The sequence below is a fragment of the Schistocerca gregaria genome, chromosome X (genome assembly GCF_023897955.1).
Source record: "Schistocerca gregaria isolate iqSchGreg1 chromosome X, iqSchGreg1.2, whole genome shotgun sequence".
Classification (NCBI taxonomy): domain Eukaryota; kingdom Metazoa; phylum Arthropoda; class Insecta; order Orthoptera; family Acrididae; genus Schistocerca; species Schistocerca gregaria.
In genome coordinates, this window is record NC_064931.1 from 222,794,480 (window position 1) to 222,866,568 (window position 72,089).

The following is a 72,089-nucleotide window of genomic DNA, read 5'->3' on the forward strand; positions in this document are numbered from 1 at the left end:
AATTACATTTTCTTGAGAATAAGATATTTTAAGAATATATATAGACTCCCAAATCGCTTTGATTACCCGAAGTATATATACTCTTGGAAATTGAAATAAGAACACCGTGAATTCATTGTCCCAGGAAGGGGAAACTTTATTGACACATTCCTGGGGTCAGATACATCACATGATCACACTGACAGAACCACAGGCACATAGACACAGGCAACAGAGCATGCACAATGTCGGCACTAGTACAGTGTATATCCACCTTTCGCAGCAATGCAGGCTGCTATTCTCCCATGGAGACGATCGTAGAGATGCTGGATGTAGTCCTGTGGAACGGCTTGCCATGTCATTTCCACCTGGCGCCTCAGTTGGACCAGCGTTCGTGCTGGAAGTGCAGACCGCGTGAGACGACGCTTCATCCAGTCCCAAACATGCTCAATGGGGGACAGATCCGGAGATCTTGCTGGCCAGGGTAGTTGACTTACACCTTCTAGAGCACGTTGGGTGGCACGGGATACATGCGGACGTGCATTGTCCTGTTGGAACAGTAAGTTCCCTTGCCGGTCTAGGAATGGTAGAACGATGGGTTCGATGACGGTTTGGATGTACTGTGTACTATTCAGTGTCCCCTCGACGATCACCAGAGGTCTACGGCCAGTGTAGGAGATCGCTCCCCACATCATGATGCCGGGCGTTGGCCCTGTGTGCCTCGGTCGTATGCAGTCCTGATTGTGGCGCTCACCTGCACGGCGCCAAACACGCATACGACCATCATTGGCACCAAGGCAGAAGCGACTCTCATCGCTGAAGACGACACGTCTCCATTCGTCCCTCCATTCACGCCTGTCGCGACACCGCTGGAGGCGGGCTGCACGATCTTGGGGCGTGAGCGGAAGACGGCCTAACGGTGTGCGGGACCGTAGCCCAGCTTCATGGAGACGGTTGCGAATGGTCCTCGCCGATACCCCAGGAGCAACAGTGTCCCTAATTTGCTGGGAAGTGGCTGTGCGGTCCCCTACGGCACTGCGTAGGATCCTACGGTCTTGGCGTACATCCGTGCGTCGCTGCGGTCCGGTCCTAGGTCGACGGGCACGTGCACCTTCAGCCGACCACTGGCGACAACATCGATGTACTGTGGAGACCTCACGCCCCATGTGTTGAGCAATTCGGCGGTACGTCCACCCGGCCTCCCGCATGCCCACTATACGCCCTCGCTCAAAGTCCGTTAACTGCACATACGGTTCACGTCCACGCTGTCGCGGCATACTACCAGTGTTAAAGACTGCATGGAGCTCCGTATGCCACGGCAAACTGGCTGACACTGACGGCGGCGGTGCACAAATGCTGCGCAGCGAGCGCCATTCGACGGCCAACACCGCGGTTCCTGGTGTGTCCGCTGTGCCGTGCGTGTGATCATTGCTTGTACAGCCCTCTCGCAGTGTCCGGAGCAAGTATGGTGGGTCTGACACACCGGTGTCAATGTGTTCTTTTTTTCCATTTCCAGGAGTGTATAATGTTTCCCACCCATCTGGTAACCGTCGTTCACTAAGCGAATGCTTTTTACTCAACTAAGTTGCATGCAAAAATCAACATTAACAGCATCAAAGGCTCTATCGAAACTTAACTATCAACTACCACTAGTAATTCCACCGTTTTCATGTTCACACATTGGTCTGTGTATATTTCGTAAACCACCCATTGCTCAAATGAAATGGTTCAAATGGCTCTGAGCAGTATGGGACTCAACTGCTGTGGTAATTAGTCCCCTAGAACTTAGAACTACTTAAACCTAACTAAACTAAAGACATCACACACATCCATGCCCGAGGCAGGATTCGAATCTGGGACCGTAGCAGTCTCACGGTTCCGGACTGCGCGCCTAGAACCGCGAGACCACCGCGGCCGGCCCACCCATTGCACTTGTCATGCAACACGAAGTGTCATTAAAACTGAAAGTTATTAATGAGCAGGTAGATGTCCACACGTTTGAACTTTAAATGAAGTGACGAACTGTTTTGTTCTGTAACTGGATTGAGACCCAGAGCTAAGTAAAAATATTCATGCTTGACCTAGATTCGACCACAGCATTGATCGACATTCCTGACTGGCTTTCAAGAGGCGTAATTTAACGTATTTTTAGGCACTATCAGTTAGCAAATCTGAACTTTAACTTACACGACGAAAATTTTTGTTCTGGATCGGACAGCTATCCAGAAGCTGTTTTCCAAGTTAACTAACTACGAAAAATATTAAATATGCTATGACTCTCAAGTAACGAACTCTACATGACGTAACGTATGTGGTGGATGGCGTTTGGAAGCCAGCAACTAATCCGATTATTATGTAAGCATAGTCGAATTCCAGGTATCGAACTTTCTCCGCAGTAGCGAGATGTTTGGAACGGCATTGACAAGAAAATCAATTTCTTCCTTACCTGGATTGAAACCCCCGCACCTATTCCGTCGTTTTCTAGACTGGACATTAAATATAGGTTTCTTTCATCAGAAGCCAGATGTGTGCATGTTTAAACGGAAAGTGACGTGACGGAAGGTACAGTGATGAGTCGCAATCGAAGGCCACACATATCGGTGTTGACGTAATAAGGAGATAAGTCAACTATCGAATTCTTTTTCGACAGTACCTAGATGTGGCATGTGTGAGCTTGGAACGATGAGAGGAAAAGATATACGTCTCTGTAGGAATCGAAACCGTAACATAACATTATTGACAATAAATGAAGAGACGTTAAAAATCAAAATAAATTTGCATCAATACTAATAGTGACAGAGTTTTTACATGCTGCCACATACGCCTCCGCCATGACCCAACCTAACCTCAAATCAGTACCGAAGGGAGATCCCGTTTAAAGTGAATTTGGAACTTCGGTGGTCTCTCATATGTTCTTCATTTGGTGCAATCATGGGTAATTAGGATCTACCAGTACCTACTAAATCTTTCACCTGAAGTAGCAATTAAATCCAGATCCTACCAATACTAACCAAGTATCAAACCCCCATGCCACTGAACTCCACATACGAGAGGGCCATGATTTTGTCGTAGAGCTGGTGCGCCACATCTGATAATAATTAAGACTTCCTTACTCCCTGGATTACAGCCTGTTTAATGCAATCATTAACTGATCAGTCGAATCGCCGTCAATCAACTGCGTCAGTTACTCAGTGCGTACATTCAACTTCATTTTTGCAATTTCTGAACTAAAATCACATAATGGCCATCTACACAAACTGCCAACACTGTAGGATGCGAAAGTTTCCTCAGGAAGTGATGTTTGAACTAAAGCTACTCCTCATGGCAAAAGTCGCGCCATGGATCAGTGACTGAAATCGATTCTTCCGTAATTTAGTAGATTTCAACTTGTCGGCCTTGTGGGGCGGCAGGTTAATATATATATATATATATATATATATATATATAATGTGTGTGTGTGTTCAGTCATAAGTGATAGGAGAAAACAATTGAAGTATTGCAATATGCCACACGGATTTGTTAACATTACGGGAAGCACACTGAGTCACTTCCGCGAAATCTAAGCGATCCAGGACCGTGTACAGTCCTTGCGAGTTCACTTTATATTATTACCGAAAATAAGCGTTTAGTAAGAGCCTGCCTCTAACATCATCCGAAGCAGAGCGCACTCCGGCGTTTGCCTGATGTGTATCGTACAGTGGCTGGGTGCGAAGGGAAGCCTAGTCTTGCCTCTCGGGCTGTATTTATATATGTGGTGGAGCGTGTAACACTTTCATGCCGATGTCCTCTTTGACCATTTATTATTGTATATATACTTGCTTTTATCTTTATGTACATTTATATGTACACGATGTATGAATTAAATTGTTTATTTGGCTGCATAATCAATTATGTATATTGTTTAAATATCGCTGAGTAATCGCTGAGGGAATGTTAGGGAAACGTTAGGTTTTTGTCAACGAATAAGTGGCGTCTCTGGACGAGGTTGGATGTTACGTCAGAGAGCGCGCTACACAGAGAGAGAGAACTCTGGTGTGAGACTTGGTGAAATGCGGACGCATGGATGGCGTGCACTGTACTGGAGGAGTGATTGTTTAGCGGCACGTGGTAAGTGATGAGCGTGGGCGGTAGAAACATTGGCTGCAGCAATATCAAGAACCCGCCACGCCAATATCATTGCCAATAACTCCCGTGCTCGCAAATTATCATGGAAAGGAGCCAGCAGCAGTATAGTCCTCAGCAACTTCGTCATGGAGAGAATGGACTGAAGTAAGATTGCTGCATCACAGCTTATTGTCAGCTAGCTTTGTAACGGCGTTACTCAGCTTTGTGGTGTTTTACGAGTGAATAATTATCATCGTTTAATCAAAACTGTTTACCTGTGGTTCTCCTAAAATCATTCAGTAAGTAGGTTCCTGTCCTGTCCGATTGTTACAATAATCCGGGTACCGTTTATGAAAAATGAAAGTTGCAGTGTCAGTTAATTTTGCATATGAACTAAATGATTCATATAGATTAAAGATTTGAACTTATAGCATTAGATGATTTCAGTCTCTCTGACTTTAAATTTGAACTTTAATCTGAGGCGATATAATTGTTGCAAATAGTGAATCAACTAAGCAAATTAAAATTATTCTTGGCACTTTGAACAAAAGCACTAACTAGAATTAATGAGTGAGCGCAAATATCAGTGGTTATTGTAATTTGTTGTTAGTGAAGTTCTGGTTCAAAATTTGACTTGCAGTCGTGCTAAAGTATAATAATTACCTTTTGGTACAGTAATTATCAATTTCTTTTAATTATTTTTTGCCATTTTCCAAAATTCATATGAAAATAGTAGACGTTATTGGGAGGTAGCGCCATTGTCACTCACAACAGTAAGTAACCATTAATCTAAGCGTTATCTTGTATGTTTTGAAAATTTCAGCTCTATTAGTTAATGATATTTCGAGTGCAAACTATTTTCTTTCTCGCTTTATTACGTAAATGTTTCAATTGTTTTTCCTAACGTGCGTGCAGCCCTCTGTTGCCACGCGTGTTCGAGTAATACTTGACATTGACTGTTCTGCTCATTAATTAACCTACCGAACAGAAATTTTGCCCAATTGGGCTGGCGACCGTATTTGTTTGAGCTATAATTATTTCAGTAACTCTCATTATTCTGTTCCGATCCACGTGGTACCCCCTTCTCGTTGGCACAGAACGTGAATGACAGCACAAACCTTTCGAACAACCGTACTATATTTTACAGTAATTCAGTAGGTGGAATAATTTGTCCTAGAAGGCCTCTTGTTGCTAACCTCTCCCTCATTTATCGACTTTATATTGAATCTTCGGAAAGATAGCCTTTTCAAAATTTTATTCCAATTGTTTAGGCACATGATTACACGATAATATACACTCCTGGAAATTGAAATAAGAACACAGTGAATTCATTGTCCCAGGAAGGGCAAACTTTATTGACACATTCCTGGAGTCAGATACATCACATGATCACACTGACAGAACCACAGGCACATAGACACAGGCAACAGAGCATGCACAATGCCGGCACTAGTACAGTGTATATCTACATTTCGCAGCAATGCACGCTGCTATTCTCCCATGGAGACGATCGTAGAAATGCTGGATGTAGTCCTGTGGAACGGCTTGCCATGCCATTTCCACCTGGCGCCTCAGTTGGACCAGCGTTCGTGCTGGACGTGCAGACCGCGTGAGACGACGCTTCATCCAGTCCCAAACATGCTCAATGGGGGACAGATCCGGAGATCTTGCTGGTCAGGGTAGTTGACTTACACCTTCTAGAGTACGTTGGGTGGCACGGGATACATGCGTACGTGCATTGTGCTGTTGGAACAGCAAGTTCCCTTGCCGGTCTAGGAATGGTAGAACGATGGGTTCGATGACGGTTTGGATGTATCGTGCACTATTCAGTGTCCCCTCGACGATCACCAGAGGTGTACGGCCAGTGTAGGAGATCGCTCCCCACATCATGATGCCGGGCGTTGGCCCTGTGTGCCTCGGTCGTATGCAGTCCTGATTGTGGCGCTCACCTGCACGACGCCAAACACGCATAGGACCATCATTGGCACCAAGGCAGAAGCGACTCTCATCGCTGAAGACGACACGTCTCCATTCGTCCCTCCACTCACGTCTGTCGCGACACCACTGGAGGCGGGCTGCACGATCTTGGGGCGTGAGCGGAAGACGGCCTAACGGTGTGCGGGACCGTAGCCCAGCTTCATGGAGACGGTTGCGAATGGTCCTCGCCGATACCCCAGGAGCAACAGTGTCCCTAATTTGCTGGGAAGTGGCGGTGCGGTCCCCTACGGCACTGCGTAAGATCCTACGGTCTTGGCGTGCATCCGTGCGTCGCTGCAGTCCGGTCCCAGGTCGACTGGCACGTGCACCTTCCCCCGACCACTGGCGACAACATCGATGTACTATGGAGACCTCACGCCCCACGTGTTGAGCAATTCGGCGGTACGTCCACCCGGCCTCCCGCATGCCCACTATACGCCCTCGCTCAAAGTCCGTCAACTGCACATACGGTTCACGTCCACGCTGTCGCGGCATACTACCAGTGTTAAAGACTGCGATGGAGCTCCGTATGCCACGGCAAACTGGCTGACACTGACGGCGGCGGTGCACACGTTCTGCGCAGCTAGCGACATTCGACGGCCAACACCGCGGTTCCTGGTGTGTCCGCTGTGCCGTGCGTGTGATCATTGCTTGTACAGCCCTCTCGCAGTGTCCGGAGCAAGTATGGTGGGTCTGACACACCGGTGTCAATGTGTTCTTTTTTCCATTTCCAGGAGTGTATTTATAACATAGTCAATAGAAGGGAAGGGGGGCGCTACAAGCGGAAAGCCAAGGGAACACCTGCTGTTATCCGCGCTATGCGCACGATAGCAGCCTCTAAACGGCCACTTTCTCGGACACATAATATTTTGTAACACTGTTGCGTATTAATTTAGAATCTTCGGACTTTTTTTGTAGGCATGTAGTTAAGTTGGTTAAAATCACGTAAAAAGTTTTAGCTCGCCTGCATTTAAACTTTACCGTCTTTACATTATCAAATTTACAATTACGAACTCGAAAATTTAATACTACAACTTTTGAATTTGAAATTCGATTGTGAAACAGCTTTCAGTTACGTGATTTGAAGATGACCGGTTAAGTGGCCGAAATTATATGTCCAAGTGTGCTTCCCTACGATCTTATAAATAGAAATAAGTTATCAAGAGAAGACTGCAACACTATTTAAAGATCGCCTCCTACAACATTGACAATGAGATGTAATTTTGTGGTCAATGTTCAACTTCTGTGTGTTACGATAAGTTTTTCTTCATTTTATTGCAGTTTTTTTCGCTGTTTTATATTTTAATGACCAGAAGTTATTTGAATTAGCAGCCAGTTCACTGCGATATTTTTACACTGCTCTGAATGCTACTGATCATTATTTTGAATTAATAGGCGTTGCACTTTGATTCGCGTTTATTTTTACCTGAGGTAGTGCCGTCACGAATTAGTGACTGAAGATACGATGAAATTGATGTCGTATCACACTGTCGTCAAAACTAACGTTCGGAAATCATTTATACTGTCTTAAAGAACAAATAAATTAAGTCAGTTGGTGGATTATATTTCTAGCAGAATTTTACAAAATTAGGCAACTTCCGTATCATTCTTGTATTGTCTCAAAAAGTGAAAAATTGTGGTGTTTGGTGGATTACAAGTCTATCCGCTTCTGCTAAAATGAGGAAGTAAGATGACAGCGGATATGTATCTCAAGTAATTCTTCAATGCCGATGTGTCTACAGTAACTGTCGTGTTGATATTTATTTTTTACTATTAGTTAACCCTCTATGAACTTTTCCCGTAATATAATGTAATTCTTCAGATTACTTTATGTCTGCGGGTCACTTGCGAAACATTGGCTCCACTTTGCATGATGTGTTTCTTTGCAAAACGGCCGAAAGCCGGGGTGCTGGCCGATTTCAGTGTTTGCAATCCTAGAAATATGGCTAAATTATTTTCATCACAGGAACAGCTTATTCTAAAAAAATAGGTAAGTCATCTTTGGCAATTATCATGACACAATTATATCTTCATTACACAATTACACATATAATCACACAATAACACACTAGTTAAGTCACAGGATACTTCCCTTGGATTCGAAATGTTCTATGGTATTACATATACTCAGATAGTTGTAATTATAAGGTAGAATCGATGTAAACTCAGTCAAGTGTTCTGTAAGTGCATTGAATGAAATCTGTCCTCAAGTTGATGTCTGGTAGTTCAGGCGCCTAGCAACATTTGGGTAGAAGCACCAGAGCAAGATTCTGAGAGCCATCCAAAACGAAATATCTACTGTTGGGAAAAATGAGACTTCGAATTACCACAAGATTTTTTTTGGCAACTCTGTGGTCGTCGACCTACTTTCGGAACTAGAGCTAAATTCTCTTTACAAATCCATTGGATATTTTCTGGTAATTTTGATGAAACTTTCTGAACGTAGAAAGTGACAATTGCGACTCCAGGAAAGTCATTTGCCACGTAAATTGCTATAATTTTTCTTGTCTTTCGCTTTATGAATTCTCGGAGTTCGCATGTGGTGTAACACATCAGTGCTACGACAGCATCATGACCCAGCCATTTGTGGGGTTCACTAGTCTGGGGGCTTTATACAAAGTTATTATTTTTATGGTCAGGGTTTAAATCCTACTTCAGGCGAAAGTTTTTAATAGGCAGTGGTATATTTTATTTACCCACGATTATACCAAATGAAGAACAAACGATTCCACGGTGGTTCAAGATTCACTTTAAACGTGATGTCTCTTCGATATGGACTACATGTTAGGTTGGGCAATGACAGAGGCGTAAGGGGCAGCACGTAGTAACCTTTCGCACACTAGTACATTCATTTTTGTTAAAGAGTCAAACGCCATGTAAGGTCACAGGGTAGTGGTTCTATCTTTTTTTCAGTTTGAAATGTTGACTATAATGGTTCTGGTTTCACGGGATTTGATCCCTTCGTGATGACACAATGTCATCAGTTTGTTTTTTGGTTCGAGGTTCCAAACTTCTCAAGCTCTCCACGCAAGTGGCGTGTCAGTGTTTGGATAGTGACTCGGCACAAAAATTTTCGTAATGTCCTTTCGAGCTTTAGCATGAGCACACCTAATTACTGATGCATATTTATCTTGATTTTTAGCATCTCTACATCCATTGTCAATAATGTTATGTGATAGTTTCGACTCAAAAGAGAGACACAAATCTTTTCGTCACATCGTTCCAAGTTCACAGCTGCCATATCAAGGTACTGATGAAAAAGAATTCTATAGCCGACGTATCTTCTTATGTAGTCAACAACGATATGTGCTGGGTTCGATTCCGAGTCATCACTGTACTCTTCGTCACGTCACTTCTAGTTTAAACTGCGCACATCTCGCCTCCGATGAAAGAAACCTATATTTAATGTCCAGTCATGCCTAGAAAACAATGGCATAGGTGCCGAGTTAAAGTCCCTGGAAGGCAGAAATTATTAGTTTTCTGGTTACCGTAGTTCCAAACATCACGTAACTGATGAGAAAATTCTATATTTGGAATCTGAATGCGATTACATATTACTCGGATTATATGCAGAGCTCGAATCTACGTACAACATATACATTACGTCATTTAGAGTTTGTTACTTGAGAATCATAGCATATTTAACATTTTTCCTGATTGGAGAGGAGAGACAACAGTTTCTGGATGGCTGTCCCGATTCAGTACAAAAATTTTCGTCATGTAATTTAAAGTTTTCGTTTCTTACCTCATACCGTCTAAAAAGTAATTATATCTCGTCTTTCTATGGTTAATCAACAATGATTTTTTTTTGTCGAGACTCACAGCATATGGATAACTTACATTTTTTATGTCACTTTGAGTTAGATAACAAGTACAATAGGTGGTTTCCTAACTGAACATGGATCAACATGCTACATAAATACATTGATACGTTGTTGACAGTGATACGTTGTTGACAGTGAAGTATTGACAGTGAGCTTGAGATTGTTAATCATTACTTTTCTAAGTGATTGGGTCATTAATCAGTTTCTGCAAAAGCACTCGTCAAGTGAACGATGGAAAATGTTTTGGAAAACAAGATTTCAAGAATGACTGATGTGTTACAATTACGGTCATTATTTGTGTCATTTACTAACGAGAGTGGTAACACTAAAAATGTCACTTCGTGTAATAAATTTCAGTTTACAATCGTTAAGGACTGTCTCAGGTGTTCCCTGATATTTGTAGTGTTATGGTATTGGTTTATATGTTAAGTTATCACCATAAAGAGCAGTGTTTCCTAGTGGTTATTTACGGTAACCATGTATAGTTAAACGACTGTACCAAAAGGAGGTTAGAAGCTCTGTTGGACAGTTACGTTAAGTGGGCTGAATGCAAATCTAGAGAAGCAAAATTCAGGTCATTAGGATACTTTCGAAAATGATAGTATACCCAATTTTGCAATATTTGCGGATACTAAGGTATCTGCTCCCTTGGCAGTTTAAAAAATTTAAGCTTCTGAGTCAATGAAATCAAATGGTAGCGCCATTTATATCTCATTTTAATACCAATTCACTCATAGAATCCTGTAGATGAACCATCTACTTGTATATACATAATTAACTATGTACGAAACCCTCAGAAGGTGAGCCCTATTCGCTGTTGTACGGTTTATATTTAATGCTTATCTGGACTCGTTGATAGTGCGATTGATCAAACTCATTGGTGAAAGAAGCTGCTGAAATTCATATAGTGAAGAACTTAATTAACAGAGATAGCGGTTACAGCCTGGAGTATTTACGGAATCCAGTGCTTTCTTTCATTAACTCGCCGAGACATCGCTGAAGCGTAGCTCATAATGGATATCCCAACATGGATCAATCGTGTAGCCACAGATTCGGTTTATGCATACTTCTTTGCCTCCAATCAACATTTCTGACCCTTGTGTATCTATGGCCGCCTGCGCAGTAGCAGTGCCCGAGATCTTTAAAGGACAGAGCGAGTGCTGTAGGTGCGACAGCAATGGTTGTAGTCCCTTAACTCTCATTCATCGAAGTGCTAGAAAGTACTCTTCTAGCTTAGAAATCTCACACTTAGAACCACTCTCTCTTCGCATCGTATTATTACCGCTGCCATTACATTCATTGCCAGTTGCGTTCACCACATCGTCGCCGAGAGGTTGGCTTCTCCTGCACTGATGGACGCTACCTCCATCGCCATGATGGCGATGGAGGCCATCAAAATAAGTACATCGCAGGAAACCACTGTTACGACAACAACAGCTCCACTCTACATGACACCGCCTAATACTAGGATAACAACATGGAGACGACTGCCAGTCGGACGTTCGCAGATCCTTCCATAACACTCCATAACCTCCAACGGTTCCACAGACAGCCCAGGGAATAGCACCACCACCCCCAGCAATCACAAGACATCATTAGACCAGCCGCAACCTCGCCAGCAATGTCATCAGCCGCAGTATCACCAGCAGTAGTAGTAGCCACACCATCACCAGGAGCAGCCACAATGCCGCCAGTAACACCAGAAACAACCAATATACTGATACCTGCGGGTAAACATTCGCAGAAATATCTTATATCCTTTCTGTCTGCTCTAATAAACACCGTCTTACCCATACCCTACATGTCCTGCTCAACGAAACCTTCCTACAGCCTCACTATTCGACACGCATGTGTCCTTACATCCTACTCTGAACTGCGTCCGAATAGATCTTGGTACGTCCAGTGGTACCAACGCACTGCAGTTCCGTACTCAGCTGACAGGCGTCAACGGATGCAGATATGGAGGGGAATGTGACACCGCACCACTGTCCCGGTCACTGTCCCGGACATTCAGCGTGAGGCTGATTTCCTGCAATACTCCTTCTCAGATGCGATTTACAACAACATCTCATTCCGAACTGTCAGCTACTGCCATCCCACTCTCCCTCCATGCTCTGTTGTCATGCTAAAGGAATCCCGTCATGTCTATAGAGAATTCCTTCTTACTTGTAACTGGAACACGCTCACGTGCCATCGACAGCTCCAGCGACATTTTCACAGTTACTTACAAGCTGGACGACGTCGTCACTATCACATGACATGCACTAAACTAAACTAAACACCTACAGAGTCTACCAACTATTGGAAAACTTGGCATAGTCTCCAGAAACAACCCATCTCTAACTTAACTTATGCTACACAATAACAGACCCGTTCCTGACAATCTCACTAAAGCCAACCCCTTCGTATCCTACCTGGAAGACGGTTTCACCATTCAACATGATTCCAACTATGATTAGTCTATGTATCCCCACCTATGTATCCCCTCTTCCTCTGTAATGGTAAAAAAGCGTGGTGCCCTGCGACGTCACCCTCGGGCTCGTTGAATCTTGAAACTGCAAGATGTCGCCACATGCGAAAAAATGGCCAGAGTTCACGTGAGGTGTAAGTTGTATTAATGACGCCACATTGGTACTAAATTTCGCCACATTTCTGCCCAACGCGACGTGTCACTCGATGGGAAGGTCGTTAAACCCCCACTTATTCACGTTGCTCCTCTTCGTTTGATGTTTCTGCATGGACATGACAAACGCGACGCCCAGTGGTGAAATCAAGCGGTTCTGCTATGGATGGTCAAGGAAAGCATTTCAGACACACCATCCCTCAGAATAGACTCGAAAAGGCCTTAGAGGGTGGCATAAGGGAAGTCAATGAAACCATCCCTTCTATTGAGACGTTGAGTCCCACGTATTTCGTATCACAACCACAGGTGGAAACACAAGCGGCCAAAGACACTGCTAGCTAGGGCATAGCCACCTGTGGTAAACTAACAAACGCAAACAGCGACAAACGTCGGTAAGCCCCTGCACATCAGCAACACTGACTGGCAACTACCAGCTGCTACTAGAGCCGATCAACAGGCCACAGCAGGGACACCGACGAGCTCGCCCACAGGCGCACAAACAAGCTGCCAACATTCCCTCACACTGTGTCTCCGGTATATGACCTGTCGGACACAAGATCGATAGCAAACCTAACTGTTACAGGTTGCTGACGCTGAACGAGGACTCTGTACCAGCACACAGCGCCAGCCGCCGAGCAGCACAACGCACAACGCCAAGGTATCGACAAGCATGATACCCACTACTAACAAAGCCTATCCTTGCACAACCTATCGCAGGCAGCAAGAAAACCGCTACTGCTCTTACCACCCGACCTAACTATCGCAGAGGTTTTTTTCCCTTGGCTCTTGCCCTGGCACTTTTTTTCCTCTGCCCTTAAAACCGCTACCCTTCGTCAGATTTCGACCAATCTATCTCCAGATGAGCGCGTATTAAGGGTTAATCCTAACCAGACGTACGCCAACATCGCAGTACCTACATCCTTCGACACCTCACTTTAGTGAATACTAACCCTTATGCAGAGATGGCAGTAGACCTTTTGTGTTGGCCATCATGCCGGTGTGGGCGTGGAGGGGCCCCACTTCTTTAAAAAAAAATGTATTTCGTAGATGAAAACGGCACTTCTTAGTGGGTTGGGCAAGATTCAACGCTTCTGTAAGGGTATCATGAGCCAGTAACCATACTGAATATGATCGCACCTCATTGGGGCGTAGTACGACTGCAATTTTTGCTCTGGTGTATAGGATGGAACCACCAAGGCTGTTCAGAATAATTCGACGAGATTTGTACGTGATCCGAAGCAGCAAAGGGTTCTTCTGCTTTCTTACTCCTTATATTTCGCGCCCTCCTTTTCAGTGGCTGCAGAGGGGTGCGAAATTGACAAAAGTGTGAATAAAACGACAAAGGATCCTTCTAAGACCTCCCAGCTTGGCAACACTTTCGGTGCCAAACACTCACCCTCGTTAAGCACCTTAAAATGTACCTGTGCAGAAATAACCTGTGATATGGGTCCAAGGTGCCTGCAGGGAGGCTTCACTGTTACCCTAGCACCTGCTAGTAGGCTACACAAATCACAGGGTGCTGAAGGGTTTTCAGTCTGCAAGCGCCTAGGACTTTGTCATTGATTCTGTAAGTGCAGGTTAATTTTTTAGGTGTTCAACAAAGGCAATTGTTTGGCACTGACCGTGTAGCCGAACTAGAAGTTCTTAGAAAGACTGTTTGCTATTTTATTCACTCATGTTGAAACGTCCCCTTAGAACAATTTATACAAGACTGGGCTTAAGCTGACACACAATATTTTTAGCGCAACGCAATCTGACTTCCAAAAATCCCTACGAAAGAATGGCCCTGACTAACATTAACCTATACGTTTCACAAATCACTTACCTCACAAAAATCTTCGTTACTCAAGCTACTGCAATATAGCGAGCGCCACTACTGCCAGCTAAATAAAAGATTCAAACTACTGAAGGCACTAACTACTGATAGGCATAGTTAGCAAATGAAAGATTTTAATACAGAACAAACAATGTATTTACCTTAATAGTCATAATATATATATCAGTTCGTGACACCAATTCTTACAAATTTCAAAACTCCGCCATCTCTCTCCCCACGTCCACCACTGCTGGCGGCTCACCTCCAACTGCGCAACGCTACGCGCTGTTAACATCCAGCTGCCGCTGCCCAACACTACAATGGCAGACAACAATGCAAACCAGCCACAGACTGCACACAGCACAGCCAGTGATTTTCTTACAGAGGGACTATCAGTCCCTACTTCTCACATATTGTCCATAAACTATGACCAACAGAAACGTGTGCAGTGAAATGTAATTTACAAGTTACTTAATTTGATGAACTGGTGTCAATTACAATTTTATAACATAAGAATACAATAACAAAGGTACAAAATACATCTTTAAAGAACATAGCAATACAGATAACACTTGCAGTAGTACAGGCTTTACAAAAGAATCGAAATAGCAAATACATCAATGTTACAAAAATTATAAGTACATACATAAAAGTTCAGAATAACTTTTGAAACATCAACTTCACACATGAGCATTAGAACAAAATAGAATAAATAATATTTAAACATCTTTACAAAGTAAATAACATGTTATTAATGCAAATTATATTTGAGGATAACAGTATTCCTCATCATAGTGAATGTAGCTTAGTATTAGAAAAATTCTGCAACATAAGTCTCATCAGATAAACATATAAAGACCGGTAGAACATAAATACACAAGGGTACACAAACACATAGTGGGATAACAGAAGGAAAGGACAGGGTTTGTTTTCAGTGTGACATTTGGTACTGCAGTCCAACCCAAAACTTCATTCTGTAGATCTTTCGTCTTATCTCAACATTTGTTTCCACCAAAAATATCGTATCGAAGCATGCTCTCTGTATTTATATGTTCACATATTTCTTACCTCATCAGTTATTTTCCAGTATCTTACCTCATCATTTATTTCCAAGAAAATCCTACCCATACCTGCTTTCTGTACATTTTTCGTATAACTTCTCAATGCATTTCTTCCAATTCATCACAACTCGTTCTCTCATATAGTCTACCCCCTCTTAAGCTAACTTAAATCTACTGAGCTCAGATGCTAAACTAAGGGACTTGGCAATGCAGCAGCACAAAACAATTAACACAAACAGCAATGATAAAAAAAATGCAAGTAAGCAAAGCAAGCAGCAATAAATGTAATAACTTATATCTAAACATGCCAAACCCACAAGCAGAAAAAATAGTACACTAAAGACAGCAACGCAGATAAGGGAAATGTGTATTCACATCTTAATGTCTATATTATTAAAGTGGCACACTACAAAATCTAATTCTAAAAAAAATTACCAAGTACTGGAAAAGAAAATTATATATGCAGGTACTGTTACTAGTCCTTTCTTATTGTTCTTTCCTTTCCAATGTGGATCGTAAAATTATAATTTAACATATCTGTTGACAGAAAATTTTCACATTAGCAAATGCATTTAATTTTATTTTATAAAACCAATGCTGTAACACAGCTGGAAAACAGATGTCAGATGAAATAAGCAATTATGCAAAGTAAAGAATAAAAACGTCATTCAATAGCTATGTGGCATTTCATAAGTCAGTAGAAGTTCTCTCAAATCTCGCAGAAAGACACTTGTCATAATCAGGTGTACAGATGTAAGAATGTTCCCAAGTAATGAGCGTGTCGTATTTGCGATGCTTTCTACAAAGGAATGTCAATAGCGAGGATAATGCCCTTTTTTTCACCTAATGGCTTTCTTTTGTCAGACGACTACCTCTCAGCTGGGCGCCCAAAACGCATTACGTCAAGGTCAATTACCTTTCTTACTCAAATATTTATGACAGCAGTTTCCGCTACAGTGGCAGTCTCATATAAAAATATTTCACAGGTCAAGAATTTGCGTTACAAATCTGTAGAAACAAAATCCTTTAAATATAATAGTGTCCAAAAAAATTTCGTCGGCATTGTAATACGTTCACGCATTTACATACATTTCATAACTCTTAAAGTACGATTCTTGGTTTGCAACAACCTTTTTCACAAACCAGAGTCCCTAACCACTACTCATTATTCCTTACCTTATTCGTCGGCACTTCTTCAGTATTTCATCATAACAGATACGTAGCGTAATCAAATAACTCATATAGCATTGACTTATTGATCATAAACATACCGCAACAGCATAATACACTTAGTCATCGTAATAATAACATCGTAACACCTCAGTCAACTCTCAAAATCGTCGTAGATTCCTCCAATAATTTCAAAACCTAAAAAAAATTATCTGCTCATGTCAGAAGTGTCATCTGCCTCAAACGTACTTTAAAAATCATGATCCCATACCAAATACAACATTCAGAGCTCTCATAGTATCACAATGGTTCCGAAAAAGTATGAACAGTACACAAAGTACAGACAAAATAGAATTTCATAAGTGCGAAGTTATCCACCTGCGTAATTACTTAAACATGTGTCACTGACATAGTAAAAAGATGTTTGTTTCTCTGTCAAATAATGAGATAGCTGTGTAATTCTGTGTTAGAGAAATATGGTACCGAAGTGTAAAGTTGTATAAGCAAATACCATATTAGCTAGGGCTCCTTGTGCTTGCCAGACACGTGGTACACAAAGTAGGCGTGTACCCCTCTGAGGATTAATGTAATTATACCCTCAGGTGTTACAGATTACAGCGATGGAATGAAATTTATCACGAAAAACTTTCTTTTTAATTCAACAATCTTGATAAATAAATGGTTTAAGTACCAAATTAATCACTCAAATGCGTGCCCTGTAGTGCTAAATGTGCGTTTTGCTGTAAGATAATTCTGTTGAACTGTCGTAGTTATCGTCCTCTGTAAGCAAAGTTCTGCTGAAGTCAATGTACTTACCTCATCATAAACGAAAGTGAAATGCTTTCTGTATAGATATCGTAGTTATTACGTACCTTACCGTGATCAAGAAAGTACTATAATGGAACATATTGTTGTGCTACGATAAAGGCTGTCTCATTGTAGCTATACCACAAAAGTTACTACTAAAACATGTTTTACTTTCCAGAATAATACGGAAAAACTGTGCAGATATAAAACAGATACTCCGCAAAAGCAACAATGTAAATCGTGTCACTCATTAGAAGCGTCGTGATATAATCGTGTAGCTATCAAAGAAACCAAATGCTAAATCATCTTTAATCTCACAGAAAGTACTTCAAATAAAGAATGTCTTTTCAACTAAACCAAAATGTTGCATTAAAATCTCATTAACAGTATATGTTCTAAGTACGTACGCCTTATAGTCGTTACGTAATTGTGCAACTAACAGGCAAGTATGTACAAATAACAACACTGTCTCGTCTGTTCACTATAACAATGCTTTCGTAATTTCTGTTTTAAAATGTTCCCTGGTTTCTAGACTGGATAGTTAACTTCAAAACATTGTTGCATGTTAACAGTTTCTCAGTGTGACAAAGCACACTAGAAATGTGAAGTGAAATGTTTTATGGCAAAGACAAAGTTAAAAAGCAGATTATCTTTCAAAAAACGGTTTTACATGTGAAATATGGTGCAATCCTTTACTCTTCATAGTACTCAGAGTTTGAACTTGAACGCAATTATCATGCAGTAAACGTCGGTAAAGAATACTGTAGTTTTTTTCAAGGTTAGCGCCTATGTTATTTTTCTCTGAGCCAGCAGGTGCAGATGGATGCCTGCGGTGCGAGTCATTGTCTGTTTCTTTGTTGGCGCTCGTCGTTATTGGGATTAGGAGACCTAACTTCTACAAATTCACCTTGCCGAGAGGGCCCTGCTCTGTTTGAATCCCGCCAGTTCTGATGCATTTCAGGTCTGTCGTTACGATCATATCGTCTGTCGTCATGTCGGTGATTTCTGTAATTAATTTCTTGTCGGTCACGTGGTGGAGAATTTCTCCCTGAATCGTAACTGCGCGCTGGACCGTTGCGTCTGAAGTTATTCCGTCTCCCTTGATAATAATTATTTTGGTTCCCGTATTGTCTGTTTCTCTGATTGTCTCTGTGATATTTATTACTACGGAAATGCGATCTTTCTCTGTAACTATTACTCTGCCAGTGGTTGTCATATGGGTGGTGTCTGTTTTGGTCACGATTTGTGTTGTGAGAATGGCCTTGTCGCGTCCAGTTATTGTTTCTTTCATCGCGGAATTGCGACGGATGTGACCTGTAGTGATTGTTTTCCTGTTTTCGCATCCCGCGACTGTCTGCGTCAATTTCTAATTCTTGTAAGAGTCCCTGAAAAGCTTCAATGTCGTCTTTGCAACGTCCTGCCAAAATAATATGTCGTAAATGTTCAGGCAATTTCATTAAGCAAATGTGGATGAGTTCTGTGGGGCTGTATGGGTTTGAAAGATATTGATTCTTATGTAACATGTCTTCAAAATATTTCACAAGACTGGAAAATTCAGATTATTCGAAACGTTTCATCATTATGATGCTATGTTTTACTCGGTCTTGTATGGCTTGAGACCAATATGCTGAGAGGAAGGCATGGTAAAATTCTCCTTCACTGTGGCAATCGTGAATGACCGATCGCATTCTTACAGCTGGTTCATTCTCTAAATAGCCACACATAAATTCTAATCTGTGCTCTAATGACCAGTTGGGGGGGAAACAATGAAAGAATTGGTGAAGCCACACTTGTGGATGAATGTCGTTGCCAGAATTCTTAAATGTTTTGAATTTACGTGTAGTAATGAACAGCTTATAGTCAAAATCATCGTGTCGGCGGGTCGCATGTCGGTCATTGTTACGTCGTTTCGGCGGTTCCATCTCAAAATTCGGTGTACTTTGCCAGTTTCTTTCATAATCTCCAAAGTGCCTTGTGTTATAATTTTGTGGCAGTTCCGTATTTCTGTGTCCCTTTTCCCGTATTGGAGCGCCAGTGTCTTCTGAAATACGTAATTCTTGTATTACCTGTGTCAGCTGATCTTGTACTTCCCGGATTTCTCTTTGGTGTTGCGTATTAATTTGATTCTGATTTTGTTTGAATTTCGTAATTTGTTCGAACTCTTCTGTGTCATTAAAGACTACCGGATTTGTGTCATTCAGATTATCATCCACCTTCGTAGATAAATTATTTAGCTGATCCGAAAGTTCAACTACTTTCTCTGATAATGAACTAATGTCCTCCATGTGTCTTTCTGAACCAATTTTCAGAGTATCTACTGTGTCCTTTAAGTTTTCTTGAGTTTTTGCAAGTTGCGTAACCGAATCGGTAGATGCAACTGAGTCAATTTTATCTTGCAAAGTCTCATGATTTTCATGAACAATTGTTTGCAGTTCTTTTATGGTTGCTTCGTGATTCTGTAATGCATTTTCATGCCGCGAAAAATAGGTTGGATATGTTCACAAATTTGTGTTTTTACGTCATTACAGACTTTTTGACATTTCGATTCGATTTTATGTAATTCAGTAGTTAAATCTTCACGTGTTTGTTCAAGCGCATGTTCCACTGAGTCTAACTTTTGAAGCTTTTGCTCCATTGCGTCTAACTTTTGCTGTGTTTGTCTCTGATTTTGTTCCATTGTGTCTAACTTTTGAAGCTTTTGCTGTGTTTGTCCCAGATTTTGTTCCATTGTGTCTAACTTTTGAAGCTTTTGCTGTGTTTGTCTCTGATTTTGTTCCATTGTGTCAAACTTTTGAAGATTTTGCCCCATTTGTTTCTGATTTTGTTCCATTTGTTGCATGAATTGCAATAATAATGTATTAGTGTCTGGAATATGTATTTCTATGCTTTTTGGCAGTGCATTTTCACCGGCATCATTTACATTTTGACAGGCAGAAAATGTGTCTTGATTCATTTGAGAAAACGGTGAGGACCCATAACCTAAGTCTACAGTATTTGCAATTTGTTCTGTCATTTCGGATTCCTGAGGCGAGCTGTTTCCGACTGATCGATCGATAATTGTTCCCTGTTCACTACTTGTTTCATTGTCTACACCATTATTTGCCTCCCGCTCCATTTCCCTATGCACAATTACCAAATTACTACTTCGAATGTCTGTTAATTCACTACACAGTGGTGCTGATAAGTGACGCTCGTCGTCACTATTATTTCTCAGTTTACTTTGGAGCCTAGTGTTACGTTTTTCACACGCCATTATTGTCACAATATTTCACACGATAACACATAAAAGCACAATTTGAAGAGCAAAAATAAGAGAACACATTAACATAGCACTGAAAGTAATATCTAGTTAATTGCAAGCGAAGCTGCGAAATACTTGGGGCAAATCTACATGCATGCCACAACTGTTTTACTGTACAGCAATGAAAGACTGCAACTACAAAGGAAATTCTCTCTATGATTACGCGCTAGCAATAAACAAAGGCTACACTAACTACACAAACTACAAGAAAAAAATCAGAAGATTCCAGTGAGGTATCCTTGGCTAAGGGTCGACATATGAAACGTCCCCTTAGAACAATTTATACAAGACTGTGCTTAAGCTGACACACAATATTTTTAGCGCAACGCAATCTGACTTCCAAAAATCCCTACGAAAGAATGGCCCTGACTAACATTAACCTATACGTTTCACAAATCACTTACCTCACAAAAATCTTCGTTACTCAAGCTACTGCAATACAGCGAGCGCCACTACTGCCAGCTAAATAAAAGATTCAAACTACTGAAGGCACTAACTACTGATAGGCATAGTTAGCAAATTAAAGATTTTAATACAGAACAAACAATGTATTTACCTTAATAGTCATAATATATATATATATATATATATATATATATATATATATATATATATATATATATATATCAGTTCGTGACACCAATTCTTACAAATTTCAAAACTCCGCCATCTCTCTCCCCACGTACACCACTGCTGGCGGCTCACCTCCAACTGCGCAACGCTGCGCGCTGTTAACATCCAGCTGCCCAACACTACAATGGCAGACAACAATGCAAACCAGCCACAGACTGCACACAGCACAGGCAGTGATTTTCTTACAGAGCGCTACGTGGCGTTGGCGTTACCAATTAAAAAAACCTAAACATCGTACTTACAATGTGTGAATGTCGTATCCCTTTGTGATCACACCACACTAAGGTACGAAACGCGAGGACGGACGGTTCTTCGAAAAAGTGCTACTTTAATTCTTTTGTGCAGTGTATTTCGACAGAAAAGTAACTGACACTAGCAGAAGTGAGGATGTTATAGAGTATAGATTGACAATGACACGAGAAAGATTTATGAGAAAAAGGAATTTATTCGCAACTAATGCAGATTTAAGTACCAGGAAGTTTTCCCTGAAGATGATTGTGTTGAGTTTACCTGTGTACAGAAATGAATAGTGGGCAATAAGCAGTTCAGACAAGAAGAGAACAAACTTTTAAAATGTTGTGCTAGAGAAGAATTCCGAAAATTCGATGAGTATATCGATTAACTAATGGGGAGATACTGCATAGAAATGGAGAAACAGGGAACTTATGGGAAAACTTGACTAAAAGAAGAGATCATTTGATAGAATATATACTGTGGCATGGAGGTACCGTCAGTTTGGTAATGCAAGGATTTGTGGCGCGTAAAAAGTTGTACAGAGGCAAAGGAAATACAGTAAAGAAATTCTAATAGATGTGGGTTGCAGTAGGTATTCGGAGATGAAGAGGCTTGCACAGGATAGAGTATCATCGAGAGCTGTGTCAAACAAGTATACCGACTGAATACCAGAACACCAACGACAGCAACAAATTATTATCCTGCGGGTTTATTATAGCTTACAGTTAATATTATTTCCCTATCTTCAGTCGTTTATGAAAGGCTATTTTCATATACTGTTGCTGCGACTGTCAGTATACGTTTTTTATCACATTGTCCTAATGAGACCCTGTGTGCTTTATGTCTGTTAACAGAATCAGTAGGTGGGTATAACTATTTATTTATGATTTTGAAAAAAAGTGTCACTACTCGGGACAAGTAAAACGGCTAGCATCAGAAGCGGAATTGGTCGAGGAGTTTCGGTAGCATGGCCTCCCCATTCACCGGAACTGAATCTGCTGGATTTTAGACTATGGGGACATTAAGAGGCATTGGTGTATGTCAAACCCATAGGTAATATGCAGACGTTACAGAACGTGAGAACAAAACATATGATGCCATCCGAATGGAGTCCGTTGTACAGTGATTATGACCGACCTTCTATTGATATAAAACCGTCCAGGGGATAGCACTGTCACCTGGTGAAGAATGAATACTAGTAAGACACAGGCACGGTACATGTAGTATCAGTGAGTGTACTGTTCGTGTGTGGAATGGGGAAGGCGCGATATCTATCTGAGTTTCACAGAGGGCAGATTGTGATGGCCATGAGGCTCAACACGAGCATTTCGGAAACTGCGCGACTTGTCGGGTGTTCGAGAAGAGCTGTGGTGAGTGTCTTCAGTACGTGGCGAAATAAAGGTGAAATTACATCCAGACGACGTGGGGTTGGGCGGCCACCGTCGTTACGGATGTCGGACGTCGTATGCTGGGCAGGCTGGTAAAACCGGACAGGCGGCGAATTACAGCAGAGCTAACATCAGACTTTAATGCCGAGAAGAGTAAAAGTGTGTCGGAACACTCATTGCACCGAAAACTCCTAACGATGAACGTCTGCAGCAGACAACTGCCTGTGCCAGTGTTAGCATCATGTCGATGACAGGGCGTGGATCCCTCGCCTTCCAGAGGAACAGCTCCTTGGCACGTGTACTGCGGGAAGGAAACAAACTGGCTGCGGCTACATTATGCTCTGGTGAGCATCACGTGGGCATCCGTGGGTCCAGTGGAGCTCGTGCAAGCCACCATGATGGCCGAGGAGTTTCGTACACTTGTTGCAGACCACATACACCCATTCATGACGCTCGTCTTTCAAACAAGATAATGTGCCATGTCACAAGGCCTGGAGTATGATAGAGTGGTTCGAGGAACACAGTGATGAGTTACAACTGTTGTGCTGCCCCTCTCCCCTCTCCTCCCCCCTTCCAACTCACCAGATCTGGACATGATCGAACACATCTGGGATGTGATTGAAAGTGGCGTCAGAGCTCATCGTCCTCCTCCCAGGAATTTACGGTAATTAGGTGACTTGTTTGTGCAGTATGGTGCCCACTCTCTCCAGCGACCTGCCAAGGCCTCATTTCGTCCATGCCACGACGCGTCGCCCGTCACCGCTGTTTTCCGTGCCAAAGGTGGACGTCCGACATAGAGCACTGCTTATAGTGTCTACTTTTAAATAACAGTCAGATGGAAATGAGAAGACAGACTGGTCTATATCTCAACACGTATTGGTCTCCGGACATATCATTATAGGAACTTCTCTTATAGCTCTGAACAGTACCACAACCATGACACTGCTTCAAACCCTGTGTAATCGCTACCTTTTGTAAGATTACCACAATCATTCCTAGAAATAACGTGGAACAGTAAGCTGTGTATAAGTAATTGATATTGGTTACTTTTATTCTCTCCGTTTACTTGCCTTTGTTGTTCCATAATGGTTTGGGTAGTGTTTTATTCTTCTCGTAATTGAACGTATTTTATATTTGACAGTTACAAAGCCTGTGGTCCATTATTTATCGCAAATAAGGACTTACTGTACCCGAAGAAATGTACACAGAAGGTTATAGGCGAAGCAATATCAAACCATAGGCACCTGCTACTGTTGACGTGTAAAGAGAGACAAGCATGTGTGTATTACAAGAAAACCAAAGAAACAAGAAAACCACGAACGATATTTTTGTACAAAATAGAACTGACTCGTCTGCTGGTAGTGAAGTAAACATAACGTTATCTACAGGCTGTCTTCTTCAACTCAGCAAAATTAAAGCACTTATTTTGTCTTCTTGAGGGTACTTTCGTTCTGTCTTTGGAAGTTCAAATCATTAATTTAATGACGCCTTGTCAAGCATGTCCAGCTAGTCTCTATTACCAGTTTAAGAATTTTCTTATAGTTGCAACGACAGAACGAAAATACCCTCAGGAATTCTAAAGCAACTAAGAATGATGTGGCCGCACAGATGAAGAATTTAGTGACACTTGTTTTGTATCTCTGAACCCAGTCTCAAGTTACTTTACACTTTAATTTTGTGGTATATTTCAGTCACACATCTGTTCTGAAAGATTTTAACAGTATTTAATAACCATTATTTAATATTGTGTACGAGATTTTTTAAAAAATGGACATCGAGAGAGGGCCATTTAATTAAAATATGTGTCCACAGAATCAGAATAATTCCTATTAATTCTTCTGGCAAAATTAATTTTCGTGACAGACCCGTTTGTTCTTTCCTCTTTCTTTCTTTGGTTTCAAAGGGCACTTTTCTCCCTTAGTGCGTCACTGACTCTAAAATCTCGTCTTTCAATACCTTCAGCAAGTTCTAAATCGTAAGGAAACTGTAAAAGAATACCGTACGACTTGATATAGAGTTATCTGTACCTAATACTGCCTAAAACATGAAGCAGGTTTTGTATCCGACAGTAAAGGAGAAATTTTTAGCAATGACCGTTACTTCCACAGAGCGTCCAATGGTTATACCAAACCGCGTAAGTTTGCCATCGTGGACGTTAATACCTCATTCATTCGTCCAAAGGCAAGGCAGCATGAAATGTGTCCCACTATTGGAAATTTTCGATTATCTTACTAAATAATTGGCCGATTTTGAAAGATCTGACATATGTGCTGTCTTTTGCTTCCTAGTTATCTTGGAAAGGGATTGTTGGCATCAGTTCAAAATACCAGTTTCTGCTCATAGCAGTTTTAACCAAAGAAATTCCGAAGTATTGTTCCTGCGCTCAGTAATCCTTCTGAATTGTTAAAATGCAATATCCACTAAAACTTACAACACCGATGAAAACTCTTATTTCATCAGGTGTTACAACAATTTTTCTTGGGCTTCAGATTCTGTTGCATGAAGTACAGTTTCCTCACAGATCACTTTATTAACAAACAGACCCGAACTATTTGAAAAATAGGGAATCAGCGATCATAAAGCGGTTACTGCATCGATGATTTCAGCAGTAAATAGAAATATTAAAAAAGGTAGGAAGATTTTTCTCTTAAGCAAAAGTGACAAAAATCAGATTTCAGAGTACTTGACGGCTCAACACAAAAGTTTTGTCTCAAGCACAGATAGTGTTGACGATCAGCGGACGAAGTTCAAAACCATCGTACAATATGCATTAGATGAGTATGTGCGAAGCAAGATCGTTAGAGATGGAAAAGAGCCACCGTGGTACAACAACCGAGTTAGAAAACTGCTGCGGAAGCAAAGGGAACTTCACAGCAAACATAAACACAGCCAAAGCCTTACAGACAAAAAAAAAAAAAAAAAAAAAAAAAAAAAAAAAAAAAAAAAAAAAAAAAAATACCCGAAGCGAAATGTAGTGTGAGGAAGGCTATGCGAGAGGCGTGCAATGAATTCGAAAGTAAAGTTTTATGTACTGGCTTGGGAGAAAATCCTAAGAAATTGTGGTCTTATGTCAAAGCGGTAGGTGGATCAAAACAAAATGTCCAGTCACTCTGTGTCCAAAATGGTACTGAAACAGAGAATGACGGACTAAAGGCCGAAATACTAAATGTCTTTTTCCAAAGCTGTTTCACAGAGGAAGACTACACTGTAGTTCCTTCTCTAGATTTTCGCGCAGATGACAAAATGCTAGATATCGAAATAGATTACAGAGGGATAGAAGAACAATTAAAATCGCTCAAAAGAGGAAAGGCCGCTGGACCTGATGGTATACCAGTTCGATTTTACACAGAGTACGTGAAGGAACTTGCCCCCCTTCTTGCAGCGGTATACCGTAGGTCTCTAGAAGAGCGTAGCGTTCCTAAAGATTGGAAAAGGTCACAGGTTATCCCCGTTTTCAAGAAGGGACGTCTATCGATCAGTAATAGAATTTTGGAACACGTATTATGTTGGAATATAAAACAACTTTTCTGGAGACTAGAAATCTACTCTGTAGGAATTAGCATGGTTTTCGCAAAAGATGATCGCGTGAAACCTAGATCGCGCTATTCGTCCACAAGACCCAGGTAGATGCCGTGTTTCTTGACTTCCGCAAGACGTTCGATACAGTTCCGCACAGTCGCTTAATGAACAAAGTAAGAGCATAAGGACTATCAGACAAAGTGTGAGATTGGATTGAAGAGTTCCTAGATAACAGAATGCAGCATGTCATTCTCAATGGAGAGAAGTCTTTCGAAGTAAGAGTGATTTCAGGTGTGCCGCAGGGGAGTGTCGTAGGACCGTTGCTATTCACGATATAAATAAATGACCTTGTGGATAACATCGGAAGTTCACTGAGGCTTTTGCGGATGATGCTGTAGTATATGGAGTGGTTGTAACAATGGAATGCGGGAGGATCTGCCACGAATTGACGCATGGTGCAGGGAACGGCAATTGACTCTCAATGTAGACAAGTGTAATGTGCTGCGAATACACAGAAAAAAGATCCTTTATCATTTAGCTACAATATAGCAGGTCAGCAACTGGAAGCAGTTAATTCCATAAATTATCTGGGAGTACGCATTAGGGGTGATTCAAAATGGAATGATCATATAAAGTTCATCGTCGGTAAAGCAGATGCCAGACTGAGATTCATTGGAAGAATCCTAAGAAAATGCAATCCGAAAACAAAGGGAGTAGGTTACAGTACGCTTGTACGCCCACTGCTTGAATATTGCTCACCAGTGTGGGATCCGTACCAGATAGGGTTGATAGGAGACGATCCAACGGAGAGCAGCGCGCTCCGTTACAGGATCATTTAGTAATCGCGAAAGCGTTGCGGAGATAATAGATAAACTTCAGTGGAAGACTCTCAAGGAGAGAAGCTCAGTAGCTCGGTACGGGTTTTTTTGAAGTTTCGAGAACATACCTTCACAGAGGAGTCAAGCGGTATATTGCTCCCTCCTACGTATTTCTCGCGAAGAGATCATGAGGATAAAATAAGAGTGATTAGAGCCCACACAGAGGCATAGCGACAATCTTTCTTTCCACGAACAATACGAGACTGGAATAGAAGGGAGAACCGATAGAGGTACTCAAGGTACCCTCCGGCACACACCGTCAGGTGGCTTGCGGAGTATGGATGTAGATGTAGATGTGAATGTAGACATGTTACGGTAGGCTATTACCAGTGTAGATTAACATCGTGTATGATAAGATGTTCAAGCAATTCCACTATTTTTAGCATAAACTAGAACTTTTAGACTTCAATACCTCTAATTTCTTATTTCTTTTCTCCCAGTTATAAAATGGTGTACCAGTGAATTACTTTGAAGATCCATTCTTTAGAAGCCATTCATTAGATTGAAATCCTATACAATCGTCTTTCTCATTTTGAATCACATTTCTTTGTAATTGAACAGCACCTGCAACATTTCGAACATTTTTTTTACCATATAACATTCTGCTACTTCGTTTGAAGTCATGAAAAAATTACGGTTTATTTGTCTTTCTGTCCTTCCCCGCCTCATCGTTTGGATTTAACAGATGTTGAAATTTTAAAAATTGCAGTCGAGTATAGATATGTTCTCATGAACGTAAATTGTTAACAATAAGGCCAAGCGTCCTCGTTTGAGGACACTCTTCAGAAATTGCTATTGTCCATAGAAGAATTATAACCCCAGGATATTTTACATCTGTTATGAAAGTGTTAGTTTATATGATGGTTATACAAATAATTATGTAAGTAATAAAGAGCTATGTATATAAATATATTCATAAAATTAGATTATTAAGTGATTCAAATGGGTCTAAGCACTATGTGACTTAACGTCTGAGGTCATCAGTCCCTTAGACTTAGAAACTACTTAAACCTAACAAACCTAAGGACATCACACACACCCATGCCCGAGGCAGGATTCGAACCTGTGATCGTAGCAGCAGCGCGGTTCTGGACTGAAGCGCCTACAACCTCTCAGCCACAACGGCCGCTTAGATTATTACTCCAAATTAGACACGAACCAGTTAAGTTCAACAGACACTTGCGATGAACTGAAGGAATTTTTCAGACCAAATTCAGTTTATTACTAGCACATCTTTCCATTTCATAATGACATTACGGTTATAAAATTCAATGCTGTAACAATATAAAATATAACTATGTGAGACCTGAGTTTTTTACAGCGTATGGAATGTTTAAGTAACTTACGGGAATGCAGCTGGGTGATGTCGACAAACGCTGATATTTTGATAGGAGCACACCCTACTATTTTCAAGGCAATACTTGAGCAAGCTAGCCCTTTGGGAGGGATCTAATGTAGCGAATAAGAGTCGTGGGACATAATGAGTAAATTATATATTTAGATGATATTTATCGGATCTCAGGTGTTCATTCTGAGAGACTCACTGTATTCAGTTCGATGTTCAGTTAGATGTTTGCGTTGATCATTTATAAGGTATTTCACTGTGCAGTGAGTTAACAGGCCATTAATTTCATTTGTTTGTAAATACGCCTGGTAGTTTTTAAACACGACTGGTTTCCATGACATAAAATAACGATATTTTGGTCTCTAGCAGATGTAAATAAGGCAAAGAAGAGGAGGAGGCGATCAGTATTTAATGTTCAAATGGTTCAGATCACTATGGGACTTAACCGCTGAGGTCATCAGTCCCCTGGAACTTAGAACTACTTAAACCTAACTAACCTAAGGACATCACACACATCCATGCCCGAGGTAGGATTCGAACTTGCGACCGTAGCGGTAGCACGGTTCCAGACTGTAGCGCCTAGAACCGCTCGGCCACCCCGGCCGGCAGTGTTTAACGTCCCGTCGACAACGAGGACATTAGAGATGGAACACAAGCTCGGATTAGGAATGGTCGGGGGAGGAAATCAGCCGTGCCCTTTGTCAAAGGAACCATCCTGGCATTTACCTGAAGTGAATTAGGGAAACCACGGAAAACCTAAATCACGATGGCCGGACGCAGGTTAGAGCCGTCGTCCTCCCGAATGCGAGTTCAGTATGCAAACCACTGCGCCACCTCCCTCAGTAATTAAGTAATCATATTATGTTAGAGAACTTTTCGTCTCTACATAAAAATTCTTCTATGGAATAGAAATACTAGATCAGGAGTTGTGTATAATTAGGTAAATAATGAAATATTTTGGCAGCAAGTTTTAATGAAGAAGTAATAATATCTTTTTCCTTCTGGCATTGTAATAATGGGTATTGTTATTCCTTTTGAGCCGGAATGTACTGTTCGAAACGAATTTAATAACATGATACACATGCTATGATACTGCAGCCAAAACACCCAACTTCTGAAACAGTCGTCTACAAAAAAATCGCCGAATGGGAATCGTACTGTGAAAACTTCGTTCCTTAAATATAAATACCTCTAAAAATAATTACAGTTGATATAGATGAACGAAAATAGACTACGTAGTTACAGATTAGTTTCCTCCAAAGACTTGTAGGTGAGATGTGTAAGTAGGAGGTTTCCATTTTCTGCATAGCAAACTTAAAATTTTAGAAATATTAGAGGTGCTCATTAGATCTTGCCATGCATGAAACTTGCCTTTGATGATGTATGCTTTGATATACGGAAGTACAATTATCCGTTTGCCTCTAAGTAAAAAGACAGTCATTTTATAAGGTACTAATCGTAATTCTTACAAATATATTGTTTAGGAAAGTATATGTTGCTGTATTTACTTTGTGACTGATCATAATATACGTGTCAATCGCAGATATAGCTGTTGGTAATTGAGGTCCGTCTTATGGAACGTTATGTATACATACGTAAACAAACAGTACAAACTAATATGAAGCTTTAATAAACTCATTGGTCAGCAAAAAATTATTGTTTATGTATCGTCACGAAATAAAAGCAACATTACGAAAGACACCATCCAGATACAATTATGAGGATGATGTTTATAATGTGTTTGTGGCGGATGAAAGCAAGGGTTTAGTAGCTACGATTAGATGTAACTAGGAACACAAAAAGTAGACGAATTGTGACATAGCGTGTAAAAGTAAACACTCGGTGCCAGTCACTATTTATGCTAGCAAAAGAAACAAAAACTGACGGTACCTCCGCTTAAAGTTTGCTCGATTCGAAAGACACGTCACAAAAATTTATGCGAAACGGTCTAGAATGAGCAGGGAGAGGCTTTTGGGTACCCAATTACTTATTTATGCCGTCGCATGCCTACTAGGTGGCAGTGTTTCCTTGACTCAATCTCTACACGGCGCGTCTGTATACATCCGCCTGCGGCGCTGTGGGAGAGGTGCCGAGCCACGAAACGCAGAGCTTTGCGGCAGGCAATTTTCGGAACATCATTACGCGCCTTTCCACGAGAGACCCGTCGCCTCGACGCCTCGGCGCCGTCAGTGACACGCACGCCCGGAAAACAGCATCCACCCACACAGAGATCCCAACACGCACACACACACGTGCGGTGTGTCAGCATTTGAGTCAGTGTCAGCCAGCAGCCTGAGCACCGACCGCCTCTGCTTCAGCGGAGAGAGGTGAGAAAGCAAAGGAAAACAAAATATGAAAGACAGGACACGCAGAAAAAGAGAAACGAACGAAGCGAGGAGAAAGAGGCGGTCCTCTTGTAACTCTTTGCTGCGTTTTCATGGCTGGCTTGTGACGAACGCAGCAGCCGACAGCATCCCCAGCCTCGCCCTCTGGAGCAGCTATAAGCACCACAAAACCTGAGTCAGCACTAAGAGCAGAATTTGTTACAGTACACATAATACAAGATAGTATGTTTTGACGTTTACGTCTGAGGCGTTGCATTGTGTTCATTTTGCAAAACCTTACCAATATTTTTTACAATCCTTGTCTTCTGAAGCAATACTACATGGTTCTACCAAAGTATTATAAGCAACTTAAAGTGATTTTCATGTCGTGAAGGAAACAAACCTGTTCTTTTACGCTCAAATAATTAATGCTTTTCTAAATGTTAGTAAGGTTGCTAATTGCTAATATGCCGGCCGGTGTGGCCGTGCGGTTCTAGGCGCTTCAGTCTGGAACCACGTGACCGTTCATTTTGCAAAACCTTACCAATATATTTTACATTCCTTGTTTTCTGAAGCAATACTACATGGTCGGAGCAAAGTATTATAAGCAACTTAAAGTAATTTTCAGGTCGTAAAGGAAACAAACCTGTTCTTTTACGCTCAAATAATTAATGCTTTTCTAAATGTTAGTAAGGTTACTAATTACTACAATACCGGCCGGTGTGGCCGTGCGGTTCTAGGCGCTTAAGTCTGGAACCGCGTGACCGATAAGGTCGCAGGTTCGAATCCTGCCTCGGGCATGGATGTGTGTGATATCCTTAGGTTAGTTAGGTTTAAGTTGTTCTAGCGGACTGATGACCACAGATGTTAAGTCCCATAGTCTTCAGAGCCATTTGAACCAATTACTAACGTGCACAGCCTTTAAAAACTCAGAATTAAAATAGTCACAGAACAAAATAATAATTGTCCAACTTGGAGCAAGCTAGAAAAGTAGAATGAGAATGAATAATACGACAAAGTTTGCACGTGCTCGGAAAATTCGTAAGCAGCACAGAAAATATCAGTCCACTGTGCAATACAGAGTCGATATCCGGTTGACAGCTTCTGGTTTGCAGAAGCGCGACACGAGGAAGATATAAGGGGCGATCAAAAAGTTTCCGTTCGAAAGTTGTATAGTCCAGAACCAATATGCCAATTAGGCTAAGACACCTTGAATGTTGAGGCAATCATTCGACCATACTGAATATACCCGTTTGGTTAAACGCCATGTCCTGATACGAACAGGTGACCGTAACTGGATGCTGCACGTCCACGTCCGACAGGATTCCTTCACCATAGAAGACCTTTTTTAAGAAACGGAAGGTGTGGAAGTTATATGGGGAGAGATCTCGACGGCAGAGCGGATTCTCGAGTATCTCCCACTGCCTTAATGGATGAGGCTGGTCTCTGAGATCGAGCGGTGTTTTGTGTCGAATCGCGACCAGCACTGAACTTGGCGCACCATCCCACAACGGTGTTTGCTAACAGACGTGCTGCCACATACAAATTCTTCATTTTTCGATGGAAGTATACTGCTGTTTCTATCTCTACAGCCAAGAGAAGAATAACAGCACGTTGATCCTGTTTGGACGCATTTGGTTATAACGTTGTCATAGTTCACAATTTCACATTTACCGCATGCACATCGGAAAGACACGAGTGTCACACCAGTCCCTTGTCGGTGCTAACAAAGCCGCATCGGAGTCACTCTACGTTACATATACGCTGCAGCAACGTCCTCAAACGGAAACTTTTTGAGCCAGCTCAGCGAACGTCCTTCTTGCGGTCCTGCGGGCCTCAGCTGTTGAAGGCAGGCCATCTTCAGATGGCGAGTCCAGATGAACTGCCGGGAGCACCGCCTATCTCGAGTTTCTGTGCCCCACACCTATTTACGTCGTACAATGAAGCGTTTCGTGCTCGGATCCCTCAGCTGTTGGTGTGTCTTCCAGCTCTTGTAGTCGTTTTCCATGCCTTACGTTTCATCAGAACTTCCTTCGATATCTTCACAGATGCTCTTAGTTACGCTGAGTCTTGCTGACTAACCGGTCAGACGACGACGCTGCGAGTTTCAGTGCTGGAAACTATTCACTATCCGTTTATGATAAAGTTCTAACGTTTTTTGTTTTACCTTCACACTTTTTGTTTGGTTTTGTTTGGTCCTTACGTATAGCTGCCATTATGCCATTATTTACAGCAAATTTAGTGCAACCTATTGGTGCCACCTAAGTAGAGATTTAGTTATATTCCATTTTACTGATTGATTTTTTGTTGTTTTTTAACTATCGCACTGTATTAGTCCCGAAGGTGGTGTAACCGAAGTAGAGGAATGCGGTACTCGACTGTATTGCCCGGGTTTCTGATATGCATATTTGCAGAACTAGCAGTCTGCTGGTAGAATTTCATTTCATTTTCTTTCAGCTACGGTACATCATCCACTGCAGTTCTCACGATGGATAATCCCGTGAAATGTGGAGAGTCAGTCGCACAGCTCTGCTCAGAATCTGTTGTATCCATAGGAAGGGGTGTTGGCAGTAACCAGCATTGTCCCAAAGAACAATTCCAAACTCGAGGGGAGATCGTATGAGGCACGTGCAGGTAGCAAGACCGGCGTGGGTAGGCATCGTACAGTATGGTTTGTGCACTGTATACAGGTCCCTGAGACGTCCAAAGTCACTTGCACGTAATTATTCTGTGTGTTGGCGCCACTTTAGACCTCTGTCCAGGGTGACGCCACGGTGTAGGGCAGATTATGCTTAGTTTACGGCTGTTTCTATGACGATAAAGGATGGCAGAGCTGCTGACACCACCCTCCTGTTAGAGCTGAAAGCAAGCACCAAGCACAAAGTTAATTCATCGTCATCTAAAGTCTCCGTGGTAATATCCGTACGTTAAGGCACTTAATACACAAGGTTGTGTTATCGGTGTGTAAGGCCAGCTCCACTCGTGGTGTTGGGTGGATGTCTGGTATATACAATGTCTATAGGATCGATCCAAGCACCGACCCTTGCGATACACTAGTGGCGATAAGACGACGTGATTACACTCAGAAGGGCAGCACATACATGAAACGTACGTCCATCCTAGTAATTGCACAGTAACTTCACACGCAGTTCTGGGACTACATGTGTTAGCATCTTATACATTAGTCCCTCATGTCACACAAAATCGATAGCTCTGTTGGCACGAGCAGTAGTGCTCCAGTAAGTGCAGTATTTAGTGGGTAATAGAATGCCCTTTTGGAAGCAGAACTGGGTTTCAATTTCCACACAGCGAGTGGGCGACACAAGAAGAGACGCTCGAACATCTTGATTACTCCAAAGAGTAAGCTTATCGGTCAAAAGCTTCGCGAGGATCGAGTGCGTTTCGCAGGCTTGAGCATAGTCTCCGTCTATGACGGATCGGACATCGGTAATCAACATAAACATCATGGGAAAGGGGCGTGGCAGAAGTTGACATATGAATGTCAGAGATAATCTTTGTCAGAGATAAATTTGAACTGTCGATGCCATCTGTCAAGGATAATACTGAGCTATCGATTCTGTAGAGTTGCTTCTGGAGCCGTATTCTCTATATAGGCTAGGATAACAGCTAGTGATAGTAGGTAAACTTCACTTCATGATGTCCTGACTAAAGACCATGCTATGTTACAACAGACTTGTCTGTTTTTCGTAGCAGGCAAAGAATTTCACGTTCCTTCAGCCAAGTATTCACATTTATTTAAATAGTTCCAAATGAACACGGGGTTGCTGGCACAGTAGGGCGTTTAACTTTTACTGCCTGATATGTTTCCTTAATTATTGGTCATAAAACCACTTTGGATGTTATGTTTTCGTGTAATTCTTTCCAATCTGACCCAATTACTTTTTAATGAAAGGAAGAAAAACTGTGTTATTCCATCTTTGTGCTTTGTCGTCTTGCAGTCTACTCTTATTTGGTCGAAGAAATTTATTTACCTAAAGACTTGAAAAGCTTTTTTTCTCGAAAGCCTGCTTCACATGATTTAATTTGGTGTCCATGTGCTCTAGCTTACAAATGCCTTTGGCTCTGTCGACAAGACATTTAATGACACCACTCTTAGTTTTATCGATTAAATCTAAGCCTTGACTCGACCCTTTTCCACAGTAGTTATGTCGCTTTCCGTCTGCGATCCGTTAGTCGGCAAGACTTAGCGCAACCAGGAACATATCTTAAGATGTCCATGTTTGAATGAAACATTGGAAACCCGAAAGTTTTATGGACCATAACCATATAACCCGGAAGACTGGCCAGACCAGCATTCTTTAGTTCGATTATATCGATACCGTCTGTGACGGGATCTTTGTTGTTATGTGGGCTAGGCACAAGGAATACGAACTTGTTTGTGACTTATTATTACATCTTCAAGTGACCACATACCAGAATCTACGAGAAACTGAACCTTCAAATAAAGACATTATCGACACAAAGGATATTTGCCTAAGACTTTGTTAGGAAATGTCAAATGGTGCGCTCATCAATCTTGTTGTGTACCAAATATGTTATTTTAGTTCGTGGTCTGGTGTAGTAAAACTGATAGTCATAAATCTAACGTATGTTCACGCACGCAATACTAAAGCCAAACATAATGTATCAAATGTACTCTCACTCAAGTGGTGTTATATTCCGTGGAGTAGTTTACATAAAACAAATCATCACATCTGTATACGAAGATGTCGAGGCCATATGTATAATATGATTGAACAAGGAACAAAGGAACAAAAATTGTATATAATTCTAGTATATATCATGATTAGAAGTATGCAATGTTTTATAAATTATACAATTTGCTTCTCCAGTCACGTTTTGATGCCAATAATAACTTTGTCATTATAAGACTGCTTATAAGTTGCGAAGTGACAATGTAAATGTTCTCCAAACATGTCTCCACAACTGAATGACCGTTTCATTAGAAAGATGAACAGCAGGCAACTTACTGATATTTTTGTTTAATGGAAGTTTATCTGTTTTCGCATATAATATATTTTGCTGTAATTTGTGTAAGAAAACAATAACCATGCTTTAAAGGATATTTAAATATAATATTCCCTGTATTCAAGAATAACTTCTTAACAGTTCACGGTTACAGACAAAGCTCTGTCTAACAATGTTTCTGAGTTTGTTTAGTACACTGTACCCTATAAAAGGAGTGTGTACGAAATGTAATTTACAGTTTTTTAACCTAACATACACTGAATAATTAAATAAATTTTTTCTCCGGAAACAACAAAAGTCCGCTGCCTAACCTCACTGGCACACTCGATAACAACGGAACATTCCGTTTTGGCAAATGTAACCAGACAAAATAATATACAATCAGTAGATGTGTAGTAGATGGCTGGAGGCTGCCGGAAAGCGTAGTGTCAGATTAAGCAATAAAACTAAAATGCAACTGAAGCAGGAAAATATGTTGCTTAGAAAAATCATAATATAAATGTAGAAATCATCCAATTTCCTATAACATGAATAAATTTAAAAATGACTTACGATGAACACCGACAAGAACAGCTAAGAGTGTTGCCACAAAAATACGTAAGCGCCGTAGGGAATGGAAGTCGTTTTTTTTAAATTAAAAGTCCTCTCAGTGCGAAGCAATCCAGGGAGGTGGATTCGTAGTAGTAGCACATCTTCTTATGCCATCCAGGTCATGATATGTGCGACTCAGCTCCAGATATCCAGCTGGTCACTTGATATACTAATAGGCATCCCTGGCGTAGAGAAGCAACTGAAAGAATTGAAAACAAATAAGTCGATAGGTATGAACAGAAAACCATTTCGATTTTACAGAGAGTAGTCTACGGCATTAGCCCTTCACCTAGTTTGCGTCTATCGCCAATCTCTCACCCAAGGCAAGGCCGCAAGCGACTGGTAACAACTGCGGGTGGCTCTTGTATATAAGAAGGGTAAGAGAAAGCACGCACAAAACTACATACCATTATTCTTAACATAAATATACTGCATTGTTCTTGATCATATTTTCAGTTCGCACACAGGGTGTAACAAAAATGTTCGACACAAATTGCAGGACATATTCCTCGTACGTAGACGAAGAAATTATTCAGAGAAAAACCCAAGAACATGGAGTGACGTCTGGTTGCTTTTTGCAGCGCCAGTGTTTTGTTTTACATGTCCCTGATGCCATGCGACATACGTCATTGTTTGTTTACAGGAAACATCAATTGTTCCATCGATCACTACGACCGTTGCGAGCACTCGGGTTACTACATAGAGTTAATCGCAGACTTGGCTCATACATAGCAGTGTACACAAATGCAGGGATGGCAGATGCCCATTTGATGTATGGATTAGCAAATGGCAATGGCGTTCGCGCTCAACGTTTGTGCCGGGACAGATTTCCGGAACAAAGGTGCCCAGGCATTGATCGTCGACTTAGGGAACATGGGGAATTTAAGCTTGATACTTGCGGCCGGGAGGGCCTAGAAGGACGAGGACATTGCAACGGGGGACAGAAGTTCTTCATGCAGTTCACGCCGACACTAGCGTCAGCACAGGACCTGTAGCTGTGACACTGGATGTTGACCACTTGACTGTCTGACGAGTATTGCACTAGGACCAGCTGTATTCATACCATTTACAGCTTGTTCAGGCGCTCTCAGCAGCTGGTTTCCCTCCACTAGTACTCTTCTGCGAACTATTTATTCAACTAAGTGCCAAACCTAATTTTAGTGCAACGATACTGACCTGTCAGCAAACGTGCCTTTTACTGTGCGATAAAACATGTACTTCTAGCACGCTGGAGCACCTCCTCATTCTAATGTTAATGTCCGTCAGCTTGTAATACACTCGGTGACAGATAGATAGATAGAGATGGAGCAATTTCCTGGCCTCCACTCTCACCGGATCGAAATCCACTGGACTTTCATTTGTGGAGGCATTTTGAAGCTCTTGTGTACGGAACCCCAGTGATGTATTATGAAAGGCTGCAAAACCATACGCAATACTCCAGTGCTACATCAGCCAATCCGAGATTCAGTACAACGTCAGGTTGTGGATATTATCAATGTCCACGGAGGGCATATTGACGTCTCCTGTGATAAAAAATTGCATGTGGCGTTCTGTTCGTGGGTTTGTTTCCCTTGATTAATGAGTTGGAAAGAATGAGCTGCAACATAGAAATAAAGCGTTTCGAGGCCCATATCCATGTAACATAATCTTCACCTACGTGTGAGGAATATGTCCTGTAATTTCTGCCTTACAATTTTTTTACACTCTGTATAATAAATATCCTTGAGACGGAAAAGGTCCTGTTGACAAATCAGCACGAATTTAGAAAGCACTACTCGTGCGAAACGCAACTGTCCTTTTCTCGCACAATCCTGTGAACCGTGGCTGAAGAGCAACAGACAGATTCCATATTCATAGATTTAAGGAAATCGTTTGAAATGATGCCTAAATACAGACTGTTAACGAGAGTACCGGCGTACAGAATAGGTTCCCAGGTAAGTGACTCGCAAGAAGACTTCTTAAGTAACAGAACCCAGTACGTTGTCCCCGACGGTGAGTGTTCATGAGAGATCAGGTTATCGTCAGGACTACTCCAGGGATGGGTGACGTAACCTCTCTTATTCTCTGCATACATAAATGTTCTGACTTACAGGGTGAGCAGCAATCTGCATCTGTTTGGTGATGAAGCCGTGGAGTAAGGAAAAGTGGTGGTTGTAGGAGGATGAAAGGTGACTGAGAAAATATTTCTACCGAGCGAGGTGGCGCAGTGGTTTGCACACTAGACTCGTATTCGGGCGACGACGGTTCAATACAGCGTCCGGCCATCCTGATTTATTAGTAGATTTTCGGTGATTTCCCTAAATCGCTCCAGGCAAATGCAGGGATCGTTCCCTTGAAAGGACACGGCCGACTTCCTTCCACGTCCTTCCCTAATCTAACGAGACCGATGACCTCGCTCTCTGCTCTCCTCCCTCAAAACAACCCAACAAAATTTCCAGCCGGTGTGGCGAATGGGACCTTGCTATAAATGTAGAAAAATGTAAGTTAATGCAAAGGAGTAGGAAAAAAAATTGCACTTTCCAAATAAGGCATTAGCAGATTGCTGCCTGACTCATTCACATCAGTGCACTGCAGTATGATGTCCAATGAGCAATTAAGGACGACAGTAGGGAGGACGAATGATAGACTTCGGTTTACTCGAAGAATTTCAGGGAAAGATGGTTCACCTGAAAAGGAGATCTTGTCTACAACATTGGTACGACACTTTCTTGAATACTGTTGGAGTGTTTGGGGTCCGCACTACATAGGTTTGAAGAAAAACATCGAAGAAATTTAGAAATCAGGCTGCTAGATTTTTTTACCGTCAGGTTCGAGCAACTCTCAAGTATTGACGAGATGCTACGTGAAATAAAACGGGAAGACGACGTTCTACTGGCGAAACGCTATTGAGAAGATGAAGACAACTGACGTTTGACTGCCGAACGATTCTACTGCCACAAACGTATATTTAGATTAAGGATCACAAAGATAAAAGAAACGAAAAAATAGCTCCCCTATGAAGGTATATAGAGAGTCGTCAGGAAACCAACCAACAGCAGTACAATGTACCCTCCGCCATACGACATATGATGGCTTGCGGATTATGTGTATAGATGCAGATATAATGAACTGTTCGTCATTGAAGATATAGCCCTTAGAGTATTTTAAATGTTATTACTTTGCTGCTACATGTAGATCACCTTCAGAAGTACCGTTAAACTTTGTACACGCGTTTTAAGAATATCTTCACTATTTGATTGAAGGGACTGAAGTTGACTTAAAGATGAGAAGAGCAATGTTATTGTGCTTTGCCGCCGCAGTATCATAGCTCAGATTCAGCTTCATTTACGGTTTTTCGGTTGCGGGATAAGAAATGTCAGCCAACAATGTTTTTCTGCGTTTTCTGTTGCGTTTATTCGTATTGTCGAATCTCCGTTTTAATTAATTAGGTTACAACGACACTGTAGACGATTCCGAAATGTCACGAAGAAGCAACGCATTTGGAACTATGAAACTGTTGCAATAAATACGGTGGGTAATTGCATCAGCATTTTGTCCATAACTATTTTCGATTTTTCTTTATTATTCCTTCTACTTCTTCTAGACAACTAAAATATTCTTTCATATTCTCATAAGAAAAGTGAAATTAAACACTACGCATAAAAAAATTAAAAATATATGACCAGTGCTCTAATTTAGGAGAAATAAAAGAAGTGACAACAAAAAATGTTTTTTTAGATTTCCTATTACACCAGTTTATGTTGTCGAATCTGTTAACTTACAAAGACACTGTATGGGAAACCCTTACGAAGAAATACTTAGATGCACACACGGCTTTGAGAACCAGCACAAAATGCAGGAACTTAATCAACTCTTTAGCTATAAATTTTATATGCGTATAAGTATAGCACCATTATATATACACTGGCTGGTTCTTTACTCAGACTCACTTGCAAATTTATCTAGCACTTATTTATCTAACACTTATACACACAGTTATAAAATAGCAGAAATTGTCTTTACAGCAGTAGTCTTTATAACACCGTGTCTTGATAATTTTCAACATGTAAAGTGCTTCATATTAATGTGATATATATATATATATATATATATATATATATATATATATATATATATATATATATATATATAAGTATACATTTGTTGTACATGCCTTGTTTCGCGTACTTCTCTTTACATCCTTCGTAACGATAGCAGTGCACCACAGCTGTCACTAGAACTCAAAAGTGCAGCGACATACATAATAGGACTTGAGTACGTCTATTACTTAAGTTTCGCTATTACAGCAAATTGTAGACAAGCAGCGTCGTCCCATAATCACGTGAATGGCCGGTTTGATGTTGATTACACGCTTATAGACTGTACTCACTCCATCGATGTATGAACTAAATGATGGTAAAGAAGTATGCTTGAATAGAATCTGTGGCTACGCGGTCAACCCTCGCTGGGAATTCGATGTATCATGGTATCAGTATTTAGAAGACATCTAGATTTCGGGGTATTTATATGTGATAATGCACCGGTGTTGAGCTGCACGAGTACAAGAGGGAAGGCATATTCGTCGTCAAGGTTCCCTTCGACTACGTTTGGACACCACAAGGAATGATAACCGTACTGTGCACCAAGCACGTCGTAATTCTTTCACATACACGCCTGCTATTTGAGCACAAGTGATAGATCCTTTGCTACTTTCTATGTCATCACGTGTCATTGTTGATGAGTAGCAGCACCCAGACTAATGAACTATTCACCATAGTTCAGGTAGCCATTACCACCAGGACACGAACATCAGCATTTGGAATGGAACTGTGACCAGGAAGCATGGAGTGCTGGTGAATGGCGTCGAATAGTATTCAGCAATGAATAGTGGTTCTGCACTATACTGATTGACCATCGTCAGCTGGTATGGTGGCGACCTGGACAGAAATACCAGTCATCCAAGGCACTGGAGAGGCACAGTGGTGTCACTTCTGGCATTAGGTTGCGGGGATCCATTGGGTATTACTTAAGATCGCGGCTGATAGTTATTGAGGGAAGTATGATGGCACAACTGTAACTCGTGGACATCCTATGTCCTCATGTGTTATCTCCCAAGCGACACTATCATGATACCGTTGTTAACAGGAAAATGCGCGTCCACACACAGCTTGTCTCTATGAACTGTCTGTATGATGTTCACGTACTTCTCAGTCAATCAAGAACGCCAGATTTGTCCATGATAGAAAATGTGTGAGATTAGCTAATATATATACTCTGTCCCAGTACCAGAACCGAGTATATCAAGAACCAACTACAACAAATGTGAAACTGGTTGCCTGTGGTGATAATTTTTGACAGCCTTTCCAATCGAATCAGAGTTCTTGAATCCAGGCCAGTAGAAGTGCAAAATCGTAGTGATAACTGGGCTCACACCACCTAGTTTTTTCAACATATGGCTCGATTTTGTAATCACTGAAATAGCTTCAAATACCCCCATAACATGTTAAATTTCATTTGATTTCCTCATACATTTCTGAGTGGTTCACGTTTTTAGCAGGCAGATTATATCCATGTTATCACCACAGGTTACTCCTCCCTTACGGAAAAATATAACTGTGTTCATCTCAGTGTTGATACCATTCTCTCAAAGTTATTAGTCACTTACCTTGTTTACGTGGATAGAATCCATTATCTCAGTGAGGAGTGTATCATCAAACAACGTCGGAACAGAGTGGCCATCTACATGCCTCTGTATTTTTATGACTAAAATATTTTTTCAACTAAACTTTCGGCAGTTTTAACGAGAGTAAAAAATTATGTACTCCAGGATGTGAGATGCTGTTAGTAATGTTTTATCTTGGATTCACAGACATATCAGCTGGACTAGCAACTAAAGGTCTCTTTGGGGTTTGAGTGTTAATACAGCCCAATGGACCACAAGAGCCACTGAAAGTGTTGGATGTAGGCATCGTGGATGTATCACGAGAGGCTTCGGAAGTAAGAGGCCACTCAGAAAAGTATCTGCTTGTATGGATGAGCATTAAACAACTGAGGTGCGCCATGTTCCCCAGACGTTTCCCACTAATGTCAGTTCAAACCCAACAGCCCTCTTTCTCACAGGAGCACAACACACCTAGCGACTGAGTTTTTTTATGGAGTTTTATACCATTCCTTCGATCTTGATTGTCACTTGATCTATTCAAATTCCATTCACGTAGGTAATGACTCAAAATTGTAAGAAATGGTTGTGTGGCACTGCACATGGAAACATGTACAGTGAACTCACGACACTTTTTTGCCGCTCATAGCACTTATGTAGATGACATTGTTCTGATTACTTACGATCAGTGTAGCATGACTGCAGCTAAATGAAAACAGTGTGACTGTGCTTAGACGAATGTAAAAATAAATTTGTTTCTGTTTTTATTTCGTTTGATTTGCTGTGATAGTGCTGTAGTTGGAGTAAATCGGTGTAGTGGATCGGCGTTTCGAATACTTGTACTTACTTATATTAAATTTTATGAAAGTGTTGCACAGAGTTTGTTTGATCCACTTTTTAATGTTTTGTTCATATTATTTTACAGGGATTAATTTTACACGATTTTGCTGTCATATTTCATTATGTACTGATGAAAGCCAAGATCATAGTGACTGAAAATAAGAGCTGGAATGCATTCCATAACTAAATTTAAGGACAAGAAATACGATAAAATGTAGGTCACTGCACTGCAACAATCGGAATTTTCAACATAAAAGTTCTAGAAATAGCATATAGTGTTCAAATTTTGAAACAGTTCGGCATTACTTTAAGACACCCATTCTTTCATTTAGCTAACTGCATATTTAGTCAATTTAAGAAAAATCAAAATTAATTTGTGTAGTACTTCATACATGAGACCTGGTACCAAGGAAGGCATGATTGGATTACTATTGTGGACGGGGCAGTAATCAATTGCTGTTGGTTAGTTTATTTTTCAATCATGTCCACTTTATTTGGAAACAACAGCAATCAAAGGTGACAATAAATTAAGAAGTGTTCCACAGCTGAAGGCTTTAATGACAACAAATTCCAAAATATTTCTTGGTTGGAAGCCCCAATAGTGATAATTTAAAACTGTTTCACAGCTGATGGCCTGAATAGCAATCTGAAGAACCAGTTAAACTACTTCAACCTGAAATTAAAGTTATTAAAATATTTTTAAAACGACAATCATCAAAGTCTCACTGCTCGAATACAATTGCCTAACTAAAATTTTAAGACAAGTAACACTCCCGGCTGAACCATTAATGACAACAAATTCAACTATTTCCCAGCTGAAAGCCCCCAACAGTAATAATTTAAAAAACTGTTTATTGGCTGATGGCCTGAATAGCAATGCTTTAAGAAGCACTTTAACATCTTAAAACTTGAAATTACAGTTATTAATTAAAAGAAAATCATGAAATCTGACCAAACCAAGGAGAGGGGGGGGGGGGGGGGGCACACGTTGCTCAAGGATCGACCTAGGAAAGTCCATCAAAACTTTGCAAGCAATGAAACAGGCAGCGAAGAGTTGCATTCAGTACACGAGATGGTAGCTCAGACTAGTGGCAGTTTAAACACATTACCAATAATCATTTTCGGAATCTATCTAGCGACTGATGACCAATCCAGTTATGGAATTTTGCATCCAACCCGGAACCGGCGGTCAGCACTACGACTCCAGACTCCGGTGTTTAGAGCATCTGTAAGCAGAAGGGAACCACTACTACCAGAGTAGGAAAACACACACACAGCCCAAAAATCAAGGAAGCTGTCGAACTACACGCCTTACCGGACAGCAGCGGCAAGGCAAGGAAAAATACAGTGCCGTAACATATACTAATCTCCAGGGCAGGTAACTGGGGTGTTAGTAGCCATTAGGCAGGAAAAGTACCACTGTTTGAACTTTACAAATAATAACATACAGAATTCAACAATTAACAGTGAGAAGTGGAGGAAGGTTAATTAGGATTGCCTTCCTCAAACGCTCCACTCGCTGCTCTTCGTCTCGGTGACACTGCGAGCAGCAACACACAAGCAAATGGCGAGATCTCACAATGGTGGAGGTTTCACTACTTGAATTAACGTCCACTCAACTTAAGGATCCTGGGTCCGGTTGGCAACGAGGTTGTACCCCTCACGACTACAGCCCTTCCATTCGGCAGTGCATACGTGCCGCCAGTGGGCCAGGCGTGTTTTCGGGCTGAGCGGACCTGGCTGCTCGTCTGTCCCCAACCGATCTGCCGACTCAGGCCACACGGAAACACCACAACGTCGCCCCAAAAATAGTACCACTGTTACTAGATATCGATAACCACCGCTGCTGCCACTAGTGGACAGACAACACCTGCAAACGGAATGGCGCCAATAAACACAAGAAGAAGACGACAACCGTAACTATACCAACTAAACGATGCCAACCTAGCAACAGCACCAATGCGAGCCGCAGCACGGCTTAATACATTGTTTGAGAGCTCTCCCTCAACTTGTTTGTACTTGCACTTCAAAAACATTGATTTTGCACACTGTTGTTTGTGCATGCAGCCCACCATCAGTGAAATCTGATAGAGAGAGTAGACAACAAATGTCTACATACCTGTGTCTATAATGCATCACTTTGTTCGCAGTTAAGTAGATAGGGTTTTTAATTTTCATTTTGGTTCTATATTTTTAGATGAATATAATTTACAATCAACAAAATATTTTACACCAGGTAGGTAAGTTGTTTGATGCAAACTTGCACAGAGTGTATGTATTCCTTTTTTGCTGTAGTGTAGAGAAAGTCACTTTGTGTTACTGGTATAGGTAAACATGTATTTGTTGCTTATTCCCCATGTTACATTCCAGTAATGATGAGGTGTATAACCTGATAACAGTCTCGCAGATAATTACCTTTGAAGTGCAGCTGATGGTATACAACAAGAAGTCCTTTATCAAATACAGAAAGCAGATGACGTTAATCTAACCTATTTTGTTTGGTTAGCCTGAAATACTAATTATCTACATGTCAAAGAACGTAGCCCTCACGGTGTTACAGTTTTAATGATTACCATATTTGGTAAAATGAGACCATTCCCAGCATTTCGATTTACGGCTTTTATATCTTTAACTGTATCCTTGTTATAGTTCGAGACTAACCCCCGAGCAGGAACAATAATGACAATGGAGAATTAACCACCTTCAGATGCGGTTTGCACACGAAAGTAAGTGTGTGTGGGTGGCGAAACGAGATTCACATTCGATGTTCACATTTTCAATGAACTTTTTTTAATCATTTTAATCACTTTTGTCACTAATTACTTCAATTATATCGCTAATAATCTTGCCACTGACCATTCTAAAGAATATTTGTCAGTGTGGTTATCACTTTTAAGAAGGGTAGACCATATTTATTGTTTAACTTTTTGGTTACTGTAAATAATTACTGTTAGATGCTTGCAAATTGCTTACGAAGATGCAAATACACTCCTGGAAATTGAAATAAGAACACCGTGAATTCATTGTCCCAGGAAGGGGAAACTTTATTGACACATTACTGGGGTCAGATACATCACATGATCACACTGACAGAACAACAGGCACATAGACACAGGCAACAGAGCATGCACAATGTCGGCACTAGTACAGTGTATATCCATCTTTCGCAGAAATGCAGGCTGCTTTTCTCCCATGGAGACGATCGTAGAGATGCTGCATGTAGTCCTGTGGAACTGCTTGCCATCCTATTTCCACCTGGTGCCTCAGTTGGACCAGCGTTCGTGCTGGACGTGCAGACCGCGTGAGACGACGCTTCATCCAGTCCCAAACATGCTCAATGGGGGACAGATCCAGAGATCTTGCTGGACAGGGTAGTTGACTTACACCTTATAGAGCACGTTGGGTGGCACGGGATACATGCGGACGTGCATTGTCTTGTTGGAACAGCAAGTTCCCTTGCCGGTCTAGGAATGGTAGAACGATGGGTCCGATGACGGTTTGGATGTACCGTGCACTATTCAGTGTCCCCTCGACGATCACCAGAGGTGTACGGTCAGTGTAGGAGATCGCTCCCCACACCATGATGCCGGGTGTTGGCCCTGTGTGCCTCGGTCGTATGCAGTCCTGAATGTGGCGCTCACCTGCACGGCGCCAAACATGCATAAGACCATCATTGGCACCAAGGCAGAAGCGACCCTCATCGCTGAAGACGACATGTCTCCATTCGTCCCTGCATTCACGCCTGTCGGGACACCACTGGAGGCTGGCTGCACGATGTTGGGGCGTGAGTGGAAGACGGCCTAACGGTGTGCGGGACCGTAGCCCAGCTTCATGGAGACGGTTGCGAATGGTCCTGGCCGATACCCCAGGAGCAACAGTGTCCCTAATTTGCTGGGAAGTGGCGGTGCTGTCCCCTACGGCACTGCGTAGGATCCTACGGTCTTGGCGTGCATCCGTGCGTCGCTGCGGTCCGGTCCCAGGTCGACGGGCACGTGCACCTTCCGCCGACCACTGGCGACAACATCGATGTACTGTGGAGACCTCACGCCCCACGTGTTGAGCAATTCGGCGGTACGTCCACCCGGCCTCCCGCATGCCCACTATACGCCCTCGCTCAAAGTCCGTCAACTGCACATACGGTTCACGTCCACGCTGTCGCGGCATGCTACCAGTGTTAAAGACTGCGATGGAGCTCCGTATGCCACGGCAAACTGGCTGACACTGACGGCGGCGGTGCAGAAATGCTGCGCAGCTATCGCCATTCGGCGGCCAACACCGCGGTTCCTGGTGTGTCCGCTGTGCCGTGCGTGTGATCATTGCTTGTACAGCCCTCTCGCAGTGTCCGGAGCAAGTATGGTGGGTCTGACACACCGGTGTCAATGTGTTCTTTTTTCCATTTCCGGCAATATATATATATATATATATATATATATATATATATATATATATATATATATATATATATAGTCTAATCTATTCTGTAACTGGTGTTGATCTGTTGATGACTTTACTATACGCTAAATGACGGCATCACCTGCAAAGAATTTGAGATTGTCTCTTAAAGAGGACCTATAACACTTGCTTACAGAACGCCAGATATCACTTCTGTTTTTCTAGATGACTTCCCGTTAATTACTACATAGTGTGACCTTCCTGACAGGAAATCCCAAATACAGTCGCATAACTGAGAGGACACAGTGTTCCATAGACACGCTGTTTGATTAGAAGCCACTTATAAGAACGGTATCAAAAGCCTTCTGGAAATCCAGAAATATGGAATAAATGTGAGAGCCCCTTTCGACAGCACTCACTGCTTCATGGGAATAAAGGGCTAGTCGTATCGTACAAGAACAAGTTTTCTGATTCCTACTGACTCTGTGATTGCTTTCTACGAGGTATATAATAATGTTTGAACATAGTGTATGTTCCAGTATCGTACTGAAAATCGACGCCAATTATATGGATCTGTAATTCAGCGGATTCCTCAGATTACTTTCTTGAACACTGATGTGACCTGTGGACTTCCCAGTCGTTAGGTACGGATCTTTCGTCGAGCTAGCCTTTGTATTTGATTGCTAGGTGTATAACTACGTATTATATCGCCATACTCTGAAGGTAATGCAGTTGGTATTCTATCTGGACCGGAAGACTCTCCTTTATTAAATTATTTGAGTGGCTTCGCTACACCGAGGTTATCTGCTGCTAAGTCACTCACGTTGGCAGCATTTCTTGATTCGGATTCTGGAATATTTCCTTCGTATTCTATGATGACGGAATTTAGAAAAACCGTATTAGGTAATCCCACTTATATACATTGTTCTCGGTAACATTACCAGGGTTCTTATGCGATGAAGGTATTGATTGTGTCTTGCCGCAAGTATACTTTACATACCAGCTGAATCTTTATGTATTTTCTGCAGATTTCGAGATACAATTTCGTTGTAAAGATATTAATAGTATCTTCTATTGAAATCCGCGGTAAATTTCGAATTTCTGCAGAACTTCGCCAATCTTACGGATTTTGCGTTCTTTTAATTTGGAAGGCTTTTCTCGTTGGTTCTGCAACAGTGCTCTGATCTGGTTTTTGGACCGTCTCTTATTAACTTATTTGTTACAAATGTCTCAATTACTGTTGATACTATTTCTTTGAATTCAAGCCACGTCTGATGTGCACTTACTTAGTTCGTTTGGAAAGAATGGAGACTGTCTCTCAGGAAAGCGCCAAATAGATATTTTTACATTACTTTTGGTGGGTTTGGATGATATGGTATCCAGTCTCGCTACAACGAACGTGTGATCATAAGCCCTGTATCCATCATAATGGTCCCTACTTGCTCGAGACTATTTGTTGGTAAAAGGTCATGTATGGTTGCGTAATCATTTACATTTCGAGTGGTTTCCTGAACTAAATGCTCATAATGATTATCCTAGAAAGCATTTAGTACAATTTCGGCCAATGATTTTTAGCTACCACTGGCTCTGAACATGAATTTCGCCAACATAACGAAGTTACGTTGAACTCAGCACCAGCTGTAATTGAATGTGTGGGGCACAATTTTCAGATGATAATCAAGTTTTCTTTTAACCTCTGAAGGAGACTTGTTTGCTTATTCCAACTTCTTAATGGAAACTATAAGTTCAGGATACATTAGATTATTTAATAATTCTCACAAGTATCAGAATATCAGTAAGGAATGTACAAATTATTTGTGTCCAAAAGGGACAGCTGAATATTAACGAACGTCTTCAAAGAACATGAGAATGGACATACATTTGTGGTTGAGCCGCAAGGAAAACCAGGAAGACAGAAGGAAAAATGTCCCTTGGAATTAGTTCGTCCAAAAACTACGAGATCTGACGCGACAGAAACAAGTGCTTTGATCTTATTGCCCTTGAGAAATGTTACTTTGGTATGTATGAGATAAAATTTCGTCTGCTAGGCAATGGATAAGCAGTCGCTAACCTGTCGACCATTCAGGATTTAAAGAGAAGCGGCTAGTTGAATTAACATAATGAAACTAAGTGGAAGCTACGCTTCCGTAATTTGCTTGAGGCCTGAACAAATCGTCTCGGGCCTAGCGTCCTGTTCAGTGGTGACAGACGCTCTTATCAAATCCATCGTCCGCCATAGTTGTAATTGACTTGTTTCCGGCGAGCAAAACGAGAAGTCATACATCGCCATAGCGCCTCGTACCTTTATTGCGCCGAGTGGCCATTCGCACCACGAAAATCGCCATATTCCTAATATGCAATTGCTTACGTCATTTTTATGACTATTGTCATCCTGTCTCTACAAGGTTAAAGTAAGTATTATAATGCGAAACCAGTTGTTCACTTGGCAGACTCTAATTGACTGACTTGTCTTACCACCCCACAGAGTGCAAGAAAAAATGGAATGTGGAATATACCATTTAGAAAGAGGTACTGAAGTATCCCCTAGCAATTTTCTTTATAGTGACATGCGTTCGTCAACATAAATCTTTTCTGCTGTAAAAAGAGATTGGTTTACTGAGAGAAGGAGAACAATAACATTTCATTATTACCTTCAGAATCTTCATCTGTGATTCCACTGATATTCGCACTTTCTGCAAAGAATCTCCATAACACTGAGCACTGATTGTGGTTCTACTCTCGAAGAACTCGACGAGCAGAAGGCCTCTACAGTCGAAGTACGAGGCCAGCATAGCCTTACCGGAACTTGTTTGAACAGCTTTGGATTTCTTTTGGGGGAGGGGTTGTGAGATGTTTCCATTGTTGAGTTTTCCGTTTGCCCTCGAGCTTTCGGAATGTACTGCCAATTGGACGATGGCTACGCTTCAGTGATTTGGTTGGGAAGCACTGCAACATCATTCGTACAGCCTGAATCTTTCACAATGGGATTTTCACATCTTTGTTGACTTGAAGATACAGGTACGTGGACATCGGTTTCAGACGGATGACGAAATGAAAGAGTGAATGCAGTTGTGAATCCATCAGCAGCTGATCGTGTTTTATGAAACAAGAATGGATCGTCTCTTCTCCTAGTGGGATAAACGTCTTAACGGGTATGGTAATTACTTTTTAATGGAATCACTTCATGGTCCTGTTGTGGCGGTGTTCAGTATTCATTTGACTGCCCCTCATACAAAAACATCATCAAAAGGAAATTTTAAAGCCACATCCACAATATGAATCGTAAATACAATATATGCAACACAGGACACAAAAATGTTTATGTACCGCTGGGTGGTCATCGACTTTCAAAACGGTTATTCTCATCACTTAGCCAAGGCTCAGGGGAAGGTGGCTCAATCGTTTATCCATGCCTGTTCTGCAATAACCATCAGTTTCTCGACAACACCATTATTGGCAGCCGGAGCTGACGGTGGTGACCTCGAACGCCGCAAGTGCTGCAAATACTCTAAGAACGTTGTTTCCACTGAAAAATCGAGCATTATTAGTCCATCTCCATTCACAGACATATGGAATCAAATTATTTGCATAGTGTAAATGAGACAGAGGGTTACTGCACTAAAGAAAGGCTACCTGTAACCTAAGCTATTGTATCGCACCTGGCATCAGCAAATTCAGTCAAACGCAATCATTATTCATGCTTAGATTGAACCTGCTTTTTCAGTCGGCAACTATATTCATCTACACATAAGTCTTATCTTTTACAGGCTCAGTCCTCGCTTTAGCTTCTGGCAATCATAAACTCTCCGCAGAAGCTGTCAATCTCAGTTCCTTCTTTGTGCACTGGCAACCATAATCTATAATGGGCACGATACTCTACTTTCAGGTCACCAACTATACTAATCTTTACATCCACATGACCTTCCCAAGGCACAGTTCGTCCTACGTACAGGCTATCATAAAGGAACCCCAATGACCTCTGGATGTAAGCACCAGTCTTGGATAAACTTTCACGGTTAGTGACAAATTGCTCTCACTATCAATAGCTCAAAAATCATTCCGCACAAACTCCCTAAAGGAAACTGTTAATTCAACTCATTCATCTACCTTTCTTGGACAACCATTAATTCACAATACCACTCTAATATGCCTTAAATCATACAATACTTGACAGGAGTCACATCATTTTCAGCCGTAGGGAATCATGCACATTAAATTAACGTTTTAAAACGATTACTTCGCAAATGCTCACTCGTTGCACCACTACGCTCGTTACAGAATGCCACATAAGAACAATGTCACTGGAGATGTGAGTACTTCATCATATATTCATACCTATTTCTCTCCTGTTTTTCATTTTTTAAAATTTATTTACTTATTTTTTAATCACATAACTAGAACATATCTTTAACCAAGAAATCTGTACCGGGTTTCAGATTTCAGTCATAATCCTCGTTTGTGAATAAATGTGAGCCCTTTACAGATACTGAGCACTCACAGAGATAAACTCACAGAGACACATACTCATTCACAGATAGCTCACGTTTGCATCGGGCACACTGAAATAAGAAGATAAACATTTCCACTTCACTCCACGAATAGTTAGAATATACTCCAAGTACACACACACACATGCACACACACACACACACACGCACACACACACACACACACAAGTCAACTATCTTCACCAATGCAAACAACCCTCATCCATCACTCCGTATTCATTATGAACTACACGTCTATACATAGAAGAATATTTTCTATTGTAATCTCTCTCCTTTTTCTTTTACTTTTTAGTTAATAAAAATAAGGCAGAATAGCATCGACCAGCTCACTCTCTTAAGTAACATTCAAGTCATTAATCACCCCGTCATACACTCATCCAGAAGTCAATGTCTATGGTAAGCTGATCATAACCTTAGGCACCATTTTGTTTAACAGACCAGGTTCCAGACACACAGACTAAACAAAAATATCTTCAAATAACCAATAAACAACAAATCCATACAAATTACCAAACTGCATGTGTGTGCGTATAGTGTGACAATTATTGAACTATATGAAATGAAATCATCATAACTTATGAACGGTTTGAGTTAGGTCGTTCAAACTACATGGTTGGCCACGGGGCATGATGTAAGTTAGTATGCGCTTTATGGTTTAGTTTAGCGACTAAGCCCGCTTTTATTTGGACGGGTTCGTCAATAACCGAAATTGGCGCATTTAGGGGACTGAGAATATGCATTTCGCGATCGAGAAGTCTCTTCACCCTCAATGGGTGACTGTGTGGTGTACAATGTCCAGTCACTGAATAATCGGTGCGATATTCCTTAATGGCACTGTGAAACGTCCCCTTACAAAAATTATATAAGACTGTACTTAAACTGACAAACAATTTTTTTTAGCGCAACGCAACCTGACTTTCAAAAATTCCTATAAAAAATGGCCCTGACTAACATTAACCTATACGTTTCACAAATCACTTACCTCACAAAAATCTTGGTTACTCGAACTACGGCATTATAGCGAGCGCCACTACTGCCAACTAAATAGAAGACTCAAACTACTGAAGGCACTAACTACTGATAGGTATAGTTAGCAAATGAAAGACTTTTGATAGAGAACAAACAATGTATTTACCTTAATAGTCATAATATATATAGCAGTTCATGACATCCAGTCTTACAAATTTCGTACCGAGCGAGGTGGCGCAGTGGTTAGCACACTGGACTCGCATTCGGGAGGACGACGGTTCAATCCCGTCTCCGGCCATCCTGATTTAGGTTTTCCGTGATTTCCCTAAATCGTTTCAGGCAAATGCCGGGATGGTTCCTTTGAAAGGGCACGGCCGATTTCCTTCCCAATCCTTCCCTAACCCGAGCTTGCGCTCCGTCTCTAATGACCTCGTTGTCGACGGGACGTTAAACACTAACCACCACCACCACTTACAAATTTCAAAACTCCGCCATCTCTCTCCCCACGTACACCACTGCTGGCGGCTCACCTCCAACTGCGCAACGCTGCGCGCTGTTAGCATCCAGCCGCCCAACACTAGAATGGCAGACAACAATGCAACCCAGCCACAGACTGCACACGGCACAGCCAGTGATTTTCATACAGAGCGCTACGTGGCGGCAGCGTTGCCAATAAAAAACCTAAACAGCCTACTTACATAGCCCCCATGCTCCCCACAAAAAAATTACAAATTCTTTTGGGCAGTGGCCAATACAGATTTGAAAAATTTTCATAATTACAATAACAAATAAACGAAATGCAGACACTTATCGATACAATGTTGGTCAAAAGCTAAAATTTTCTCACAGTCCATAAAGACAGTCCTGATCGTTCATCACAGTAAAATAGCAGTGTTTTTCTCAAAGTCTGAGCAGTAAAAGGAAATGCACATGGAAGTAGCGGGTTTCCATGCAGTCTTGAAGTAGTGTTGTCCTTCCAACAGAAAGACAGTGCTGACTCTTGACTTGCAGACAGGTAATGGGCCACAACAGAGCAAACCCACAGCAGAGTCAGTCGAAGTTTTGAAGAATATCGGTAGGTTGGTCATCGCAGAGCAGACCCACTGCAGTCCTTGTAGAAATAATGGTATTGGGGGTCATCATAGGTGCAGACCCACTGTAGTCGTTGTAGAGATGGCTAGCAGCCATCTGTTGTAACTGTGCAGGTGCACAATCACCATCGAAGTCTTGCAGAGCATATAGCAAGTCCATAAACCACCACTTGTGCACTCACAAAGTTTTTATTTTTATTGTCCTTAGAACCAGCAATGCTGTTAACCAGTCCCTTGCTGAATTGTTAACACACATGCAAACACTATCAGTCCCTATTTCTCACATATTGTCCATATACTATGACCAACAGAAATGTGTGCAGTGAAATATAACTTACAAATAACTTAATTTGATCAACTGGTGTCAATTACAATTTTAAAACATAAGAATACAATAACAAAGGTACAAAATACATCATTGAAGAACATAACAATACCGATAACATTTGTAGTAAAACAGGCTTTAAAAAAGAATAGAAATAAACATGCACATCAGTGTTACAAAAATTATGACATAAGTACATATGTGAAAGATTAGAATAACTTTTGAAACATCAACTTCACACATGAGCATTGGAACAAAACAGAATAAATAATGTTTAAACATCTTTACAAAGTAAATAACATGTCATTAATGCAAATTATATTTGAGGATAACAGTATTCCTCATCATAGTGAATGTAACTTAGTATTAGAAGAGAAAAAATTCTATGAAACAGTACACAGAGACAGGAAGAAAATAAATACACAAGGGTACACAAATACATAGTGGGATAACACAAGAGGAAAGGGCAGGGTTTGTTTTCAGTGTAATATTGGGTACTGCAGTCCAACCCAAAGCTTCATTCCATAGATCTTTCGTCTTATTTCAACATTTGTTTCCACCAAAAAAATCATATCCAAGGATGCTTTCTGTTATATGTCCACATATTTCTTACCTCATCATTTATTTTCCTGTATCTTACCTCACCATTTATTTCCAAGAAAATCCTACCTATACCCGCTTTCTGTACATTTTTCTTATAACATCTCAGTGCTTTTCTTCCAATTCATCACAACTTATTCTTTTATACAGTCTACCCCCTCTTAAGCTAACTTAAATCTACTGAGCTCAGATGCTAAACTAAGGGACGAGGCAATGCAGCAGCATCAAACAAATTAACACAAACAGCAATGACCCAAAAAAATGGAAATTTGTAAAGCAATTGCAATATTACAACTAATATAAGGCGCTGTGCTGCAAACAAGAAAAATAAATCCCTAGTAAAACTGGCTTAACAGAGTAATACAAAGTGAAATTCAGAAACACTATGCCTGGCAAACAGCAGAAGCAAATGCTACAACTTATATCTAAACATGACAAAGCTCAAGCAGACAAAATATTACAGTAAAGACAACAATGCAAATAAGGGAAATGTATATTCACATCTTAATGTCTATGTCATTAAAGTGGTGCACCACAAAAGCTAATTGTACAAAAAATTACCAAGTAGTTGAAAAGAAAATTAAGTGTGCAGTGACTTCTTAATCCCTTCTTATTGCTCTTTCCTTTCGAAGTGCTCCTTTTTCGAAGAACATGGATCATAAAATGTTTATTTAATAGATCTGTTGACAGAAAGTGTTCACATTAGCAAATGCATTTAATATTATTTTATAAAACCAATGCTGGAAGCTGAAAACCAGATATCAAATGAAATAAGCAACTATGAAAGGTAAAGTATAAAAATATCATTCAATAGTCATTTGACAAGTTAGTAAAAATTCTCTCAACTCTCGTAGAAAGACGCTTGTCAATATCAGGTGTGCAGATGTAAGAAAGTATCTTTCCAAACAATGAGCGTGTCGTTTTTGCGATGCTTTCTACAAAGGAATGTCAATACCGAGGATAATGGCCTTTTTTTTCACCTGTGCCTCTGAAAGGCACTCACTAATGGCTTGTTTCCAGGTGGCTGTCGCGCAGCTGGGTGCCCACGACGCATTATGCGCAGGTGGTCACTTAACATTCTTACCGAAATAAACTCGTGGAAATGGAAAAAAGAACATATTGACACCGGTGTGTCAGACCCACCATACTTGCTCCGGACACTGCGAGAGGGCTCTACAAGCAATGATCACACGCACGGCACAGCGGACACACCAGGAACCGCGGTGTTGGCCGTCGAATGGCGCTAGCTGCGCAGCATTTCTGCACCGCCGCCGTCAGTGTCAGCCAGTTTGCCGTGACGTACGGAGCTCCATCGCAGTCTTTAACACTGGTAGCATGCCGCGACAGCGTGGACGTGAACCGTATGTGCAGTTGACGGACTTTGAGCGAGGGCGTATAGTGGGCATGCGGGAGGCCGGGTGGACGTACCGCCGAATTGCTCAACACGTGGGGCGTAAGGTCTCCACAGTACATCGATGTGGTCGCCAGTGGTCGGTGGAAGGTGCACGTACCCGTCGACCTGGGACCGGACCGCAGCGACGCACGGATGCACGCCAAGACCGTAGGATCCTACGCAGTGCCGTAGGGGACCGCACCGCCACTTCCCAGCAAATTAGGGACACTGTTGCTCCTGGGGTATCGGCCACGACCATTCGCAACCGTCTCCATGAAGCTGGGCTATGGTCCCGCACACCGTTAGGCCGTCTTCCGCTCACGCCCCAACATCGTGCAGCCCGCCTCCAGTGGTGTCGCGACAGGCGTGAATGGAGGGACGAATGGAGACGTGTCGTCTTCAGTGATGAGAGTCGCTTCTGGCTTGGTGCCAATGATGGTCGTATGTGTGTTTGGCGCCGTGCAAGCGAGGGCCACAATCAGGACTGCATACGACCGAGGCACACAGGGCCAACACCCGGCATCATGGTGTGGGGAGCGATCTCCTACACTGGCCGTACACCTCTGGTGATCATCGAGGGGACACTGAATAGTGCACGGTACATCCAAACCGTTCTCGAACTCATCGTTCTACCATTCCTAGACCGGCAAGGGAACTTGCGGTTCCAAGAGGACAATGCACGTCCGCATGTATCCCGTGCCACCCAACGTGCTCTAGAAGTTGTAAGTCAACTACCCTGGCCAGCAAGACCTCCGGATCTGTCCCCCATTGAGCATGTTTGGGAGTGGTTGAAGCGTCGTCTCACGCGGTCTGCACGTCCAGCACGAACGCTGGTCCAACTGAGGCGCCAGGTGGAAATGGCATGGCAAGCCGTTCCACAGGACTACATCCAGCATCTCTACGATCGTCTCCATGGGAGAATAGCAGCCTGCATTGCTGCGAAAGGTGGATATACACTGTACTAGTGCCGACATTGTGCATGCTCTGTTTCCTGTGTCTATGTGCCTGTGGTTCTGTCAGTGTGATCATGTGATGTATCTGACCCCAGGAATGTGTCAATAAAGTTTCCCCTTCCTGGGACAATGAATTCACAGTGTTCTTATTTCCATTTCCAGGAGTGTATTTGTGTCTGGATTCTGTTCCTCTATGCTTTCGGCAGTGCATTTGCACCGCCAACATTTACATTTTGACCAGCAGAAAATGTGTCTTGACTTATTTGAGAAAACGGTGAGGATCCCAAAACCTGAGTCTACAGTATTGCAAGATTGTGTCCTGTCATTTCGAAATCCTGAGTCGAGCTGTTGCCGACCGATCGATCGATAATGGTTCCCTGCTCACTACTTGTTTCATTGTCTACACCATTATTTGCCGCCCGCTCTATTTCACTATGCACAATGACCAAATTACTACTTTGAACATGAGTAAATTCATTACTCGGCGGCGCTAACACACTTTTTTCGTCTTCACTGTCATTTCTCAGTTTACTTTGGAGCCTAGCATTACGTTTTCCACACGCCTTTATTGTCAGAATATTTCACACGACAACACAGAAAAGCACAATTTGAAGAGCAAAAATAAGAGAACACATTAGCATAGCACTGAAAATAATATGTAGTTAATTGCAAGCGCAGCTGCGAAATACTTGGTGCATGCCACAAGTGTTTTACTGTACAACAATGAAAGACTGCAACTACAAAGGAGATTCTCTCTACAATTACGCGCTAGCAATAAACAATAGCTACACTAATTACACAAACTACAAGAAAAAAATCAGAAGATTCCAGTGAGGTATCCTCGGCTAAGAGTCGACATATGAAACGTCCCCTCTGAAAAATTATACAAGACTGTGCTTAAACTGACACACAATTTTTTTTAGCGCAACGCAATCTGACTTTCAAAAATCCCTATAAAAAAATGGCCCTGACTAACATTAACATACACGTTTCACAAATCACTTACCTCAAAAAAATCTTGGTTACTCGAACTACTGCAATACAGCGAGCGCCACTACTGCCAACTAAATAAAAGACTCAAACTACTGAAGGCACTAACTACTGATAGGTATAGTTAGCAAATGAAAGATTTTTTTATAGAGAACAAACAATGTATTTACCTTAATAGTCATAATATATATAGCAGTTCATGACATCCAGTCTTACAAATTTCAAAATTCCGCCATCTCTCTCCCCACGTCCACCACTGTTGGCGGCTCACCTCCAACTGCGCAACGCTAAGCGCTGTTAACATCCAGCCGCCCAACACTAGAATGGCAGACAACAATGCAAACCAGCCACAGACTGCACACGGCACAGCCAGTGATTTTCATACACAGCGCTACGTGGCGGCGGCGTTACCAATAAAAGAAACCTAAACAGCCTACTTACAACGGTGAATGTCGGCCGCGGTGGTGTAATGGCTCTAGGCGCGCAGTCCGGAACCGCGCGACTGCCACGGTCGCAGGTTCATATCCTGCCTCGGGCATGGATGTGTGTGATGTCCTTAGGTTGGTTAGGTTTAAGTAGTTCTAAGTTCTAGGGGACTGATGACCACAGATGTTAAGTCCCATAGTGCTCAGAGCCATTTGAACTATTTTTTTTTTTTACCTTGGTGACTACCGAACGGCGTGTGAAGGTTCTGGAAGATGATTTCATTCCCATTACCCAAAGTGACCCTGATTTCAATAAGATGTGGTTCATGCAAGAAGGAGTTCGACTCCATCGAAGCAGGAAAGTGTTTGATGTGCTGGAGGAGCACTTTGTGGACTGCATTCTGACTCTGGGGTACCCAGAGGCAACTTTCATATGCCCCGGTGGCCGTCATATTCTCCGGATCTGAACACATGCGACTCCTTTTTGTGGAGCTATATCCAAGGCAAGGTTTACAGCAATAATCCTAAAACCATTGCTGAGCTGAAAACAGCCATTCACGAGGTCATCGGTAGCATCGATGTTCCAACACGTCAGCGGGTCTCTCAGAATTTCGCTGTTCGTTTGCGCCACATCATCGCCAATTATGGCAGGCATATTGAACATATAATAATCTAAATCCGAATATGTCTAGTGACGTTCTAAATCCGAATATATCTAGTGTCGTTCACATGTTGTATAAATGTGTGCAGCCGTAGTTTGTAAATAATTAAGGTTCTTTCATATACTTCAATAATTGTCAGCCTTTATGTACGTATATGAAACAAATTTTTATCTTCTTATTTCAGCATGCCTGATACAGACGTGAGTTATCTGTGAATGAGTTTGTGTTCCTATGAGTGTTTAGTATCTGTAAATGGTTTACATTTACTCATAAATGAAGGTTATGACTGAAATTTGGTACAGATTCCTTGGTTGAAGAAATGTATGTATGTATGTCCCACATCCGCTCTTAAACCAATTCACCGGTTTCAACCACACTTCATGCACATTTTATTTACTGTCTGGGAATAATCACAGTGGAAGTAAGAACCACCAAACTATCAAAAGAAAGGGGTGAGTATGGAAAAGCAGTGTAGCCGACGACGCAAGAATACCCCCTACTTTAGTTAACCAGTGTTTGAGAATGCGAGCACTTAGAGACTTGCAACAAACTTACACGTAGTTTCAAACCATTCCAAAACTTTTCTGGACGACAGCCAAAAGATGATTAAAGGGAAAATGTTTGTCGCTTATTACATTTTCCCTGTTCATGCAGTAGGACTGCCACATGAAACGTGACGTTTTAATTTATTACTTCTTTACTACTAACTGTACTCGTGTAACATTTTGCACTCGGTATTCACATACACTACTGAATGTACCAGATAAATACATCTTTATACGACACTTAGTTAAGGAGATACAACGTCATAAACACTGAATGTGTGAAATGCAAGACGTTTATATTTATTACTTCGTTGCTACTAACTCTACTCGCAACGCTTATCTCAGATGGCATCAATATTTGCAGCTGCATGCAGCTACAAAAATATATCAATGTACAACACACAGTTCAAGAGATATGACCTCAGATACCGAGATGTTTGAAAAACTGTCACATCATCCATGACGTTCTAATTTGTTACTTCTTTACAAGTAACTCTAGGCAAAACACAGTTCTCAGACAGTAGGAACATATACCACTGGAAGTACCTGAAAACCTGTACCATTACACACCACAAAGTTCAGGAGATACGTCTTCATAAACATCCAGCTGCGTGAAAATGAAACTGCAGGGTGAAATTCGCTAGACAAACAAGAGAAATATGTAGAAATACGTGTGAAATATGTTAAATATGTGTGAACTATATGTAACGTGTGGATATGCAAACAAAGCTATTGGTAAGAAGCTCATCCTAAACCTCTGAAACGATTTTAGTTGAATTTGGTACGCGTATTATTTAGAATCTGGAAAGAAAAAATGTAGGGGCAAGAGCCGCCAGCCTCCTGTTGGGGTTAGTGTGATGACGTGGAGAGAAAAGTGAGGACGAGGAGATGAACAGAAGGAGGGGGAGTATAAACGTACGGATAAGTGGAAGAGGAGGAGACGAACAGAGAGAGGGGATAGTAGGAGATGGACACAGAAAATAAAAGGGAAAAGATGAACAGAGAGAGACAAGGAAGAAACGGATAGGAAGAGGAGAATATGGACAGAAAGTAAGGGGCTGATGAACCGAGGGGGGAGAAGCAGATTGAGAGAGAGAGAGAGAGAGAGAGAGAGAGAGAGATATAGGGTGGAGGAAGTCGACAGATAGAGGGGTTGGAGGAAAAGGGACAGAGGGAGATAGGGATGGAGGTGATGGACAGGAACATGGGGGACAGATAGAAAGCGGACGGAGAAGAGGAGGATAAAGCGAGAGAGGATGGGTAGAGAGAGAGAAAGAGAGGAGGAGGTGAATAGTGAGAGGGGGAACGAGGACATGGACAGAGGGAGGGGGCATGAGGAGGTGGAAAGAGAGAGGTGGGGGGGAAGGAGGAGATGGGCAGAGAGAGGAGAGAGTGGGAGACGTTCAGAGAGAGGCAGGAGGATGGGATGGACTAATAGAAGGTTGAAATAAATAAATACCTAGGTAACGCCAGATTTCTTAGCTAATTAAAGAGCAAGATGAGGACCTGTTATAGGCCCTCTGTTGTTCCTGATCTACATAAGCGATTTAGGAGACAATCTGAGCAGTCCTTTTACATGTTTTACGGATGACGCTATCATTTACCGTCATGTAATGTCATAATATGATCAAAATGAATTGCAAGAAGTGACAGTTGACTCTGAGTCACTAAAAGTGTGAAGTCACCCACATGAGCACTAAAATGAATCCGTTAAATTTTCATTACACTATAAATCACACAAATCTAAAGGCTGTAAATTCAGCTAAATACTTGGGGATTACAATTACGAAGAACTCAAATTGGAACAATCACATAGACAATGTTGTATTGAAAGTAAGTCAAAGACCACGATTTATTGGCAGAACAGTTAGAAAATATGACAGGTTTATTAAAGAAAGTGCTTACACTACGCATGTCTGCCTGTTCCGGAGTATTGTTGTGCGAAGTAGGATCCGCATCAGATATGATTGGCGGCCGACATCGAAAAAGTTCAAAGAAGGGCAGTTAGAAAACATGGCTCTGAGCACTATGGGACTTAACATCTATGGTCATCAGTCCCCTAGAGCTTAGAACTACTTAAAACTAACTAACCTAAGAACATCACACAACACCCAGTCATCACGAGGCAAAGAAAATCCCTGATCCCGCCCGGAATCGAACCCGGGAGCCAGGGCGCGGGAAGCGAGAACGGCAGTTCGTTTTGTATTATCGTGAAATAGGAGAGAGAAGGACACGAATATTATACAGGAATTGGGGTGGTAGTCATTAAAATTAGGCGTTTTTCGTTGCGGTAGGGTCATCTCATGTAATTGCAATCACCAACTTTATCATCAGAGTGTGAAAGTATTTTGTTGGCGCCCATAGGGAGAAAAGATCATCATGCTAAAATAAGAGATATCAGAGCTCTCATCGAAAAATTTAATTATTCGTTTTTCTCGCGCTCTGTTCGAAAATGAAACGGTAGAGAAATAGCGTAACGATGGTTCGATGAACCGTTTTGGAACCGCGCGACCGCTACGGTAGCAGGTTCGAATCCTGCCTCGGGCATGGATGTGTGTGATGTCCTTAGGTTATTTAGGTTTAAGTTGTTCTAAGTTCTAGGGGACTGATGACCTCAGAAGTTAAGTCCCGTAGTGCTCATAGCCATTTGAACCATTTGATGAACCCTGTGCCAGGCACTTAAGTTTGATTTGTAGAGTAACCATGTAAATGCAGATGTAGATCCAGGATACGAAGTAACACGAAATTATCTGTAATGCACAAACCGCCGGCCGGTGTGGCCACACGGTGAAAGACGCTTCAGTCTGGAACCGCGCGACCGCTACGGCCACAGGTTCGAATCCTGACTCGGGCATGGGTGTGTGTGATGTCCTTACGTTAGTTAGGTTTAAGTAGTTCTAAGTCTAGGGGACTGATGACCTAAGATGTTAAGTCCCATAGTGCCCAGAGTCATTTTTTTGCACACACCACACTAGCGCCAAAACGGAATTATCACCTGGTGTCATGGCACATCTGCACGTCATAAACCCTAATATTACAAGAAATTTTAACATTAAACACATAATCATTCGAGAAAATGCTTTTACTTGGAAAAATATTCAAAACACACCCATAAGCTGCCTTAAACACAAAAACACACTGTAACAAGACCGCATGAAAATCTACCTGCTTTCCCCCACAAACATTTATTGGTGAATGTGAAACAAAATACGCTGAAAAATCCCTGCTGAATACGTATCCCGCTACGTACGCCAAATTGTCAACGGTTATTAAGCACTGAACATTAGTTCTGATTTAGCATCACGTACTTCATATTGCATTTTATTCTACTTAATCTTACTGTTGGTCACGTCTTTGTACAGGAGGACTCGAAACTCTTCGGCACAAGATATGCTTTTGTGACTCCTATTAGCATCAACCCCTACCAAAAACAATTCTGTACAGGATACTTCAACACGTATGAAAGAATAAAATCGCTTCTACTGGTAGCTTTGCGGGACGGCATCACACAGCTTATAAGACGTTGAAAACGTGCTAACTACGATCAAATGTTTAGCACTAGTCACCTTTGCTTCACAAGCGGTCTCGCTTACGTATGAGGGACTGTACTTGTTCATGAGCATAATATGTGAACAGAATTTCTTCATTTCCTACAGCATCCGTCTCATTGGTATGTTCAGAAAAATGCAACATGGTCATAACATTGACGTCATCAGGAGCCACAACACAGTCATCGCCCGTAACAACAGATGCATCATTAGGGACACCGCGTACTACAAGTACTTCATTATCCTCCGTGACGTCATGAGCTGTACTCTAACATGGGTCCTTTACAACCTCACCTATAGCGACGCTAGTGGAATCAGATCGATCAACATCAGTAGCTGAAGGTGGATAATTGTGGACTCATCTAGCAGAGAAACAACATCATTAGTGTAACCTTACTTACAAGTTGGTAGTTTCACAGTTGTCGAGCTCATTCTGACAGTGCCGCTCTCTATTCGTTGCCTTAAAGAGATGAGCATTTCCTTCCTGGGTCGATGTACGTTTTCATTGTCACATTTTATGCTACTGAGCATTGCTAATATCTCCTGAACGGGATACAACAGTACCGACAGTTTCTTTGCACTACCTGACAATAAATTCCTGCTCGACAAGGAAGCAAAATATTCTGTCGTCTTTCTGTGCGCCAGTTCGACAGATCTGCTCACATCACTGCTCCCCTCCTGCGCAACATTGCAGAACGTTGCAGAACGTCTGGGCAGGCGACGCCTTCTCATCCCGCTGCAGCCAGCACAGCAGGTGGCGGTGGCTCAATGACTGTGGATCGACAACACATCTGACTGATGAGGTACCGTCCCCCAGGTGACACTTTATAAGACTGTAAACTCAACACTATAAACAAGTGTTGTTGCAGATACTAATGTGACATTTATGCCTCCAGGCATAAATTGGGCCACTCACCGACACTCTATGCTCACAACACGACCCCGGAGCCTCAGATTATAAAACTGATATCAGAAGTAGGGTCACCTCAGGACTCTGATGGCAGTGAAACTACGTGTACAGCATCGGCCACTGTCTAGCAGCACCAGCGCAATGCGGTGCGCTGAGTGAAGTTTTTCTTTGTTGATAGTCTTTTCAGTGTATGTCTATATCAGTCTTGGCCATGAAAAATCACAGAGACGTCAATAGTGCCCTTATGGTGTCAGTTTTAAAACCACCATAACCTATGGATTTGTCGTTATTTAGCGGGAGTGTTAGGGGGACTTACTTAAGACCAGTTCTGTGTATATTTTGTAACCTGTCACGGCGTGAGTTGCAAATTACCAAGGCTGTGCCATTCACATGTCTACTTGTAGGTGATTTGGGTATTGATACAGAATTGTTCTGAGTCCCACTGGGCGGCGATACAGATAAAGGGTCAGTGTATAAATATTGTTTGTGTGCTGGAGATGAAGTTTCTTTATTTTGACTTGTTGTTGTATTCGGCAGTGGTAAATTACACAAAATGTCAGACACGTGTTCTGCTACCATGAGTGAGACTGTTGCCGCATTGATGGAGCAGGTACAGGTATTGCCAGTGCTGAATTCCGAGCAACAGCAGGAAAAAGGGGAGCTACGTAGGCTGGCAGAAGTCTTACAAGCCAGTCAGGGTCTGAGGAAGCAAAGGCCTCCATTCCTTCTCTCGATCCATCGGCAGCTACCACTGTACCACCTTTCTCTGGCAAGCCAACAGAGAACGTGACTGCGTTCATTGACAATGTTGTGCCCATTACCACAAAGAGTGGTCGGTCAGACGAAATTACTCTTCATGTAGCTAAATTACTATTGACAAGCAAAGTAAAGATGTAAGAGTTATACCAAGAAAGCATTAATAAGGCAGCAACATTCCAGCAGTTAGCTGGTGATTAACGGCAACTTTGCCAGAAGCAAAATAGCACAGGGAAAAACTGAATGCCTTAACGCAGGTAAAGGAGGCATGAGTGGAAACTTTTTCAGATGGGATCCAGAGGATCAATGCGCAGACATACCAGTTGATACAAAACACAGAAGCAGAAGTCTCGCCGCATGAAGCCGAGAGTAGGGCTTTCGATGTTTTTCAGCATGGTTTCCCCGCTGAGATGTCAGTTTGCGTAAGGATGAAAAATCTTGCGGATTTAGCTGTGGCTCCTAGGGTTATGCCGCAATTCGAGGAGATCGACATTGCTACAAGAATACGTATGGACCACTGTGTTTCTTCTGCAGAAGTAGAGCATTATAGATATGAATATAAAGGTCACGTATGAAAGCAGTGTCAGCAACCTGAATGCAGGAAGTGTGGTTAGTTTCCACACTGAGCACAGGATAGTGGGAAGCGTAGGCAGAGAATAAATGTTAACAGAAGCAGTCATTAAATGCAAACGACAATGCTCCAACTGTCAGAAGGCATTGCACAAATAAATGCACAGACGGAATGTGAGTGTCCAGGAGCATAAATTTTTTGTGAATACAAGCGTGCACGGATCAGTCGCTAGTCTGGACCGTATAGACAGGAGACTGGACCCCCACATTACAAACTGCGTAGAATGGGTGATAACGTTGAGTCATTGGTTGCGAAGTTATCCAGTTTCAGTATCGTGACTATGGATTTTTATGAGCATATGGACGTGTTACCACATGTGAATGAAGGGTATTCAATAATTATTAGGCCAGGTTTTCTCGAGAAACACAATGATGATGTTGATCTTTCGCAGCATATAGAAGAACTCAGTATGACTTGCTTTCCATTGAGAGATGCAGACACAAACACGGCAGTGGCATGATGCACAAACCTCATGAACGTACTCCCTAGTAAACTGTGAATATGAACGCTAATGGTTGGTTTGTACGATAAAATTCCATCAGGTATTTGGAAGTTAGTATAGGTTTCCGATGATACCAATTTACCATGTGAAGCAATTTATTTGGTAGAGCCACCCAGTGAAAATGCAGAACTAAACAAAATGCACTGTTTCATGAGCGGATACATAGCATAAATAATATTAATGGTGAATATATGGTTCCTATAAGCTTGGTTAACTTCAACACGGATATGGTTAGTCTTCCAAAGGGCTTAATGATTGCGCAATTAGAGGTATCGAATGAAGAAGATACTGATAGGTCATGTGATGGCCAGGGCCGTAAGCAGACTGTCAGTGCAGCATCATTACATGAATAAGTCCCCACTTGCAAGCCAGTGACTGGCAGGCAGTGGAAGCTTTGCTACTACAGTTTACGAATTTATTTAACATGGAGGGTTCTTCACCAGCAACAATGGTTACCCAGCACTGTTTACATACTGGTAATGTGCACCAGTTTACAGAAAACTGTATCGTATAGCGAAGCATCTACAACCCATAATGGAGGAGTTCATAGATCAGCCGTTAGCAGAAGGAATCATAGGGTATAGTGATAGCCCATAGGGTACCAATATTGTTATTATGCCGAAAAAGTCATCAGATGGTATTAAGAAGTGTGAGTTCTGTTGTGATTACCACTACTTGAATATTAAAACCATGACAGATCCGTATCCTACCCCCAGTATCACGGAGACGTTTGACAATTTAGAACAGTGCCAGTATTTTACAGAAATGGATATAAGAAGCTCGTATCACCAGCTAGAGGTAATCCCAGAAGGAAGACCGAACACGAATTTCAATGTCCCATGGGGACAGTACAGCTATAAAAGTACGGCATTCAGGCTGAAAAACACACCAGCCACGTTCCAGATATTATTAGTTGCGGTATGATGTGGTTTAACACCAAAAAAGCTTATGTGGTATATTTGGACAACATCATTGTATTCTCAAAGGATATGCACAGAGCAAGTAAAATGCTTGGGAGATGTGTTCAGCGGGCAATGGCTTGCCCGTCTAGCGTTTAGAATAGACATGTGTCATTTTGCGCAAACATGGGCAAACAAACTTAGCATGGGATTAACAGAAAAGGTGTTCAAACTGATCCTCACCTAACAGATTTGATCTGAAACTTAGCAAACATACACACCACAAAACAACTAGTAACTCCTGGATTTATGAAATTATTAGCACGAATGTGTACAGAGGTAGGGCTTGAAATTCGAGTGAGCAACAGAATGTCAAACAGCATTCGAAGCACGGAAAACAGTGTTAGTGACTGATCTGGTACTGATCTTCTATCATTTTGAGAGAGAATTAATCCTCTCGTGTGACACCAGCAATGACATGGCTGGTTGTACTTTGGGTCAAGATTTCGATAGGCAAGAACATCCAGTAGGGTAATACAGCTTTCTCCAATGTGTAGGTGAATACCAGGAATTGAGGCTATCAGATGGCAACCTAAGAGCGTAGCTGACGCAGACCACTGTCATTTCGCTATGAGCGTTACTTTGTAGGAAAAGTGGGGGGATGGATGCAGGAGGGAGACTACAGTGTTTTTAATGGCGAATAATGATAGTATCCAGGAACCGTATAACACGATTAGTCAAGTGAAAACGAAGGCAGACACAATCAAAGTCACAGTAGTGTGGCATAACAGGCAATTTAGAGCAAGGCGTTCTAATTAACGCCAAAGTGGTATATGAGTGAATCGTGAAATTGGCCCAGTACACACAGGATAAAATGAAAATTGACAGTGATTTAAAGGAAATACAAAAACGACAGCGCTTACTGGTGAGTAAACTAGCAGTAGCCACCCTATTACAAGCATTAGATGACAGACTCAATGGCGCAAGAATTGGAGTAGGGTTTTTACCATGTTTACCACGTGGTAAACATAAAATTGAGTGTGGTTTTACTGCCACCGCAACAATTCTTTACAGGATTGCGATTGACAGGAAAATAATTTCCTACATAGCTACCTCCGGCCGCTGTGGCCGAGCGGTTCTAGGCCCTTCAGTCCGGAACTGCGCTGCTGTACGGTAGCAGGTCCGAATCCTGCCTCAGCCATGGATGTGTGTGATGTACTTAGGTTAGTTAGGTTTACGTAGTTCTAAGTTCCAGGGGACTGATGATCTCAGAGGTCAAGTCCCATAGTGCTCAGAACCGTTTGAACCATTTTTAAGGAGCTACCACAATTGACAGAAGTGTCCAGAAAAAAACTTAGCTGTGTTTTACACCACATCAACCGTGATAGGGTTTGGTGCACAGTATCGATTTTATACGATTCACTTTTATCCGCTAAGAAGGGGAACTGTGGACAAATAGTAAAAATGAAGACGCGAGAGGTGTTAATAATTTCTGAGCATGGAGAAGCTCGCTCTCTAATGTCACTAAGGGACCTACACATGTGTTTCAAGGAAAATATCACCATTCATACAGCTAGAGAAATGCAGCCTGTCAAGTGCAACTTCTAATTCTAAAAGCAGAGGCAGCGGAAAGTCAGAAAAAGATATTGGCACCACAGCCTCATTTCTGAAGCTAGGACCAGGTTGGATATATTCCGTTTTTGCACCAGAAACTGTGATCGTGAATTGCTATAAGAATGGAAAGTTTCATGACATGGTAAACTTCGGGTTACATAGTAATAGTATTTATTGAATGATACAATTTGTGAGATAGCTGGGACGAACTTCCGCCTTCCAGCTGTACTGATAGATACGACCGTACTCCAGCTAACACACTCTGCATCGTAATGGTTCTAGAAACCACTGGGAGTAGTGCCAACGCAAAATGTAGCCTACCGCAACAACAACCTGAATCCTGACAGCGTACACTCTTTAGACATACTAATAGCATCTCAGCAGGGCAAATTTTCCATGGCGCAGATGTGGCAAATTATTGAAAAATATCAAGAGAATCGACGACGAAATGTGGCGACCGTAAGCTTTACGAGCACTAATCGTTACGTGTTTGTGACAGTAATTTGTGTACTTTACTTTTGCCTCAGACGTAAAAGTATCCATTCTCTAGACCTACCGTCACATCAGATACGTTTTGTGTGGTTAACTTACGCAGCTCAAGAAACTTACACTAAGAAAACAATAAAACTAGTATAACTTTTAAAAATGAAAATGAGATATAATGTACCATAACTATAAAAACGGGTTCGGCAAACAGAATCTCAATAATAATGATATAGAATTAGTTAACAAATAGACAGTCCATGTAAGTAAGCTCTCACGAGTAAAGAAGTCCCTTTCTATGAAGCAGGCGAGGAGTGTTGTCCAACAGAATAATTTTATTGTACGTACTTCATTTTTTTAAAAGCAAAGTTCTACCACACGAGCTCAGAACAGAGAAGGCTAGCTCTGGTCCAGTGTGCCAATCGGAATGTCAAATAGATGTACTGCCGATGTAACAGACGTCAGGGCATGAGTGAAGCATTGTCACACAACCTCCGATCAAGGAAAGCAGAAATGCAAACGTAGCAGTGCTACATAGCAAGGCGCTGTGAAGTAACACTACTTAACTACAGCGCCAGAACGTCGCAGCAAAATGAAATGCAGACAGAAAGACCCGAGTTAGGTGACACAGAATAATTACTGAGTTGACACAGCGAGGCAAGGAGCACTGGCGGGATTGATAAATGAGAACAAATCCGTTAATATACCCAGAGCCACCTCGTAATACGCACATCCTCGGCCCTTTAAATAACGATGCGTTCGGAGCTCAAATAAACACTCATCCGTGCTGCCATTCTGTCTGGTTTGCTAGAACAAAAGGGAATAACAGGCTCTTGAGTTTCAGTACAATGAAAAGGTGATCTGTGCTAGTCTGCCTGCTACCTGCTTGCTGGCTTCAACACCAAAATGCTGCCACCTTCATGGATACCACAGCGGTGGTCTGCTATTGCTGACTACTGGGCCATTGTGGATAATGAGAAGAAAGTTGAGCGATCAGCTCACCTCCAATACGGGTCATCGTGAATGGTCTACAGGCCGTTGTCTCCATACCGCACAGGTGTGAAAATCTGCTGCAATCTTGGCTGATCCATGGTGGATGATCAGGGCCAAGTCTTCATGACAGCTGACATCCTGGACCACAGTGGGCTGTTCTCACCTACGCGTATGACAGACTGTTTACGAGAATGCTGAGGCGACAGCTGCCCTGCATTTCAGAACGTCTGTGCAAGCAACACTCTCTCATTCTGAAACGTCCCCTTAGAAAAATTATTATGTAAGTAGGCTGTTTAGGTTTTCTTATTGGTAACGCCACGTAGCGCTCTGTATGAAAATCACTGGCTGTGCTGTGTGCAGTCTGTGATTTTCATACAGAGTGCTACGTGGCGTTACCAATAAGAAAACCTAAACAGCCTACTTACAATCCGCCACTGCCGCTGCGCACTTGCGTCCGGCTGCCGACCACCGCCCTGAAGACTCTTTATGATCCTGTGAACTCAACACGATAAATAAATGTTATCGCAGGTACCACTGTGTTACTGTGATGCTTCCAGGCATAAACTGGACCACTCACCCGCCCTTTGTGCCTAACAATACTTTCAATGTCAGGCAAATCTATAAATAACCTACGCACAGGCTGTAGAATACTAGGCTCAAAATTCAAAGAAGGGAACACCAGTCACATAATGGTACAAAGAAAGTGATACCACACAAAATAAAGAACACCTCAAAAAATAAAAGAAATCAAATACCCTTCATCTCGACGCCATAGGTTAGGCATCTTGCAGTCTGACGATATTTGGGTGAATACCTTACAAGTAGACTAAATTTTGTTGCAGACTTTGCGGCGACGCAGTGAGTTGAAAAGTACCACTCACCTGGTGTTCAATCTCTTCTCACGTGCATACCTCCCTGAAGTTACTCGAAAGCAATTCTCAGCTGGAAATAGCTATAGAAAACACAGCTATATACACCACAACCTCAAGTCGGACTAAAATTGTTTTCGCAGTGGAAGGAATAGTTAAAAGAAAGTGTTTGTGTGCATAATATTTCACTCCATTGCGGTAAGCTTCCATACACCAGGCACTACCAAGCCTTACTCTAAATTGTACGTAGTCTGAAAAGTTCTCACGCAGATCTCATTAATAATCGTGCCCAATTTATGATAATTATGAAATATCCTTCACCGAGAGCTTACTAGGTGATTGTGTCTTTTAGAATTGCTCGCTGAAATGTTGTTAATATCAGTCTCCCGTAACAGGATGTTCACGTTCACGAGCAAGCAACATGCCACGCGGTATTTAGATATTTTAAAAGTCACTAAAGGTTCCCAATTTTTAAATATACCTCCCCTCCAACTTTATGGCGCTTCCCAAACATTTTGGTACCGAAATATCACAATATCTATAATTTTCAGTGGAGCACATATCAATAGGTCTGATCACTATAAGATCCAAACCCCAACTCTACTCTCTCTACACAAAAGAAGTTCGTAGTTCCCAAAAACTGGCGAATATGCTAATTTTTGATTGGCAGAGAAACATCACAGCCAATCGGAAAGCAGCATCCAACCCGTTAAATCCCAAACATATACGCAGAACCGATCAAAATTCGTTACTGAATCAGAACAGTAAATTACCATAAATAAATTTGGAAAACACACAAATATAAACTTAATTCCCTCTTTAAAAAACTGTTTCACCGAAATCTTAATCCCATTTCCTCAGTACCATAAACCGACAAAATACTTTATTATAAATTCTCCGGAATGAATGAAAAACACATGGCAATCTCGGACACGTGACCTGATACTTCAATTTATAGTATAAGGGCTTTACATAAAACTGTATTTCACA